Consider the following 71,681-nt stretch of genomic DNA (forward strand, 5'->3'; position numbering starts at 1 on the left):
TTATCGAAGCCTTTCTAGACTGTAACAGACAGCGGCTCATTTACTTCACAGGACTGTGTATCTATTACGCCTCGGCCTTGTTTAAACACGGTTTCTAGAATCTGACGTTACTTACGACTGGGATCATTCATTGACGGTCAACATAATGATTGTCCGAAACAGCCGATACATGCTGAGGCAGACTGCATATCAAAACTCACGCGAGTTCTGTTGTGAATTTACGAATTTTAGCAGAAGTCTTATTCGCCGGCTTGCACCACAGGTAAAACATGTTGCATACACCGCGGCGGATTTACTCAAAGGTTTTACGACGACGAAGTAAATCTGAGTCGGAGTGCGTGAGCAAAACCTGAAAATAGTTCACGTGTCGTTGGCGCTAAGTATGAGAAGTGCGTCACGGCTGTAGAGGATACCAAAATGCGATAAAAATCTACGGGGGTTCGAGCTGAGTAATTTTCGTTGATGATTGTGCTTGTTGGCCGGTCCACAGGAGGCACAGATATTTTGTGCTAGGAGTGGCCCATACCAGTAACATCCCGGTATGTGTGTGTACGTTGGAAAATAGTATTGAGCTGGAACATCGTAAATTTGAAAGGATAATATTCCAAACGGCTTGCTTATGTATATAACGGGAGCTTTCAGGATAATTTGCACTCCTTCTTCAGCCTTGGTCAGACATTGATATTCTCGAAAATAGATTCTGGCACGACCTAAAAAATAAAAGAAATATGCAATCAACATACCTAGACTCTTTAGATGACCAAAGTAGAATTACTGTTTTTCATTTTAGCCGCAGATAAATAATGCAAAACGTTGAAATAGAACACATGTAATGGACTCACAACTTTGCACGACTGTAAAGCACTTTTTGTGAATGCTGCTATGTCACATGATAACTAATCGACACCACGCATACGACACATGCGACATATAGCAATACTTAGAGCAAAATCATGCAAATATATGCAAATTTACTGACCCGAAGCCCGCTATCGCACCCCGTATTACATATTACCCAAGCCGACTACTCTTTTCAGCCCCTATATTTCAAATTTTGATGCTCACTCGTCGTAGGTGCCCCAGGTGTTGCAGTCAGAAGCTTGTCGCTGCGCGTTCTAGTGATGAAAATGCTATTTTTAATCTTTCTTTTTCTCCAGTTTGTGTCATAATTAAATTTTTTATCCTCACATTTGATGCAATGTGCTGCGTCCGGGATGTGTTTTGATGAGCCTGAATGGCTTATATTCACCTCTCTTATCGCTCTACAGTGCTCGCCCCTTCTGGATTTTAGGCTTTTACATGTTCCCCTCACAAAGACCTTTCCGCATTCACATGTGTGTCGGTAAATAATTCCCGTCTTTTGGTGAGCATTACTAATAATAGTTTATCGCCCGAATCACTACAACGCCAGTAAATTGACATGATGTGTAAATATTTTGAAGTGAAAACTTCATCGCGTGAGTTTTTGTGCAATCGGCCACTGGTTGCAAAGTCCGTGAGACTGTTTGATGGTTTCAAGTCTCGTGAGTGTGCGTTAGAATCCACGAATAAATCATTAAGAGGCTAGAGCCATAAGGCAAAGTGTCAGATGTCTGTAAAGCATTCACGTGTGATTTAAAAAGAAACAAGCTTATGTACTCAGGTAGGTGAAAGTATGACCCGTGGTCCCAGCCCAAAACTTGATGGATTTAATTTGTGTGTCCCAAATCCACAGCTCGAATCTTCGGGCGTGCATTTCAAGCATCCCCTCCTCCTCTTCCAGCTGTCGGTGAGCCGCTCCTTGCGACCACCCGGCTGGTCGGTAGCTTAACAGCTAGCCGGTTGGCTGCAGACCAGCATTGGTGTTAACAATAACAAAGTATTGTAAATAGTATTTATTGGCCATGTTTCGTGATATCCTTACATCAAATCTGCTCAACTGCAAGAATCAATACAATAACAGCGCCTTGGTCGGGTCAGTTATGCATTACATTGCATTAAACGTCGTGGTGAATGTAATTCACGACCTCACCACTTAACCTGGGCATTTCATGTCTCAGAATGACGTCAAATATCAATCTTTTCCTTGCTATCCCGCTGCTCATGTTCAATAGAGTATGGCCGTGTCCACACTTAAGCTCACCTCCGTGCACACTGAATAAAGGACATCACAAAAGGCCAAAATGATAACTAAGTTCTTAGTCATGTCATGTCGCTCACGCATACCATCAACAAGAACATCACACACGGACAACAGTGTCTCACAAATGCCTTGCATATGCCCTCAATAAATATCGCCTAGCTCAATGGAAGTGCGTCCGGGTCCCGGAACTGAAGCCAGCAGCCAACTGCAAGGCCTCGCTAGAAGAACCGGACTCGGTGAGAAAGAAACGTAACAACTGTCAGATGACTGTAACTGTAACAACTGTCGGATGCAAGGTACTGTCAAGGCGACGAATCGAGCGACCTCGGAGCGCGAACCTCAGCGCACACGGCGCGCCGAGGGCATTAACAGTAGCTTGCACCAATCACTGCTCGTCCTGGGATGCCCATTCGCCTCTCGCTGCGCCGAGATCCCACGTTGTAATGCCACTGATGTGCGGAGCGCCCTGGTTTCAGTGCCGACCTCTCCGGTTTCGCAGGGATCCGCCCCCGTCATGGGCGGCCAGGCTGGCCGGTCCGGCTACAGTACTTTGTTGTTGCGCGTCATCCACCGCTTCATGAAGAGGTAGAACATGCTGCACACGTAGATGAGGACCAGCAGGGCGCAGGTGACGGAGAGCGCCAGGACTGACGTCTTGGTGGGGCACTTCTCCAGGACTTCCACGCTGTCGTTCTCAAAACCGAAGTGATCTACGAGAGGGAATGTCATCAGCCAAGCACCACTGACATTTTGCTTGGGGCGGGGGGGGGGGAGTAAGTAGGGCAGTAGCGATCTAGAGAGCCCCTTCACACGGCGGCGGAATGAACGGTGTGTTATGAGCGGTCCGATGACCAGCGCTGAGAATGGCGGTCCGACCGAGTGCTAGTACCACGTGTCCCCAAGATGATCTTCCGGCAGGATAGAACGAACGACAGCAAGGGATCTGACTGGCATTGTGCTGATGCTTATTTCGGCACAAATTTGGGCATCAGGTCAAGTAAAACTTCTCCCCTTGACCCCCGCCGTCCGCCAGCGACCCACCGTCCGCTCGTGACCCCGCCGTCTACCAGTGACCCACCGTCCGCCAGTGACCCGCCGCCTGCCAGTCACCCGCCGTCCGCCAGTGACCCGCCGCCCGCCAGTGACCCACCGTCCGCCAGTGACCCGCCGTCCGCCCGTGACTCACCGGAGCCGGCACTGTCGAACGCCGTCTGGTGGGTGACGTATGGCGGTACCTCCACCTCGGGCAGGCTGCTGCGCTGCTGCTGCTGCGGCCGCGCGTCCGGCTCGTCGCCGAAGTCCAGCACCAGGATCTCCTGACTCAGAGTCATCGACTCGGGATCGCGCGGGTCCTCCACCAGCATGGTCGGGGTAAGCGCACGCTTCTTGCGGCCCCAGGACTCGAACTGCTTGCCGTTGTGCGAGCACTGGGCCTGTGAAAACAGCGAATGCGCCTTTTGGTTGGCGGCTTTGGGATATGGACACAAGTTTTTATGTGGACACAAGTAAAGATATAGACACAAGTAAGACGTGAACAGTTGGCAGACAACGCATGATTGTGTTTGTATATGGAGATGCGCGAAAACTGAATATGTGTACCTTACTTTCGCATACGGAGGCACACAAAGAATTGAATACCTGTATATTAATGCGAGCAACCGGCGAATATACCACAACTGGGCGCAAGGAAAATCCAGGTGCACCCCTTATAAGTTACATTTATGATTGAAAGCGAAAACCTGCGTTCGAGATCGCGTGGTGCGGGCAGTATGATTCCCCGACCGACTCACCGGCTGACACTGGCCCAGACAGTACTTGACGTTGCACTGGAAGATGACACCGTACGACTCGGTGAAGCGGAAGGCCTCGTAGGTGGACTCGAGGGAGTTGATGTTGGACGTGAAGCGCGGGAAGATGTTGGGGTCGATCGGGCACCTGCCGAAGAGTAGCGCGACATGTCGAGGGCAGAGTGTAGTGAAACTCATGGCCTTTCAGAGGGGGCCAGGAGCCAATGGAGGAATAGCAGCGATACTCGCCTATTGGTTTTGAAGCACGGATATTGATATTAGGTCATTTTATAATGTAGCGAAGTTAGCTCATATACAAATTGTGATTCCTTTGAATTATTTTTCCAAGAAGAAAAGCCTTGTCTGGCGATACAAAACGTACCCCTGATCGTCGATGATCTGGAAGGTGCTCTTCGCGTCCTTGGCCATGGCCACACAGTTGCGAGCGAAGATGCCGTACGGGGGCTGAAAAACGATCAGGTAGGGCACGTTAGCGATACACCCGCACTGATGACCCCATGCGGTACTCATGAACCCCACCTGTAAAAACATGATGGGCCACCCGCAGTCGCCGGACAGGACCCCACTGCCGACTTACTTAAAGCAGGCGGCATAGCGTTTGCAGATGGACACTTCACACGGGCGGCGCTTGTAGTTACGTCGTGGTGCAAAGTAGCGTTCTTCCACCTTGTGAATGTGCCAATTTGGGGTCATGGGCAGGCTGCTGACTGGGGACTTCTGCCGGGTCCGTTTCTGCATTCGCCACCACGTGACGGGCCGATGCACTCACTGCTGGGGGGGATCTCGATGCGGAATGTGAGCTTGTCTCCGATGCGGACGGTCTCCACCTCCCGTCCGGACGAGTCCAAGATGGAGATCTTAGGTGGCGGCGCAGCCGGGGCAGAGGTGATGGAAATCATGTCGGGATCCCTGCGGCAGAGACCAGTCCTCGTCGTAGGAAGTAGACGTGCTCATGCTCGCTGATGTCCATCAGAGATGTTTTCGCATAGGAAGAGCTCGCAGATGAAGAGCCGAATGTCATGGCAGCACGTGGCATGGAAAACAAAATGTGGTTAGCTCGACATACTCGGTCTTGTGGGCTGTGTGTGGAAAACACCATTTATGTGTTTGGCAAACATCCTCATATTTTCACAATGCTGAATACAATACGCTTTACTACATACGTTTCGATCTCGTACCTGGATAAGCTGCACAGGCTTTGAAAACAGGGCTGTTTCGTGCGCCAGTATGACAATAGCCGGGTGGTAGCCATTAGCAATGATTTTGCCGTGTTTCGCTGTACATGACGCAAGGGAGGCAGTAAAGCGGACGGAAGCAGGGCTTCACAAAACTGATTTGTGACATGTGACACATATAACAATACATTTGCGTGGACAGAAGACAACATGTATCTTTTTCATATGATGGCATGCCTCATATTTAGCATGCTTACAAAGCGTAGTAATAAGATAAGTTGGTTACGTCCCTTAAACATAACATTTCCTGGTCACCGTAGTTCCCTGTTGCCTTCCACGTTCAGGCTAACACATGGCGGGCGTATTAGTGCACTTTAGCAGTTGCATACCATCATGAGTTAGTTGGACTTGCAACATGTAGCGCACACCCGCAGGCAAACACGAGGAAGGACACACAGGCACCGCAGCCCCGGTTCCATCCCGAGGCCCTGTGTGCTCAACCCGGCACACGGCCGGCCCTTCGGAGCTCATTCTCTGCGACCGCACGGACCGCGCGCCAGACAGCCGACAGGTCTCGGGCCCGGCGCCGACTCGACTGGCGCACGGCTGCGAGACGCCAGACAGCCGACAAGTCTCGGACCCGGCGCCGACTCGACTGGCGCACGGCTGCGAGACGCCAGACAGCCGACAAGTCTCGGACCCGGCGCCGACTCGACTGGCGCACGGCTGCGAGACGCCAGACAGCCGACAAGTCTCGGACCCGGCGCCGACTCGACTGGCGCACGGCTGCGAGACGCCAGACAGCCGACAAGTCTCGGACCCGGCGCCGACTCGACTGGCGCACGGCTGCGAGACGCCAGACAGCCGACAAGTCTCGGACCCGGCGCCGACTCGACTGGCGCACGGCTGCGAGACGCCAGACAGCCGACAAGTCTCGGACCCGGCGCCGACTCGACTGGCGCACGGCTGCGAGACGCCAGACAGCCAACAAGTCTCGGACCCGGCGCCGACTCGACTGGCGCACGGCTGCGAGTCGACGCGCTCGGAGTACCCGCCGCCGCAGAGGCCGCACCGGCCGCCGGCCACCGGGGCTGTTAACGTTAGTGGGCGGGAGGGGTGCTCTCGTCGCCCCCGAGCCCGCGTGCTGCTGTCCCCCTCTCTCCACCAGCCAGCGCCGTGCGTGTGAGCCGGGTGGGGAGCTCGACAGGCGGGGTGAGGCGAGCGCCTTACCGTATCAACAGCTGTCCCATCGGGCCTGCCTCAAAGTTAGGGTCATAGAACTCTGAGTTGGGGTCTTGCGCCGCTTGACTGGAAGGGTCAGAATCGCGTGACTAACTGCGCTAAGCTCCCACGCGCCATAGCGTCTAGACTACGCCCTTCAGATCAGTCACTTGGTGCGCTGCTCTAGTTGTCAGTGCGCTTGTTAAACATCATAACATGAGCAACACGCTACATCGACCCTGGTTAGACACTTCGCCTGAGCGATATGTGCAGGTTTCGTCTCAGCCTGTCGCTATCCGTGTCCATGCCGAGCCGCTTCAAGGAGGAGGGTCGCACGCGGGTTAAGCCCAGCGAGACTTAAGCTTCCTCGCTCGGTATCGAATAGTGACCAGTGCAGCCGATGCCTTGACACCCCTTCCGCTACCCTCCCCCTAACCCAAATATCATCAGTGAGATGGCCAGCTGACTGCACCGCGGCTTATTACTCTGGTCCACACTGAGACGGGCCATCGTCACGACGAGCCTGGGCGCGCTATGGAGAAACGAAGTCGAGTGCTGTCGACACCAACGCTGGATCAGCTGGTTACGGCAGACTGAACCCAAGCGAACGCCAAGCGACTGCGGCAGTGTGGCGGCCCTCCCGCCTCCTCACCTGATGGGCATCATGCCGAAGGTGATGTTTCTGGAGGACATGTCGTACGTACAGCGCACCTTGTAGATCTTGTCCGTCTTGGTCATGACCACCGAGTGGTGCTGGACCACCACGGTGTTGGAGTACACGGTGCCCTGCGCGTGGCACGGGGGAAACGTCACGGTCACAGCTCAGCCACGGTCGGCGGACGCTGTCCCTAGAGTCGGATGATCAGCGCGATGGATCGCAGGGCACAAGCCCCACAGACAGCGGATCGCTTTTGTTTACTGCCAGACAGTGGGTCCAGTTCGCCTCTCGGTAGCCACAGTCAGCTTTCGCCGCGTCACTTTCAACACGCCGTGTACGGGTTCTCACGATCGACTTCGCGCTACGGTTCCGACACTCATGCTCGTCTCGCGGCCCGTGATCCGGCAGAGGACGTGATCACGCTCGAGGCATGCACTCACCATGGACTGGGTGTTGCAGTCCTGGCCGGAAAGGCTCAGGTCCAGTCGGAACTTATCCGAGTTCACCACGGCCACGTTGCACGTCTCCGAGCGGCCCAGTGCGTAGATACGACCGTTGAAGGGTCGGTTGGTGCCCACCAACACCACGATGCGTGTGTCCTTGCACTGCACCGACACTGGAAACGAGGGTCAGCCGGTCAGGGCTGGCACGTGTGTGCGCGCTCCTGTTACAGCTCGGTTATTTCATACGCGTGGGCAAGGCGTACGATGCGATACTGCGTGTTTGTGTTCTAGAGTCGGTTCCACTCAAACGCAGTCGAACAGGATTTTACCATTTTAAAAAACGCGTCCCCCAGCGCATGCTATCCGGACGGGCGTGACCTACCATCGTAACAGGTGCCGGTCGAGTCGCAGTTGACGTCGTTGCCCTCGCCAGCAGACTGGTCGATTCCGTTGCCGCCGGTGGAGTCGCCACCACCGCTGGCACTGCCCGGGGTACCGTTGTCGACAGCACCCGGAGTAGCGCCGCTGCCGCCATCTGGACTGCCGCCACTAGAGCCACCTGGCGAGCCGTCACCAGCGCCACCTGCGCCCGGTGTGCCCGGTGCGCCCCCGCTGCCACCGGTCGGTAGGTCGGGGATCGTCACCACCTGTGTTCCCCCTCCGTCGCTTTCTCCACCAGCTGAAACGATGTGCAGAAACGCTGACGTGAAAATCCTTCCCAAGCTGTGAGAAGCTTGGCTGTGCGCACCAGCTGTCAACACCAGAGGATTACAGTGAGACCTGGTAATCTTGAGTAAACGGTAGATCGGTTACTATTCGGTGCTGTGCTGTGGCCGTTGCCACAGTTGCGATACACTGAATGATGTCCGTGTGGAGAAGCAGACATGACTAAAATGTACAACGTGCTGCGTCTCTCGGACCAAACCATCTGTATTTTGCCAGTGCTCACACCATACCGCAGGCGGCTTTAAAACCCAATAGCAAACTAAGGTGTATGTCACCTACTATGGGTGCATATTTTTATACCATCTGCATGCCACGAGCACAGGGTTCCTGGGGCGCTGACGCAAGAGATGTGCTGAGCCAGCGGCTACCGGCGGCGTCGCTGTCCCGGAGTCAGGGCCAGAGACTCACCTGCGTCTCCGGCCGAGGTCGGGCCGACGCCAGAGGGGCCGGGCTCGCCGGCTCCCGGCTCAGGTCCGCCGGCCGGTGGGGCGCCGCCGTCCAGCGATCCTGGTACGTGGCACGCAGCACGGTCAGCGACTAAGTATAACTATCATACCACAGTACCACCAGGGCTCGGCTGGCGCGGATTTACGTAACATTTGGTAACGCCGTAGTGTTCGGTGTTGTAACCAAGAGCCGCAGTACAGTAAGGCAACTTTGGCGTAGGCTCATCATATTTGTTTGTTTGAAAAACAACACATGTAGATTACAACGTAAATCATGATTCCGTGGCCTCCACTGAGATGTATAAGCTTGTCACAGGAAAACACGTACTCCATCAGCGCATAGCTTTTACAATCACCAACACTTATCTGGAAAAACAGCAATGTTCAAAAGCATTAACGTGACAACGAAATTAGTAGCCGAAGCTTTCGAACACCTCCTGACACGATCCCGTCGTGTTACATAAGGTGTCAGTCACCGGCCGTCAGTCCACTCAGGCGGCGCGCGGCGTGTCAGCCAAGCGTCAGTCACAGCCGCGCGAGCTGGGGCAACCCGGCGCCACCCTCCCACGCCTCGCGCATGACCAGTCAGCGGGTCTGTCGGCCCTGACGGCGTGGAGCCGGCCCGAGCCGCAGCAGTGCCATGTGCTGGCCACCGGCTGACTACTCGTCCGCGGTCTGCAGCGGACGGCTCGGGGACAGACGCCGGCGGGTGATTGGTCGAGAGGGAGACGTGGGCGGGGGTTCCGCGGGGCTCACATGCGACCGTTTCCTCCACCCATGCGGCCGCCACCGGGCACCCTCGAAAGAGGGTAGCTTCAGCGTCCGCCGACCCTGCCGAGACACGTAGACCTTAACATGGAGGCCTACCTAGCCGGTCTGCGCCGGTGTCAGGCCCGACAGCCTCTGGCGGATTCTTTGCTACAGTACTTTCGCCGGTGGGAGGCACTTGAGACGGGGGGAGGTACACCACTGGGGGAGTGGTGCCCGAGAAGAGGACGGCACCCGAGGAAGGGCTGGCACCCGAGGAGGGGATGGCACCCGACGAGTGAATGGCACCCGAGGAGGGAATGGCAGCTGGGGAAGGAATGGCAGCCGGGGAAGGAATGGCAGCTGGGGAAGGAATGGCAGCCGGGGAAGGAATGGCACCAGGGGAAGGGCTGGCACCCGATGACGGGATAACGCCCGAAGAAGGGATCTTCCCTGACGAAAGGATCGCGAGCAAAGAAGGGATCACACCCGATGAAGGAGGCTTACCCGATGGAGGGATCGCAACTGGCGAGGGAGATTCACCCGATGATGGGGTCGCACCCGACGAAGGATGTTCATCCGATGGAGGGACCGCACCCGGCAAGGGAGATTCACTCGATGATGGGGTCGTACCAGGGGAAAGCGTTTCACCCGAGGGAGATATTGTACCCGGAGAGAGAGATTCACCCGATGATGGGGCTGTTCCAGAAGAATGAGTTTCATCCGATGAATGTACCGCACCCGACAAAGGCGATTCATCCGATGGAGGGATCGCATCTGGCAGAGGAGATTCACCCGATGATGGGGTCGCACCCGAAAAAGGAGATCCATCCTTTGGAGGTATCACACTGGACGAAGGAGATCCATCGGATGGAGGGATCGCACCCGACGAAGGTGATTCATCGAATGGAGGGATAGTACTCGGCAAGGGAGATTCTCCCGATGGAGGGGTCGCACCCGACGACGGAGATTCATCCGATGGAGGGATCGCATCCGGCGAGGGAGATTCACCCGATGATGGAGTCGCAACCGAAAAAGGAGATTCATCCGATGGAGGAATCACACTGGGCGAAGAAGACTCATCGGATGGAGGGATCGCACCCGACGAAGGTGATTCATCTGATGGAGGGATCGCACCCGGCGAAAGAGATTCGCCTGATGATGGGGTCGCAACCGACGAGGGAGATTCATCCGATGGAGGGATCGCACCCGGCAAGGGAGATTCACCCGATGATGGGGTTGCGCCGGGTGAAAGAGTTTCATCCGATGGAGGGATCGCACTCGGCGAAGGTGGATTCATCCGATGGAGGGATCGCACCCGGCAAGGGAGATTCACCCGATGATGGGGTTGCGCCGGGCAAAAGAGTTTCATCCGATGGGGGGATCGCACCTGACGAAGGTGATTCATCTGATGGAGAGATCGCACCCGACAAGGGAGATTCACCCGATGATGGGGTTGCGCCGGGCAAAAGAGTTTCATCCGATGGGGGGATCGCACCCGACGAAGGCGATTCATCTGATGGAGGGATCGCACCCGGCGAAAGAGATTCGCCTGATGATGGGGTCGCAACCGACGAGGGAGATTCATCCGATGGAGGGATCACACCCGGCAAGGGAGAATCACCCGATGATGGGGTTGCGCCGGGCGAAAGAGTTTATCATCCGATGGAGGGATCGCACTCGGCGAAGGTGATTCATCCGATGGAGGGATCACACCCGGCGAAAGAGATTCGCCCGATGACGGGGTCGCAACCGAAAAAGGAGATTCATCCGATGGGGTAAAAACACTGGATAAGGAGATTCTTCCGATGGAGGGATCGCACCCGACGAAGGTGATTCATCTGATGGAGGGATCGCACCCGGCAAGGGAGAATCACCCGATGATGGGGTTGCGCCGGGCAAAAGAGTTTCATCCGATGGGGGGATTGCACCCGACGAAGGTGATTCATCTGATGGAGAGATCGCACCCGGCAAGGGAGACTCACCCGATGATGGGGTTGCGCCGGGCAAAAGAGTTTCATCCGATGGGGGGATCGCACCCGACGAAGGTGATTCATCTGATGGAGGGATCGCACCCGGCAAGGGAGATTCACCCGATGATGGGGTTGCACTAGGCGAAAGAGTTTCATCCGATGGAGGGATCGCACTCGGCGAATGTGATTCACCCGATGGAGGGATCGCACCCGGCGAAAGAGATTCGCCCGATGATGGGGTCGCAACCGACGAGGGAGATTCATCCGATGGAGGGATCGCAATCGGCAATGGAGATCCATCTGATGGTGGAGTCACACCAGGAAAAGGGGTTTCATCCGAGGGAGGAACTGTACCTGGTAAATGAGATTCACCCGATGATTGGGGCGCACCAGACGAAGGAGTTTCATCCGATGGAGGGGTCGCGCCCAGCGAAGGAGATTCACCCGATGGTGGGGTCGTACCCGATAAGGGAGATTTATCCGACTGAGGGATCCCACCCAATGAAGGAGATTCATCCGATGGAGGGCTCGCACCCGACGAAGGCGATCCATTCGATGGAGGGATCGAGCCCGGCGAGGGAGATTCACCCGATGATGGAGTCGCACCAGACGAGAGAGCTTCATCCGAGGGAGGGACTGTACCCGGCAAGGGAGATTCACCCGATGATGGGCTTGCACCAGACGAAGGGGTTTCATCTGACGGAGGGATTGCATCTGGTGAGGGAACACCATCCGGCGAGGGTTCAAAGGTATCCTCGGATATGTCTGCGGGTGGGGGAGCCCCGGCTGTGGGGTCGGCGCCTTGCCCGGGGGTGCCGGCCACTGCCGTGCTGGGTGCCAGCTGTTCGGGACTGGGCCGCCTGACCACTAGGGTATCGTCGAGGGGAGCGGCGGTGGGCGGCGGCGGACCAGGCAGCACCGCAGGCCCCGACGGCTCTGTGTAGAGAAGGTGCTTGGTGTCACGTGCCAGCCATGCGTCGGTGCGTGCAGGTGCGCCCCAGGTCACGTGGCACAGTCTCGAGTCGCGGCTCGGGTCAGTCGTGCGATGAAAGGCGCCAGATGATCACCAGGCTGGGGGCAGCCCTCTTTTCAGGGTAGTCAGGGGGAGGCAGCCAGATGGCTTGCGTTTTGGGAAAAAGCGGCACAAGCCGAAGGGCGGCCATCAGACTGCTCCGCCGGCCAGCACTGGCATTAAAGGCCAAATCATCGAGCGCCTCGGGTCGGGCAGCGTCGTCGCGTCAGACTACGGGCGCTGTTTTGTGACCAGACTGCACCGGGACGGTAGGCTCGGGACTGTTGCAACATGACGGCCGTTGCTCTACCAACTAGGCTAATTTTCAGATGTAGAAAAGACCCAGCCGTGTCCAGGAGCTTGTCAGACAGCGCCGGTCTGTCCATGCGTTAGTTATGATTAAGAGAAAGAAAATGAGGAGGGAGTGATTTGTTAGCAAATCGGCCAGACGTCGAATGACTTGGCATTTACCTGCCCTGAAGCTAAACACTCCTGTTTGCCTACTTTTGGGTTTCTCATAGCACATTATTTGGGTGATGTAGCGTTTGTTCTTGGTGACTACTTGGCGGCATATCATGTTGTCAGTCGGCTCTAAAAAGTCAACAACGTCGTCAGTCATGGGTAAAAAGGATGACAATATTGGGACTTGGGATAAGGGCAGCACTTGGCGAAAAAGTACCACAACTGATGACTTATTTCTTAATGCACGAATAATGGGTACTTGACACGTGGTGCCAAACATTGCCAGGTGGTTGCTTCTTCCCCAATAGATGCCACCATTCCGGTTGGCGTACAGGACACTTGTAAAAGGCAGGCAATGTACAATATGTTTGGATGATTGGGGTGCGCGAAAAGAGCAATTAGATGGGGGGATGCTTAAGTTCGATTTGCTGATTACTGGAAGGACTTGGTGGCTTTTCAGGACAAGGACACGGTTGCGTCATCAAGTTAAGCAGTGAGCGATGTGATGTGAGTGTATGGCAGTTGCGCCGTTGGAGGAGAAGCAGCTATTGCCGAGCAATGTCGGACATTTAGGCAACTGAGCCCTCTTTACCGTTAAAGACAACACAGAGGAGACGACTGTTATCCTGCCACGGCGATTCAAAATCGAGCATGCTTCGTCCTCCAACGGAATACCGCAACCGTCTGCACACGGACCGATCAGAGGCCTTACGAAAAGCATCGTGGATGCCAGACTATACCCTTGATAGACAGCACTCGCGCTTGCGGCCTCAGACGCATGCATTGCCTCGGTCTGGCCAGTGAAGGCACCAGTACCGGCCTGCTGCGGTCTCTGAGCAGTGACGTCTCCAGGGTGATGTTGTGAGTGTGCACAGCAGTGTCAAGACAGTCGCTCTGTCAGCCGGAGCAGGCTCGGAGGGGTGGGGTGGGGGTGAGGGGTGGGACGGCCCGTCCCGGCTCGAGTTAGAGAACGCGGGACGACAGTTAGCGGTCGTAAGTGATCACGGGCGCACGTGTCCAGTCAGAAGTCAGCACACAAGAGCATACACAGCCTGGAAAAGGGAGCGCCGTTAAGCATATGGGTGGCGTTTGCGGGCGAGTGTGGTGATGTAGACTGGACGAGTACTGGATCAATGTTGGTCCACAGTGAAGGTTTGCATGCTTTCTATAGACAGCCCCGTACTACTATGTGCTCCGTTAGTCTGCCATCTTCTAGGATGAAGCTAATTTTCATTCGCCACATCCCCTGCAAGACCGTCGATCGAGCAGAGCCTGTTAAACTCTACAGTGACGCCCTGATGTGCCACAGTGGCAACCCTGTGAGTGGTCTCTGGCTACAGTGACTTGCCCACCCGCTCCCACTGTGGCGGCGCGTGTCGCCCGGCGACGGCGCACTCACTTTTGCAGACGTTCTCATGATAGACGCCCGGCTCGCGCCCCACATCAAGCAGGGGCTGCTCGCTGGAGAGGAAAGTCAGCGCGCCCTCCGGCAGTGTCACGTGGTCCAGGTGGAACAGCTGGCAGTTGTAGGTGGTGCCGGTCGGCGGGCCGCGGTACAGGAACGACCGGCACATGATCTCGTTCTCGATCTCGCAGGCGCGCCGGCACGCTTCCATGTTGTTGGCCTGCGGCGACGCGACCGGTCAGCCCCGTCTCCCCACGGTGAGTCGCGCGCGCTGTTGCGCTTCTGATGGGCGCTCAGCGCGCATCCTGCCCCTGACAGACTGGGCCATCGGTGAGAGAATCGTGCGCCGCCGCGGTCTGTGGACCGCGCCGAAGCGTCTGTCGACAGATGGTAACCGGTGGGTGCCCTCGTTCCGTTAAGACGCAGATCGCCCGATCGGTCAGCGCCGGCTTACCATCAGCTCCAGGTCGACGTAGTAGTGCGTGTCTACGTAGCGATTAATGACATCGTTCGGCACGCCAATGTCGGGTGTGGGGAACTCCCGGTCACCCTTACACGCCTGGTCACCTGGAACAAGTTCAGTTTGGTTTGAGGAAGAACGGGACACTTAGTTTGGCTACTGGCCTCCATTCCTACTAAAAATTGCTGGCCTCTCGACGACAGGGAAGCATGCATTCAAAACCGCAAGGTTTTCGTTCTCACAGCAAATCGACGCTATTAAAGCACGTTACATTCGTTCAGGTATGCTACATTTGCTTATCCTGAGACAGCATCCAAAAACGATCATAGGTTGGCTAAAGCTGCGATGGCAGTATCTCGACTCGAAAATCATGCGTGATCTCAGCTTCCTTGACTAGCAATGGCACATGGCTATCAACTGTTTTAGGATTGCGGACGATAAGCCGCATCATCCAATTGGCGTTGTCCTTCCAATAGAATCGTGACTTGCACGTTGCGTACTGTAGCTCCAGTGGAAGTGTCCAACATTATGAACAATATGCAGCGCCATTCGGGTGGTCCTCCCATGAAACGCTCCCACATGACCAGCCTCTCACAACGCTCCCACATGACCAGCCTCTCACAACGCTCCTACATGACCAGTCTCCGACAACGCTCCCACATGACCAGCCTCTCACAACGCTCCTACATGACCAGTCTCCGACAACGCTCTTACGTGACCAGTCTCTGACAACGGTCCTATGTGGCCAACCTCTGACAGTCAGTTGACAATGGGCCGAAATAACAAGGCTGATTCCGGGGCGGCCGTGTTAAGGCATTGTAAAACGCTACGTGGTGTCACTGCTACGATTCTCCGTCCGACAGAAATTGCTTTTTGATGACGGGGGGTTCAGTCTTCGTGATTGCCTATGTTCGGCAGGGGCTGTTCCCAGAGCCTGTGGCCAAAAAGACCGGACATCACTTCTGGCCAATTCTGTTTTCTGGCATGGGCGTCCCATTTGATGCCGTGCTCTCAGATGAGGACGCAATTTGTCACGGAACTGTTGGTCATGCCAGGCCACTCAGGAGGCAAAAGCGCACAAGTGGAACGACCGTTCACAAAATGGCATCTCCATTGTTCGGGGCCGTGAACCGGTTAGGTGACGCGACAAAAGCGGAATGGGTTTAATCTCACAACGCGCCCGGTTTTCAAAGCCTGCGTGCAGGGCGCAAAGATGACTACCGGCTGACTGTGTGGTGCCATCTGCCGGCATTTCTTAGAACTCGGCCTAAATCGCCCATCCTAGCGCACGCAGTAGTACTTCTTGTGGCTTGTCCAGTACCGTTTCGTACTGAGCTGACCAGGTTTTCTTATCGCTGAACTTTTGGGCACCAAATGAGCCCAACCAGTTCTATTCACCGTTAATCAAATAGGTCGGTAAATGCTCATAAAACTTCATTATAGTCGCAGTGCGACAGCTAGGAACTAGCTTCAGGTAGATAGCATCGCGAGTTACAGAGTGACCACCCAAGAGAAGGATCACGTTCAAACAGCTAAGAAGTAGGTGACCGGTGTAGACAGCTCCTGCGTCTCTCAGGTGGAGGAGATATCCAGTGACCTAAAGGTGTCTATCTTTGACTGCAGACTGACGAGTGCAACCACGCATTCGAATGTACTGAGGTATAACCACCTCTGGTGGTGCTTGATTGGTCAAATCACAAAAACAGACTAATCGTCCCACACGTCCCATATCGTCCCATACGTTATATACGACCTCAGCGACCCCAGTGGTGTCTATGGCCGTTTTTGGACTGTGCTCTGATCCTGCAGCAGACTGTGCTCTGGCCCCGCAGCAGACTGCTGTGACCTAGTAGCAGACAGGTGTGACCTCGAAGCAGACTGTTGTGACCCCGAAGCAGACTGCTCTGACCCCGAAGCAGACCGTTGTGACTCGGCATCAGACTGCTGTGACTCAGCAGCAGACTGCTGTGACCCCGCAGCAGACTGCTGTGACTCAGCAGCAGACTGCTGTGACTCAGCAGCAGACTGCGCCGTCACCGGATCGTGCCGCCGCCGCCGCTGTTCGGCGCCATCTGGCCTCAGTTGACGGCCCCTTCACCGTTTAACGGTAGGATCGCCGCACCTGGCGCGCCACTCAGTCGCCATCCTCCAACAAACGACGCCCCGGTGCGGCCCAACGGCGCCGACAGAACGGCCGGAACGCGCGGAACGGGCGGCTGCAACTCCCGGACCGGGCGAGCCGAAACAAAATGGCGAAAATCGCGTAATGCTCAGCGAGTCCGGAACCACATTCCATGAATAGACACTGGGATGCCTGCGAAAATTGATATGCTGCCAATGCTGTTATGTAAGCCGGTCTTAGATTCCTTATTTAGCAATGTATCTATTTGACACGACAATTTACGCCATCTACCACATTTGGTTCAGGTCCTGGTCAGTTTAACTGGAGGATATGCTGCATTGCCATTCCTGCCATTGAAATGCATTTCCCACCAATGATCCTCAAGTGGCCATCGTCCACAGTCGCAGTCAACACGTGAAGCTGCATTGGGGAGCCGTTCGGCCGTCCGACCACACCACCGTGGGCTACCGCCGCCCGCCTCGGACGCGCTGGACCTTATCTGTGGACTCTGCGTGGGAATGCATAGCGCGAGCGGCGCCCGTGCAGCACGTGTCCCCAGCCGTGGTAACGGGCCGGGCTGGGCGGTGGCGGACACGGGTAACGGCCCCGCGCGGATAGGCGGCTGTGCCGTCACGGCGACAGGGTACGGAAAGGCGGCCGCCGCGCCCCCGAGCGCGAGGGGAACGGCTGGTGACGCCGGTCGCACGTGGCCCGCCTGTGGACGCGGCCCTCCGCCGCAACGACGGTCGGCGTGCCCGTGGAGGGCTCTTCGGCCGGACGAGCCTTACTAGGACTGTGCAATTGCGGAGAGCTCTTCTAGATGGGCTGAGATGTTCCGGTGCGACGGCAGGGATGGGCCAGATCTGAGCGGCGCTGGCAATGGCTGGCTGATGCCGGGCGGTAACATAGCGCTGATTGTGTCGGCTGGGCTTATCTCGTCTCACATCAAGCCACTCGTAAACGGTACAAGGTGGAGTGAAACCTTATCTTCGTTGCATGGGCCTACAAACAGGCGCTTGAAATGTTAATTGGTGTTTACGATGGTCTGAGTGCCCGCAGACGGGCGCGGGTCAGCCCAAATGAATCGGGTTCAGCGCCGTGACTCGTTACGGAGACTATGGGCTGTTGTGGTGACTGAGAAAGGGCGGATCGATTGGTGCTGTTTGGTTTTGAGTGGGCCTTGGCATCCAGCTAGGCGTGAGCGCTTGCCCAGCGCATGGAACGGAACCTTAAAGGGACTCCACCCTTGCTCAGGATGAACTCTGTAGTGCTAGCTCAGAGCTCTGCAGTGCTTGCCGTACTCTCTACGATGATGCAAACCGTGATGGTAGCTGGGCCTTTGAGGTTGCCTTCGCTCTTAATTCCTTGTGCGAGCTCTGTGCAGCGCTCCGTGACACCAGTGGCTGACTTCCAAATGTCAGGTCTATCCCGAACGACGTCCACCTCCCACTCGGCGGCGTTGGCGGTGACGGCCACCCGCCAGCGAGCGGGCACTCACCGGTGAGGCAGAGGTTCTCGAAGTAGTCGACCTGGTCGGCGTCCACCATCTCGATGGTCTCGTCGACGGAGCGCCGGTCGTGCTCGGAGAGGTGGCACTGGAGGGTCATGTAGCTGTACTCGGCCGAGCGGCACGGGAACCGGCGCTGAAATCGACACCGCGGCGTCACCCGCGTTGTGTTGAGTCCGAGGAGTAGCGGGCTATGACAAGGTAAGACCATGGCCACATCTTGTTTGTTCCTCGTCCTCTGCCGTGCTTTACGACGAAGATTAACGAGGGCCATATGCTTCCTTCAGTTAGGATTTTCCGAAACACGGGATTGCGGCTGCTGTCCCGACGCGGTCGCAGCAAGCTAACAAATTGCAGCACGTCTAAATTTTAATAAACCGAGAGCATAAGAACCCATAATGACGCTCGTAAATTCGCCGGCGCGTTTCCTTTGTCGGGCTGACGTGTACAAACGGCCGTGGCCACATGCCGCCGCTGTAGAGCTGATCCCGCTACCAAGTCAATGGGATCCCCTGGCAGGTGCGAACACAGCACGTGATTAACGGGAGCCGAGTGACTCGTTACCATCCCGCTGCGCGCGCGGTCCGAGACATCACCGCGCCGCTAGGTGACGTTCGCACGCCCCGCCCGGTACGCGGTCCGTTTGGCCGGTCTGGGTCACGGCCCGGCTCCGGGGCAGCTAAGTGGCGGTAGCGCAGCCGCTGTGGCCCGAGCCTGAGATCGCCGCAGCGACCGGTTACGCGCCGTAATTGAATCCTATCGTAACCGGCTAATGAGGCTTTTTCAGCAGGCGACGGCTCGTTTCGGGCGGACAGCACTGCGACAACGGCGTGGCAGGGTGGGAACCATTAACATTCTGGCTGACAGAGTTGAGAAAGAAAGGGGCATGCCAATCAAGCCAATGCTGCTAATGTTCCACCAGCTTTAATTGTGAGTGTAATTGCGACGTCTTAGACTTTCCATCAACACAGGCAGTTGAATCTCTGTGCTTTATGGGTCACTCGAAAGCCTTTTAAGGTACCGGACGGGTCATGAGACGTTGGCACAAATCCGGGGTGCAAAACAATTTTTAACAGGAAGTAACTGTTTTTTATTCCAAGCAGCTGTAGGACGCGTCACCGTCAGAAAGGTCGATGAACCTGTGCGAGGACAAACACTGCGGCCGCCAGACTATGTACGCCAGGCGGCCAGTCATGGTGGATCACTCCGAACCGGAGACGGACAGTATTGTCCCACGGGACAGGCTCACTACAGGCCTAGTAGTAATTCCACGGTTGCTTGATCACGCCGTTAATTCGGGACGATGGTCAGCCTATTCCAACGGTTGGGTGGACGTCACCTGGTCTCGTCCAGATAGACGGTCTCCCGGCGACAATGGGTGTGGTTTGATTGGAGCATCTCAGAAAACCGGCTTAAGGTGAATGACGTTGAGTTTAAAGATTATACCCAAAATGGCATTTTCACCCCGAATATTTTAAAAGATTTTCGGTACTCCGCTCCACTCCACTCCAGCGACTTCACTTACCGACTCCAGCGACTCCACTTATTCGAACAGCGTGTCGGACAGGCTCCTTACCTTGTTCAGACACGCAGCCGGACAGGAGGCTCACCTCGTTCAGACAGGCGGCCAGGCAAGCCTCCTTGGTCGAGGTGAACATGAGAGCATTATCCAGGCCGCGCAGCATCTTCTTGGGCAGACGCTCGAACGTCCAAGGACGGTTGCAAACGTTGTCTGCAACGCACAGCAGGCTGCTATTGAAACCGTCGCTCACGCTCAGCGGTCAGATCACGGCGGGTCCGGAAATGTTGCGACGGGTAGGCGATCCTGGCCTCAACCGTTCGGCGTCGTGCGCTTTGTCGGTGTCGCGCTGCGTGTTCAGGGCAGCTCGCGCGGCCTCCGGATCCCGCCTCGCCTCTGAAGACACCACATCACCGCAGGCCACAGTCCCCTCCCAGGCGGTCACTCGGCCGCCTCGTCCTTGCATCGACCCCCTCCCCCTCACTCCTTTTTTCGCCGGTGGCCGTCACACCTCGGCGAACGCGCCGGTGACCCCAACGGTCGAGGCGGCGCACAACAGCGCAGCGGGAGAGGGCGACGCAGCACAAGACAGGTGCCCGGACGCGCGCGACGACGGCTAATCGGCGCGCACGCGCCACGTAAATGTTTCCGCTCAACGGTTCAGTGACGGACGAACCGCCAGGGAGCCAGCCGTGCGTGCGTGGAGAGAGGTGAGAGGGAGGAAAGCGGACGACGAGGGACTTACCACAGACAGGTGCGTACGTATGCATACCAGTGACCTTAGACAGCAATAGAGCAGGCGTCAGTTACGCACGCGCGTACTGTGTTCGCTAGCTCACCAACCTTTCAAACGTCATGCATAACATGAAAACAAGACCGCACACGACATTTATCTTAGGCTTTATCCCAAATCAGCGACAAAACACTGAGGGCATGGGCTTTTCGGAAATCTTCGGCTACTTGTGAGCCGCATGTCCATAGACAACAGAACCAGCGAAACGTTGTTTGGCTACTGGATGAATGTAGTCTGCTGTACCACCATGATGGCGTATACGGCCACGGGCAATTAATCATTGCTGTCTCCAGCTGGTGGTTGTGGAAATCCCCAGCCTATTATCTGTGCTGTCACCGGTGACAAATATCCGTTAAGTGACACTTAACATTAGCAAGCAATTTACAAGGCGGTAAGTGATAAGCCATGCTAATAACGTGCAGGTGCTACAAGTGGGATTTTGATGTGTGTGACTGACTGATGATGGCTGATATATCTGGTGTACATGTTTGGTTTGCCTCTGAAGAAGACCCAATGTACATGTTTGGACGCTCTCTGAAGGAGACGCAGCATGCGACCTTGTCAGTGGCCAACGTCCGCACAGCGTGTCTTCCGTGGCCGGGCATCACCTCAACCGCACGCCGACCGGCGGCGGAGGGGTCGGGCTGGGCTCCCAGCCTCTACCCGCGCTGACCGGTGGCGAAGGGGTCGGGCTGGGCTCCCAGCCTCCACCCGCGCCGACTGGCCAACAATGGTCCGCCCTGAGGCCGCTGGAAGTTATGGACCGGCCGCCGCGACTCCAGCATATGGCCGCCGTTCCCGGAGGCGGCCACGCCGGCCGGGCCGGGGCCAGGGCCGGAGCCGGAGCCGGGTCCGGAGCCGGGTCCGGCCGAGACCGGCAGACCGTGACGAAGTACGGCTAACGACAGCACGGCGCCCGCCGCCGCCCGGCACCGTTAAACGACCGCGCGCCGCGCCCGGCATAATATCGCCGCGATTGGCGGCTGGCGGGCAGGCGTCCAGCCGCTCGCGGGACGGAGCCCTCGAGCTGTCAGATACAACGTCCTGCTGGCCGGGCGCGAGCAGAATCGTGGCTGCGTGGTGAACCGCGGTTCGCCGAGCGCGAAGCTGCGCCGCGTGAATCAGATAAAAAGCGCGCCGTCGACTGTGACGCCTAACGAGGACGCGCACGACGGCCAGCTGGAGCTGGCCTCCGCGTGCCATTGGCCCGAGGTCAACAGCCCCAGGGGATGAGTGTCGTGCAGTCGCCGGCGCCGGGATGGAACCCGCGCGCCGGTCACGACGCGCTGGCTGTCCACGCCGCCGGCAGCGCGGAAAATGGAGCGTGCTGCGCCGACAGACGGGCGTGCGGCGCTGACAGCGGCGCCCGACGGCGGGCTAAGCGCAGACGTCGGTCAGTCACCGCGGCCGGGACAAGCCGGGCTCGGCCGGGGGTATGGGGTCGGCTGAGCGCTCAGCGAGCTCAGGTCTGCGTGCTGAACCGCTGAACGACCCGAGCAATGACCCCGGGGCGATCACGTGACAGCCGAGAGCGACCCTTTACGCGGCCGATCAGAGCATAATTGGTGCGCCTTAGGGCACAGTTAGCAAGGATGATGCGCTGATTCGCAGAAAGCAGGACCCCTCGGGAATCAGCGTGGCCGCCGTTGGGATACGGTACTGGAGCAATTGAATCAGCAGTGCAGGTTGCTGGTCAGTGACCTTCCCGAGTCCGAGTGTGTCTCAAAGCAGCACTAGTTATTTCACGAAGCAGGTGGAGTGACGTTCAACAGGCCTGGATCCTGGAGCGTCAAGTGATGATCTATGCGACATTACCTGAATGTTTTTCATTCATACCTATCAAAACGTTGCGCTGGTCGATATTTTCTCAAGGGAAGCGCATGTAACCTGTGCAGAAGAGGCTAACCCGTGCAAGAGGTGAATACAAATCGTTTGGCACGTGATGAGTCGAACAGCAGACACAAAAAAGTTGCAGACAGTAGAAAATGAGCCAAGTGTTAAATGTCGGTGCCTCACCGGAGCGTATTCTGAGCTTGATCATGTAGTAGGTGCTGACGGCCGGCTTAGGCAGGGCCGACGGGTTGTTGGCGGACGTCTCGTTCTGCAGCAAGCACACCGTCTCCTGCACCGGCGTCAGTGGGTTCGTGACGAAGCTGCAACGCCGGGTGCACCCATTACGACACGGCCACGCCGCTGCCGCGTTCAAGACAACCACCCGGGTCGATCGGGGCAGGAAGAGCCGGCCATTTCGCGTCGGTTCTGGTTTGACGGCTGGTGCCAGGAGCGCGGCCGCTCGTGCGGAGGGCGGTGGCTGACCTCTGCGGGTCACCCCCGCCCGACGGCCCCCTGTGCCGACCGCTGGCCAGCCAGCTCGAGACGGCATGAGGCGGGTTCTGCTGCCTGTGCCGGGCGCCGCGGCGGCGGTGGACATCGCTGGCGAAGCAACAGCTCTAGTTTCCACCGATGCGTGCGTGGCTTCGAAGCCGACATACTGATGTCTTTAGTAAGTGAGAGATCATTCTCAGACGTAATCTGCTTCATCAGAGTTAGAGTTTTTAAACTCGGGCTCTTCTCCCCACCGGCTGAGACGCTGCCGTAGCTCTCACCTGAATGAGGCTGCCTGGCACTCGGGCTCCTCCCTGCACCAGCCCTGGCACTCGTACAGGGTCAAGTTGCGGATGGTGTAGTAGGTGTTGCCCCTGTAGTCCATATCTGTCAGCTTCTCGAACGCCACGGCCGCTGTCAGAACCGATAATGTTAGTCAGCTGATGACCAGTCGCATGCCATATGCAACGCTAGCGGTCCGCTTCCTGTAACAGGTTCTGTTACAATCGCGTGAGAAAATCGCGCTGAACAGCTTTGTGAAAGGAATGCACAGGGAATTTGAACGGCTAGGTTGATCGCCCTAAACATTTGACATCAAATACCGTAGTATATTATGGTGTGGGGTTGGGTGTTGCAAGAATTTACAAACTGGTCAAGGAATGTGGTGTCATTGGTTACTTGCGTCATCCTTTTTCACATGATGCTGCTGGTTTTGCAAAACTACGTCGCGAAGTGGTCCCTGAGCCAAGTGCACCAGCAGCTGAGTGTGCAATACTTCTGGCATTTAAAGCTGTCATATTCGGAGTGCGGTACGCGAGTGATAGCCTTCTACCGCGCACAATGTGTGAACCCAGATCCGTAGCGTAGATAATAGTATTCAGCCGCAAGACACGTACTACTTCACGCGGAGTGTGTGAAACACAGTACATACCATCGCACGCTGAGAGTGTGGCTGCGACGAGTGCGATCGTGACCGCGATGTCCACGAATCTCCAGCCCTCGGACCCCGGGCGCGCCATCTTCGATCACCTGGAACCAACGGAAGCGGTTCGTTAGGCATGGCCACAAGGCAATCAGCTCATCTCGATTGCTGAGCAGGTGGGGACAAATGGCGGCCCTTCGCGTTTTTTTTGTCATCCTCCGACAAACGAATGTCGCTCTCGTTTCCGGTCGGGGCGGGATGGCAGCTCGATGAGAGGAGTACCGTGACCAGTATAGGCGTCACACGTCCCTGCCGTGATCAGTGCGGGCGTCACAGTCCCTGCCGTGAGTGCACCTCATCGCGCGCAGATTGGATGGCCCCCCGTCTTGACACAATGTGGGAATGTGGTCGTTGACTGGCGCCGATGGAGGACCGGTACAGATTAGTCGCACCCAGGTGAGAGTTTTCCCAATGGCTGACAGGGGGACGCCGGGCCGTGCGGTCAGTTCGGCGCCGGCCCGACACGTTGGGCCGGAGCAGCTTCAACTACGTCCGCCGTCCAGCGCGGTCAAACGTAGGTCCAAAGCGACGCCGCTGAGGCTGCCGAAGCTGAGTCTGCTTCACACAAACGGAAGCGATGGAAAAGAAAAGTGCCTATGCGCTTTGCTATCCTAAAGTGGAGACGCTCGCCCAGAATGTGTTACGGAACGCGTGATTCAAAAACGGTGTGAACTGTCCTGTTTGGCGAGCCTCTTTGGCCAACTCGGGAGGCGGCCCAGCGGAGTCGGACGTGTCGTGTTCGTGCCACACAGCGCGACCTCAGAGTGAAGGGGCGGCGACACAGCCCTTTAAATTGGGTCGGCAGTGAGAACCTCTCCAGCCGTCTTAGCCCAGCTGTCACGCCGGGAGCTGGAGTCTTGAGCGCGCAGCGCCATCACGGACGGCCAGCCCGGCGGCGGGTGTCTGGTGCGTCCGGCCGGTCTGTACCGCGGCGGTGGTGCGTCCGGCCGGTCTGTACCGCGGCGGCGGTGCGTCCGGCCGGTCTGTACCGCGGCGGTGGTGCGTCCGGCCGGTCTGTACCGCGGCGGTGGTGCGTCCGGCCGGTCTGTACCGCGACGGCGGTGCGTCCGGCCGGTCTGTACCGCGACGGCGGTGCGTCCGGCCGGTCTGTACCGCGACGGCGGTGCGTCCGGCCGATTTGTATCGGACCTCGGACAATACCGGCAAAGATCACGGCCCGTTAGGCGCGTCGAGCCCCCACGGCCGACTAGTTCTCCGGCGCGCCGCCTTTGTCTTCCGGCGGCGAGGCGGCGAGGGCTTTTTGCGCGTAACCACGCCGGGCGTGCGGTGACGGTAATGCGTGAGTACGCGCATTCCACCTGTCGACGGGATTGATGGGGGCAGGCGGCGGACCGTGATGTATATCTCATCGCACAACCCCTTTGTGCGAGGTGTTTGGGGTCGGCTGTTGTGTAAAGCTTCGCTGGGTTGTTTTTGCCGCGTCCCTTATGAAGTGTTAAGCCCGGGCGTTACGACCGCTGGGCCGGCAAATCATTGTCACAAATTCATCGTATGCGAGCCCTTGATGAGAATGCCGCTTGAAATCGGACACGGTGAGCCCTTCCTCTCCGGCAGACGCGGCGTCGCCGCCGAATGCATGAGAGCAGGCATTGTGGCGGGCCTTTGAGTGGCGCGTCCCGCCGCGTCTCGCCGCCCCCCTGCCGAGTGGTCGGCGCTGGAGGCCGCTCCACCAGGTAGGTAAATGGACCATCGCTCACACAGCTGCGGCCAGCGATCGGGCTGCGCGCCGCCCGGCCGCCGGCGTTTTTGTGCGGGAGCCCGCCAGCCGTGTGGATTTACTGCGGACGCCAAACGAACCGACGGCGTTGTGTCCGCGCACGCGTGACTATTTCAATTACACGGGGGATATATCATGCCACGAGCCATTAGCTGGCGCGGCGGTAGGCCGGCTCGGCTGGCGCAGAGACGTCCAGCTCAGAGCCGAGCTTGGAGCGCCGCTGAAGCCGTCGGCCTACCGACCCAAACCTGAGCGACACTAAGGCTCGCGCTCAGCCAGCGCAGAGCCGTCACAACCAACGGCGGCCACACCCACGCTCCAGATGAAACAGCTCTCCGCCGCGGCTCGGCGCGCTCCGCTTCCCGGCGGCCGGGCCGGACGCCGGCCGCCACCGCGCCGGGAAGTGGGCTGGCCGTGCCAGATGGCTGCGCTCAGCGGCGTTACCCAGTTCTGGAAATGTTCCACGCCCGGCGAGCGGCGAGCGCGCCGATGCGCGGCCGTCTCGGTGGCCACCGCGCGCTTCTGACGCTCCAGTAAGGTCAGCGCTCGGCGCTGGACTTTGAAAAAAGCACCGGCTGAGGCTGTCGAAGTGTCTTGTCGCCACAGAGGGGCGGCGCCCGTCTCCTAGACTGAGAGGGACGATTGACCTGGCGGTCCCTGCCGAATGCACTCGCTTGCCAACGTGCCGTTTTGTGAGGCGGAGCTGAAGCAGTCCCATGAGCACGACCTGGAGAGCGCCTCATCAATGAGTCGCTGTCATTCACAGTTCTCATCCCTGATGTTTTGGTGCTCACCTAGCCTGTGCTCTGTACACATACTGCGGCCCAGTGTGGGCCCTGGATGACTTCAGTACGCGCGCACCGCACCTAGGCGTGAACAGTCGAACAGATAGGGATTGACTGACCCAGCCGGCTATTCCACACGGGGCTTGACGTGGGCACAATTTGCCAGCAGCGGACGGATCAATGGCGAGCCCTCACCGAGCAGGGAGTGAGCGGCGTCGGCTGCCGGCTGCCGGCGGCGGTGGGCGGCGGCGGGTGGCGGCGGCGCACGCAGCGAGGCCACGCTACACGCACAGTGCGTGAGGGCGGTGCCCGGAGCCGGCGCACGTCCGGCGTAACGGTGCACCGCCGCCGGCGCCGTAATGACGCCGTCAGCGTCGCTCCGGCGGCGGCGGTCAGCGGCGCGAGGGTGGCGGCGGCTAGCGGCGCGAGGGCGGTGGCGGCGCGGTGCTGGTGCGGCCTCCCCGCCATGCGGGTGGTGACGTCACGCAAGGTCGCGTCGCTCGTCGCCGCATGCGGGCGGGGCGGGCAGAGGTCGCGGGTGGAGGCGCGGGGAGGCTGATGGGGTGGGTAAGGAGAAGGCATGATTTTAACGGTTTTAAGGCGCCATTTGCGGTAATCTGTTTGATTTGTCGTGGGATGAAGTAGACGATGGGCCCAGGCGTGAGCCATACTCTTTTGATGTGTGACGAGAGGCCGTCCGCCGACACCTTAGGTCTCCGTCCGGCCGGGCCGACATGTCGCAGGCCCGGCCCTGACCTGGTCCGGCCGGGGCGGCGGATCGCCACGCCGACCTCGCGGGTTAACGGTGTCGGGCGGGTCAAAAATCGGACCCGATGCCGGCCGTGGCTGTTGTTTTCCGGCGCGGCCGGGTCACGTGCGCTCGTGACTCATGACCGCAGCCGGAGAAGAGGCACGCAGACGGTCCCGGGCGCGGCGCAGGCCTGAGCGCGCCTGTGCAGACGCGGCGTTCTGGAGCAGCGAGTGGTCTCCGGGGTGAGGAGATGGCGGGGTCGCGGCCAGGCTGGCCGGGCAGCCGCGTGATCTATTTCTGGTGGTGAGGAATGAAACCAGTTCACACGAGAAATCTGGCCGCAGCATGTAGCACGGCGTCGACGATATGACGTTTGTGGGCCTCGAACTGCGCCTATGTCCTTCTTTCCGGAACATGAGCAGGTGAATCAGGTAATCGTGCCCGCACCTCATTCCATGCATGGATGGGACCAACGTGCTTTCATGCGTGACGTATAGTGGCACTACCAAACGTCGGTAGCTGGGTCAGCGGTGCTACTTTTGAATATTCCCCGGGACGAAACTGGAACACGGGTTTTCGTATTCACGCCAATTAACCGACCTCAATCCTCAGCTATCAAAGGCTTGTGTCGATCCCTATCGATGCTCAGCCAAGAATGCGAGTGGGTGTGCTAAAAGGTGAAATGACGATATTTGTGACAACAGCCTTCTGACGTCATTCAAGCTGTCTTCTGACGACGGGTGCAGCTCCCTATTCAATTTGGGGGGGGGGGGGTCGCCTGACTTGGGCTCCATCCCCCTTCTACGCCACACTTTATTGTGAATTAGGCCAAATTCTGGGAGGAACCATTTTGATGGTGTGTTTTCAGGTTGGTGGATTCATTTTTCACTGTTCAGCCTCCCCAGGTCAATTTGCGAAACTAGGCCCCTGTATCTGAACTGATCCAACTGCTCGCTAAAAGTCCGGCAAAGTGATGCGATTTATCCCAATAAAAAGGGGATGGAACCATCTGTGATCGGGCTTCTGTTGTGTACAAGCAGCCGCAAAAATTACATTTTTGAAGGGCGGCGCGTTGGCCCTGCTATCCCACACACCTCCCGAGCCCGACCACCCGAGCACAAAAATGGGGAGCACGAACGCAGCCGGACTTGATGGAGTGCTGCATGCAGGTCAGAGGGTTCGTAAGACAAGAAGAGCCAGGACGCTCAGTGCATGCGGCTGAAACAGTGTGTTCCACAAGCACCGAGTAACCCTGAACAAGACAGCCGAGGATATGACCGTCCAGATGGGCCGAGAAAGGGAGATGGCTATTGCGACCAACGCAGCCCAAAGGGACAAATAGCGAAACAGAGCAGAGAGACGCCTGAGCCCGAGTCCTGCATCAGGCCGACTGCCAGCTCTCGCGCACATTTGCCCGAGGCGATCGCAGGACGGCAACTGAAACTGGCCGCTTCCGGTGGGAACAAGCGTGCTGTAATCGCCTGGCGCAGCGCCGTCGTCCAGTCACTGACCGCAGTGTGCGCCGGTGCTGCGGCCGGGCTGGGCGGCGCGGCCGGCTGCCTGTCGGCTTACGTCGTGGACGACGGCCAATAACGCCGAGCGATCATTTCAACGAGTCTCGCTCTTCGTCCTCGCAGCTGTCATAGGCCTTTACCAATCACCTGGCGAAGCTGATCAAACGCGGAAGAATGCAACTAAGCCTTCTGTGTCTGGACCCTTGTTGTTCAGGTAGTGTTTTCGATGCATCAGAGATCAATTATAGCTGTGATGTGTAGCTAACTTAGTGGTGCTAACCATTGTAATTTGTAAGGAGCTCCTGCACCATTTTCCAGGCAGTCAACACTCGGGGCACACCGGTATTAAATATCCGGCAAGGAATGTGCGACCAGGGAGTAGAATTTTTTCCCAATTCTCTTCACGGATGGAAGGATTCATTGGCGTCCATATTGCTAATCTCCTCAGTACAGACCCGAGGGATTCCAGAAAGCTCGACACAGAAGTTGGTTTCGCTTTGGGTGTTCACTTTCTTCACGTGGCGATGCGGAATACGTTGTCAGGTTCTCAGCGCATGATTGACTCCGTGGGCGTACCGGAAGAAAACGGCTCCGTTTTCCCACCATTCTCTTTCAGCAGCCAGACATGGTTCCAATACCGACGGCATTTGCCCTCGGATGGTTAGCGTTGATGAGGCGCCGAGCATGTACTTGCTAGGGCTAACTGCTAACTGCAGCGTTTATAGAGCACAAACCGTTAGCTAATGCGGACGACCGGCAGCGGCTAATATGACCCTTTCCATGCCAGTGTCGATTTAACTTTGCTCATGGCGGTTACCAGGCGAAGAAGATGGACGGTGATGATATCTGGTTTCGTGGACGCACGCCTAAGTGGCGTCGGGTGCGTTGCCCTTTGTCTTGGTGGAACAGCAGAAGCTGTCTTGATTAATGAAGCTGGAGGCGCGTTACACGCCTCGGAGAGCACCGAAAACGGACCAGTTCTACGCTCTCTGAGCCGGTTTGGAGCCATGCGTGGCAAACATCAGCGCCGACATTTATCATTGGGAATTACATTAACATGACGCAGGTACTTCTGCTAAAACCCTGAAGTATATCCAGAGGTGTTCGACGTCATGAGCGGCAATTTGCTACAAGCATCTACAGGCATGCCGTCCTCAGCATTACACAGATGTGTGATATAATTTGTTGGCAGCTGAATCTCTTGTGTGCTACCAGGCAGTTGTTTTAGGAACAAAGCCCGCGTTCAGTGGACTGACTCATCATGTCACGGCAGAGCTTCCGCCAACTGATTCAGGCCTGCGACCTGTAACGGTGTCCTCGCTATCGGCTCATCTATCGAGATCGCGGCCCGAAAAACCGCCGTCATATGACGATGCCACTCCGTTCCGGCCACTCCGTTCCGGCCACTCCGACGGGCGCGACCGAAAAATACGGACCATGTGGACGTCCGGTCCGATAAGGCCGGTCGCGGCGCGCGGAACCGGCTCCGAGGAACGCCCTCGCCCGCTGACCCACACCCGACGCCGGCGCCGATAACACGGCCGGCTAACTGTTCTCTGGCGGCCATCTGGCACCCGTGTCCAGCCGCAGCCGAGTCTGTCCTTCCATCCAGGCGGCCGTACGGGCCAACCGGCGCCCGCCCTCCTGGTCTGAGTCGCCCGGCGGGTCCCAACTTCCTGCCATGAGCCTTGTTCGTGTGGCGACAAATGCCATCAGCAATCCGGATGGCTTAAGGCTGAGTGACAAATCGGTCATTGTCCCAGCAACTCAGTGCTGGTGTGCCACCGGTTCCGAGCCGTATTGTTCCCGGCGAACGGCAGCCGGCCGCGGTCGCTTCTGACGTCAGATGTCAGGGCCGGGCGGGCGTCCCGCCGCGCGGCACGGGCCGGCCTCGGCGCCTATCTCGCCATCTGATCGGGCCGTCTCCGCGCGGACGCCGCCGCGTCTGCCGACACGCAGACAGACCGTCGCCGGGGGCCGCCGCTCTGGGGGAGTGTCGCCGCATCGGTCCTGCCCCCTCGGGTCCGTTGACGCGCCCGCAGCGGAACGGCCCGGTCCTGCGGCGGTCCGTGCAGACACGGCCGTCGGCCCGGCCAGCGCCGCCCCGTTAACCGAGGTCGCTTTCCGGTCCACTGGTCAGGGCGCGGCGCGGCGGGCTGGCGGCCGGGGCGGCGGCCCGACCCGACCCGGGCGCCGACCGACATGACGCCCCTATCGGTCCATCTGGTGGGCGAGCTGACCGGCCGGCGAGGTCGGCCCGGACGGGTTTGAGGAGGCTCCAGGCCCGGTCGACGGCCAGTGAACTCTGCACCCAAAGCTCCCCTCGACATGACCCAAGGAATACAGAGCATGGGCATTATGCAGTGTGCCCGGCCGTGGGCGTCATCCTCTCCAGGAAACGCAGCCAATCTGAATGATGTTTTCGAAATGCAATTGATCGATCATGGATACATCTCGGATACCTGTGTACAAAGCAAGAGTCTGCTATCAAGAAGTCGCTGGTTGAGATATCAAAACATCTGGACGAGCCGGTCCTGCCACATGGACACAGCTGTGAACGGCCGTGAGGGATGTGATGCTGCTTTATGGTTTCTTTTCGGACTTTGCTAACTGATCGGCATCGTTACAAAAAAAACACGTTATATGGATTGGACTGGACCATTGTAATGCTTAATGCATCACTTCTGAACGCCCTATATAAACGAGTTCAATTTTAGAATCATTTTGTAGGTATTCTCAGTTCAAATGTCTGAAGAAGTCATGGCAGAACTCCGGCACTGGTGACAGCTTATTTCCGCATCGAAGAGGCATTTTCCTAGCGGACGTTTATGGCAAACCTTCACTTCAAGAGCCCATTCTAGCAGCCCCAGCAGCGGCATAACTACAGTTGCTTTGCAGTGACGACCACGGTTTGAATGAAAAGAAGAGCTGTGGCGCGTGACGGCACGGCGCGTTCCGTTCACAACGCGTCCAACCGTACCGGCCGAGGCGACCGCCCCCAAACGGCACACACACACACACACACACACACACAGACACACACACACACACACACACACACACACACACACACACACACACACACACACACACACACACACACACACACACACACACACACACACACACACACACACACACACACACACACACACACACACACACACACATGGGGCCAGATTGGCGCTCGTCGGACGCGGCGGAAGACGGAAGGCAGCCCTGGTGACGTCGTGAACCTATTGCAGACCACATTGTCCCCGGGCCGGTACCGAAATAATCGCCGCGACCATGTCGAGCCCGGTCACGGAAAAGGTCACCCCGGCCCCGGCTAACGGGTCGCTCCCCCAGACGGCGCAATTACCGGCGGAAAATTCACAGGCGCCCTCCGCTGATTGTGGCCCGGCCAGTGACGCCATTATGACGTAATTGGATCAGCGTGGCCTAATCTGCGCGGCGCATCATCGGCCGTTCGTCTGTGTCGGGCCGGCCGCCGCGAGTCGACAGGTCCACCCGAGGCTGCGACGGTGCCGGACTGGCCGGTGCCGCCGACGGCGACCCGGTCACGGCACGTCCGCGTGACGACGCGTGACGCCGCGGACAGATCGTCTGGGGGGACGGGGCGTGAGGCTGCGGACGGTGCTCTGGACAAAGGCGGTGGCCGCGGACAGATCGTCTGGGGGGACGGGGCGTGAGGCTGCGGACGGTGTTCTGGACAGAGGCGGTGGCCGCGGACAGATCGTCTGGGGGGGCGGGGAGTGAGGCTGCGGACGATGCTCTGGACAGAGGCGGTGGCCGCGGACAGATCGCCTGGGTTGATGGGGCGTGAAGCTGCGGACGGTGCTTTGGACAGAGGCGGTGCTCGAGCTGCTGCGATGGGAGCCATGGACGGGCCAGCGGCGACTATTTTCAATGTATTCTGACAGCCTTCTGACAGCGTGAGCTGGACGAACGACAGCAGTCGCAGATCTAAGACTCCGTAGGGCAGGCAGGCAATTTTTTAGGTCGTTCCGTTTTGCGGTACATGAATGACTTCGTGTGTGTGAAGACGTGGGAAACATATGGGGGAAAAAAAGGTTGAAGCGTTCTGTCAAACACTTCCGTGCTTGAGGTAGTCACATGGCACTTTGTCGTAGACACGTGGGCGCAAACACCAATTCTGTTTGATTTGATACATCAGTAAGCTATACGCTGCGGATGCGCAGTGTTTATCACGCCACTGATGGGAGATAGCCGGTTGTTTTAGTGTAGTGGACCCATACCTCAGTTGTGGAACACAGTGTGTACGAAACCGTTCACTTGAAGCTACGTTTTCAATGCAGAAGCCGTAATGAAGGCGATTGGCATAAGATAAATCGAACCTAATCGAACCCCGCTCACAAAAAATGTCGATGCTGCCGATACCACAGATGATGCATTGAAACCTCACCGATAAGCATAAAACATCGGTGTTTTGAGATCAACGTCCGCAGCGGCGGCGGCGTTATAACGCGCTGTCAGTTTGTCACGCATGAGGTATCTCCCTCCGCTGCCGCGCGCGATGCTCGCGCGAGATAAGAGTCTCGCTCTTGTGGCTGGACACTTCTTGCGAAGGCTTCGCAGCGGCTTCCGTCGCCGACTCTGACTAGTCACGTCATGCTGTTGCCCACCAGCGTCACCGCCGCCATTCGGGGCCGACAGATAAGGCGGTGACTGACGCGCCCGTCGGTGGCTTGTTGCTGACTCGCTGCCGACCTGCCGCTGGCCTGTGGCCAATTATTCAGGGCCTTGCACTGTACCGCGGAGGTCAGACCAGGTGCCAGGTCAATGCACGGCGTGCCGCTTCCGCTCCGGTTTTGGCTGGCCATAAGCCGCGAGGTCGCTGAAGCATTGTAAAGGCAGTCTGATGACAAGAGATCAGGAGCCGCACGGCAGCTGTCGGCCCTCCGGGCCTCCCCTCCCTGTGTAACTTAGTCCTCCCGCACGTCATGAAGCGATTCAAAGAAAGCATGGTCTGGTCCTGCCGCCTCCTCGAAGAAAACGTGTGACCAAGATCCTGTTGGCGTTGTTGGCACTCCGCAGACATATCGCTGCCTTCTTTCAGCGCCTGGTGGTAGCCCGGCTGGCCACCAGCCCAGCCGAGCACCTTCGCCTCTGGTCTGTCTGCTCGCCGAGCGGGCGGCACCGGCAGCCAACGCTCGTGTCCGGGGCCGGCGCCGCGGCCGCCGCGCCACGGCGGCGGCGGCGGCGGCGGCGGCGCGCGGACGGCTTCACGGCTGACAGGACGCCGCTGACCGCAGCCTGGTTCGACGCCCGCCGCCGTCGCCGCCGCCGCCTCCTGCAGCGGCTGCAGGCTGCAGCGCGACGCATCTCCGGAAGCCAGCGGTGTTTCCACTCTGATTGCGTCCACCAGCCAAGGCGGGCTCAGGCGAGCGCGCCTTGTTGCTCCACGATGGAGTAATGGCCGCTGAGTCAGGGAGCAGGCGGGCATGACAGGTGGCCACCAGGGAGCGGCGACGGCAGGACTGCTGTGTACCGCGGGGAACTGGGGACGCCACGGGACCGGCACCGCAGCTCCAACAGCGCGCGATGGCGTCTTGTTTCATAGCCAAATTAGCCAGCGTATGCCTATGACTAGTAAATAGGATATCGTGAATATGAATAACCAAAATAGTGAACAACATGTCGCCACTGCCGCTTTACGACGTTCCCAACAGCTGGGACTACATGGCGTCAGCAGCCTCTCACCTAGCAGCGAGGGCGGGTGCTTTGAGGGAAGATAGCTGATATCGAGAAATACATAACGCGTAACTGCGGCAGTACAGTGAGCGCATGGTTCTGATGTAATCAATGCTACATTTACGTAGGTGCCTCGAGAAACGCAGCGCTGTGTTTCCGTAAAGGGCACACAAAGTGAAGCAGACACGGATGGAATAGCTACGCCAGTTCGGTGTCCGCAGCTACCAGGAATTTATTGGACAGAACCAGCTTCTCTGCTATGGACTATTCAATTTTCTGGCATCTGCTCCCGTCAGCACAATCTGGATTTTCTATATTATCTCCTGCATCCGCCTTCCCTGACGGGAATGATTAATTTTGTTCAATCCATTAAGAAAATTTTGATGTCATGGTGTTTCCCTGGGCCACTGCGAGCTCTTTCGAGTTCCGTCATGATTGGGCTCACGTTTTACGTGTCAGTAATAGCGAGACGTGCTGGGAAGACACAGAAGGCGTCTTTTCTTGCTGATCGGTATGCACACGGGCAGCAATTAGTGGGCGCGATTTTTCGGCTAGGAGCCGATAAAGAGCAGGGAACAGCCGGGATTTTGTTGGAAAAGAGGCGCAGACACATGCCTCCAGCGCCTCACAACCGCTCAGGCACGAGCATGAAGCTAGCTACAAGCCCATTGGCGTCCACGTCAAGCATGGCGACTCTAAGTGACGGAGATGTTGAGTGCGTCGTCTAACACACACAACCATAACACCTACTAACCCCAGTGCAAAAATTCGTGGACTGACGTTCTACAACTTTTCTTAAACGAGTGTTCTCGAATTCGCTCCTGTTCATTTTTCCTCGTTCCGTTGTTTACGATGTAGCCATCTGATCTGTTTAATGGGTTGCATCTTGTTTCGTTCGCTCCATAGCTTAGCAGCTCCCATTTCTCAAAACCGAGGCTTGTGCTTATGATATAATTTTCCATGCAACAAAATGCAATGCAAAAATTTGTCATGGAACCGCTCGCTCAGCCAGCTGGGAATCCGGCGAGTTGCTCCTCTAAGCCTTCCCGTTTGGGGCGGCAATGAACAACACAACTGCGCGGACGGGGCACACGTCACGCAATGATAACGTGACGCAAGGGCCAGTCACACTGTTTGGGCTTGGCTGGGATCGTTGATTTGGATGTTACGTCGCAGTTGTTATCCCAGAAAAACGATTAGACGTGGAATCATATGCAGCGATGCCAAACAAACCCAGGTGAAGCTGCATGCCCGGAATTCACGTTATTACATGCATACCGTGCGGTATGGCTGGAGAGCTCCTTTTCTCAGAAGTTTTCTATTGCCTTCCCCGGCAACCGGCTGGTCTAGAGCACCCAACTGGGCCGGCCTCCAACTGGCTGGGCTATCTTACTCAGGTGGGTCTGGAGCGCCGGGAGGGATTCGCGGCGCGCCTTTGCTGGGATCGGCTGCCGGGATCGACTCCAGCGCTATATGAGGCATTCCATGACGCAGCAGCTCCCGCTCGGCGAATGAATGAATGAACGACCTTCCCGAAGGTGACGTTGAAACAGCGCCAGATGTCCTCGGAATGGGGATTAAAGTCAGGATCAGTGCTAATTGACATGTGGCTCCTAATCCGGGCAGCCAACTAGCATCTCCGCTTAATGTCAGCGCCGTCTTTGCTGACAGCTGTCATGAAGAATTCGTGCCAAAGCCCCACGTTTAAATGCCAGCGCACTTTGACGTGGCTTTCAATAGGTCCAGATGCGTGGAATAACGCTGTCGAGCAGTGCTTGTTCAAGTTATCGCAGGTAATAGCTCAAAGTGATCCGGATTAAATTTGGTCGGTCATGGGTACCGGAGAGGTCATGTGAGAACTTTTCTCTGTTTTGTCATGCGTTAGAGGCGAGATAGCCGAACCTATTTTTTGAAAAACCGCTATTTAAATAACGCCACTTATTCATGCCTAACTTGAGTATAAGTACAGGCTAAATGACATAGGCTCTGCTTTGCCATTTTGAAACTCCCCTCAAACGTCTACGCTGGACACAATTTATCAGCAGCATTGCAGAAAACGTCCGCAGCTTGCCGGAACACCACGACACACACTAGACACTTCATAGCACCCGGGACCAGTACACGGATGGTCGCGGTGCCGGGGCCCACCTGTGGCTGCCGCAGAGTGTGCGCGGGCGGGCGGTGGCGGCGGCGCTGCTGGCGTCGAGGCGGGAGCTCGGCTGCCGACCTGCTCACCGAGCCGACGACCGCTCGCAACTGACCGACTGCGCCCGACGACGCTCCAGCTCACTATATCGCCGGCATATGGGGACCGGACCGATGTAAATGAACTCGGCTCACCTGCCCGGCACGGCGGCGGTGGCCATGCGTGGTGAGTAGGCCAAGGGCGGATCCAGGACGGTGACTTGGGAGGTTTTGCAGAAAACTCAACGGTGTAGCTCAGCGGAATGGAAATATACGCCATTCTGTAACTGAAGCTAACGTTAACAGATGCAGCACCATGGATGCATGTACACGCTCCTGCATCCGCCTATTGAGGAACCTCCTCACTTCGAGCTCCTAACGGCCACATTAGCGGCGATTGGTTGATTCCACATGACGTCACAGGTGTGACGACACTTCGTCGGGCAATCACGTGATGTAACGCGCCGTGTTCTCTAAACGTTCCCAAAATGTCACTCAACAAATCAAGCCAAAAGAACGAAAAGCTCAGTTTTCATCGTCATCGAGTGAACTGTGGCTCACTGGCGCCCTAGATCCGTCATTGGTGGCACGATTGCACGGTCTTTCCGGTAAATACAAATTCTACACATTTTTTACTACCAATTTACTGCTGGCGCTGTTCCGTAATTGGTCCGAGCACGCACAGGCGAAGGAGCATAGTGTTCGGTGGAAATATGAAATACCCCCATGTCGTGAACGGTTAACACTTAACGTCAATCTTAAAGTGATATCGGTGCTCACGAACAATCCACTTGACGGGGAGATTCGCCCGCACCACTTCTGAGGCATTTCCGCCTGCCGGGGAAGGTGTAAATGATAGGCGGGCCCGAGTCGCCTCCAGCAACATTATATCGATGACTTTTGAAAAAAAAACATGCGGTGCCTCGAACACTGCAGCCTACAATCGCTTGTTAAGGTTCGGAGAAGTACTTATAGGATTAACTTCGAACAAACTGTGTATGGTTTCTGCGCGATGCGTTGCCTTTAGAGCCCAGTGAGCGTTGCCCAGCGGGCCATGATAGTATTACCCTATACATAGTGTCTACGTACCGAGGTCTGCTGCAATGCCTGGACGAGAGCTTTTGTAGATGCGCCATCTTCGACATTGTAAGGATAACAAATACTGATTGCCGATTTGGCACTCGTGAGTCCGTGCAGAGCTTTTCGCAGGCTACGTATCAAAGTCGGTTGAAATCAGGGCATGTCGCCATGTACTTCTCCAGAGTAGAATAACTCCACATGTCATCTTTAGGCCCATCATAACTGTGACCATATGTCATCTTCAGGCCCATCATGGCTGTGCACCTGGGGAGCAGGGGATACTGGCCGGAGCCGATAAGTCGCCCGCCACAGCCCGCCCATCTCCCGCACAAGTTCAACGTTAACTCTTATTGGAAGCCTGGAAAAACGATTGGCTACCAACAGCAAACAACTGAAACGGACGGATTCATGTTTTGCACGTGAGAACGCGGGATAGTCCGAACGCATCGACCCACGCTTGTCTGGATAAGATTGTCCGTTTTCGTCTCGTCAAAGTCTGTTTCTATGGTGTCGTGACGTCAAGTCGTCGAACACTGTGACGGATATCATTCCGCTTCGGCATGCTTTATCTGTTCTGCAGTTAATGTTTCCTCAGGCACGCTTCAACTTGCATCTGCGTTTCTTTAACTTCTAACATGGGCTCGAGATGAGTCGTAGAGAGTTCTTTTTCGAGAATGATAGCGATATATACAACGCATATATATACGCCACTTTATATATATATATATATACATATAGATATATATATATATACATATATATATATATATATATATATAAAGTGGCTTTCAGTTATTTTCTGTTAGCTCAGCTTGCAACGTCATTAGCAATCGTGGTGAATTTTTCGTGACAGCCACCAATTATCTTGGATGCTCTTCGAACAACACACGTAAACATGCTGAATATGTGGTTTGAACATCCCAATGTGCATTTCCGAATATTGCATTCGAGGGTCAAAGACCTTTGCCCTGTACCGAACGGGTGACCAGGTGAATGTGCAGCTAATGTATTCTGGGACTGTTTGGCTTGCTGCTAGAATAAATGATCCACAAAGCTCAGGCATTCTTATCGCGCGCGCTCAACAACAGGTTTCGCGGTTATTCCAATTCGCCAAGGCTCAAACACAATGGCGAAGCTGTGGTCGAAACAAAGGGTGTGAGCCGCGACCGTTTGGAAGTCTTTGCGATTCTTTTCCAAGCTGCTCCACGCCACTAGTCTGCGGTCGCACCGAAGTTGCTTGCCAGCGCTGGAGCATCCCGTGCAGCAAAGTTATTCCGCGCCAAGCACATAATTTAAGTAACCCGTGCATAAGCGCGCACTTAACTCTTTTGCTGGCTGTAATAATACTACTGAGAGGCATTGCATCACACTTGGGGCCCACAGCAAGGCCTCCAGAAGATAGCCGGTTTCGTCGAGGGGCTGTGCTGGCCTGCCTGCTCGCGCAGTCGCCGTGTCGTGTAGCGGGCAGAACCCTTTTGACTTGCTGATGCTCGCCCGGCCGGCGAGACCGCTGGTCTCGTGCCGCGGGGGAGCGACGGTCCCGGGCCGTCATGTGGTCGGGTGGGACCGGCGCCGCAGGGACCTCACCGCCGCCGGAACCGCTGGTCTCGTGCCACGGGGAGTGACGGTCCCGGATCGTCACGTGGTCGGCTGGGACCACACGGGACCACACGGGGCGCCGGTAGTGTAGTGGTTAACACGTCTGCGTTAACCATTGCGCATCTGGGAAACCAGAAGTACGGGTTTCGGTTACCCGCGGTGCCCGCCCTTCCTGCCAGGGTGAGAGGCAGGCGACGCCCTATAGCCTCAGCAGCCGAGTGCGTCGTAAAGCCCCAATGACACACGCAGGGACCACAACGCCGCCGGCAGACTTGGCCGGTCCGTTCCTACGAGTCACAAGTGGTCACAGCATTCGTCTCTCGAAAAGCCTGACACGAAGAGCGCAGTCGCGTGTGTAGATTGGCGTACCCGAGGCTGACTCTAAGAACGCCAGGTGAAGAACTCCAGGTGGGGCTAGGAGGTAGCATATCCAACTCACCGGGTGGAAAACGGATGAGCCCCTCCCCCCCCCCCCCCCCCTCCTCCTCCTCCGTACGTCATCTGATAATAAAACCATGCTGTCATAGCATCGCTGTTTCTCCAAATTGTTTACTCACAGCCGCACAGCATGAGTTGATCAATGGAGACACTGCAACGGAGCGCGTTTTCACCATCGGCAGCGAATGAAGACGGACTTGTGAAGGGATGTTTGACATAGCATATTTCCGTCCGTATCGTCCCTCAGATCCATGAGTATGATAGCTATGCAGCTCCGCATGCATGCCGTCATGCATCTCGCGCCATATCACCCCCCCCCCCTTCCCCCTCCGTGGACATGATCTTTTGGTTTGGCTGTAGTCACGCCATCCTACAGTACATAGTGTGACGCACGAGAGAACACAGACTGTTGAAGTAATCATCTTGGGTGGCCTACACAAGGAATGCTGCCAGAGCATGTCTGCACGTTTAATGTAATCCGTCTGCCTGTCAGTGGGCGTGTGTTACCCTACCGACAAATCGGACTCACACCACTTAAAAGTAGCCCCGATTTGTCCGCAGGCGATTGCTGGCTAATCCTCCGCCGTGAAGTTACATTATCAAGCGGGCGGCGGGCGGCGCTTAAGCCAGCTTTAGCGGTCCCCGCCAGGTAGCGGGCCGCTACTGGTTTCTGCCGCTGCTCTTCACGATCTCGCAGCCGTGGCGTCAGATAACGGGGCGCCCACAGGAAACGCAGGCGGACATCTCACTGGGGCATCGGTCCATCAACCCTGGTCATGAGGGCCTCAGCTGACCGCAGGCCGACCCGGGGGCAATGACTCAGTCGTCTGTCGGCCGGCGGCTTTGGTGCCGGGCGCTCCGTATCGGGCTCGGAGGCCCGCGCCTTCTGAGCCGCCTGGCGGGCGGGTGTGACATCAGAGGTGGTCGGTCAGATAGCGAACGGAACTGAGCTATCGCCAGGCGGAAGCCATGTTGCGTAACCAAATGCCTTGCAAAGGTTACGAAGATTCGTTGACACCTGACGTCACTGCACGGACTTCCTATGTGGCGTGCGCAAATGGGGTTGAATAATGGCTCGCGTCTTATATAAAAAAATGGCTCGCGTCTTATATCAAAAAACGGCCTGCAAGATTGTCTTTTAAGTATCCGCTGCATTCACGTAGTGCACTCCTTTGTCTGGCTGGTGTCTTGGATATTCGGTAAGCATTGTGGCAACGGTATGTCGATACTGATACTGATGCCAATATCGATACCGCTATGCGGCGTGCAAAGGACGTTAAAAAATGAGTTTCATCTCTAATAAAAAAAAATGGCTAGCACGTTTATCTTTGGTATGTCCGCTTCATTAAGGATATACACTCCATTGTCATGCTAGTTTAGTGGACATCCGGTGAGAATTCTCATAGAAAGGCAGAAATGCTGTGATTTAAGCTTCCGTTCCCAAAAGGGAGTTGATGCAGTATCTCTTTTTGTGCGATGCCTTTCGAAGTGCATCCGGAATAGTCGATAATATGGCTATTCATAAGAGTAATATATATATATATATATATATATATATATATATATATATATTTGTGTATATATATATATATAGTCGATATGCGTGGATGTATCGACTATATCTATACATATATATAGTCGATAATAGTCGATAATAGTCGATCATATGGCTGGCTTAAATAAGTTTCTTGTGATTCTACCAGATGATGTTTGAGGCGTTCTGAGAGGCATTTTTCACGGCTCATAGCCGAATGACTGCCGAATTACGTGATGGGCAGTTCTAGTAACACCAGGGGAACAGCAGACGTTTCGGCAACAAGCCCTCGCCAGTGCTGTCAAGTCATCGGTAAGCAAGCTTAGTTCCGAAATTACTTTCATCCGATCAAAAAGTATCAAATTACCACCTAGTCGGGTCACTGATCTGCGTGATCTGACCATTGATCTGAGGTCACTAACCTCACCTCACTCAGAGCCCACCATTGTCACCGTCGTATATGACGATAAGCAAAGGGTTATCTGATATCAAACTCATGGGATGTCTTGAAATGTCCTCAGATGGCCTTGCATTGCCCCTTGCATGGCACTGTGGTGCACCTTGATATGTGCTAGGCTCATCGCGGTCATTTACGAAACTGAGTCTTGTCAAAAGAGGTCGTGCGACCTCGCCATAACCAGTCAACCGTGATACGTGCTGCAAATTAACCTGGACAAAACTGCAGGGCGCACAGTGCCACGCCTTTTCAATTTTTCCCCTCACTCTTCCCCTAGTAAATCGGCAAAGGGGTCGTGTATACTCTCTTCCCTGCCCCTCTTTTCCCTTTGCGCTGTAGATAGTAGATAAATACCGAGTACCGGTGACGACTGACGCTGAAGCGCTCAAAACAGCGAGCCATTCATACGACCGTAACGATGCAGTTGAGAGGATAATCTCAATTATGCGGAGTTGTTAGCAGGTCTGCTTCTCAAGCAGGAACCATTATGATTCACTGGACATTGAAGACGCTCATTTGAAGTTGGAAGGCAAGCACGCGATATTTGTACAAATCGCTTCAGACTTTATGTAAGTAAAGAGGAGCTTCTCGATTTCGAGGATTGCGGTCTGGCGGCTTTCACGCAGAAAATTACTGGCCTTCAATATGCTAGAAACCAGGTTATCGAGCAAGCATAGATGACATCTACAGCTCCGAATAAAACCAGTTGTTTCTTGATAACGTCGTTACCGATAATATTTTGTCGGCTTTTTCAGCATAATAATTCCTAGTTCATTTTCACAGCATTACCCGCTCAAAGTATGATCTGCCAAGCCCCTGGACATGCCTGCCAATGTTGGAGCGTTGCGGCCATTGGTCACCGCGACCGTGTGCATCATCGGCCATTGATATTGACATGAATCCGCCTACGGCCATCACCGACGACGGTGACTGGTCAGAAATCGAAACGATGCTATCATACATGGTTAGACTTTATAAAATACGTGCATGATTAATAGGAAAATTGGTTGGTGTCGGTGACAACGTGTGCGACGACGGCGGGTGACAATTAATCCCTAACTCTGTGTCGTTTATGATCATATTTTATGTACGCCGTTGATATTCGTCGACGACGGCCATGGACGAACGTCCCCGGGCGTGTGCGGCGCGGCGGGGGCCCGACTTAAGGCAGGTGCACACTGCCGGGCGAACCGCGCTCTATGGGCGTACACTGTCGGCCTCACTTTCACGGCGTTCACACGTTTGTACGAAGTGCTGGGCGCGGCAATCATTAGGATGATAAATGCGGTGCACTTGAAATCGGATGACCCTCAAGAATGCATTTACCACGTATTTAGTTGTCTTCCCATCATCATGCAGAATAGAGTCCAATGGTCCAAGCACGACGGTAAAATGGGCCGCACATGTTACCTGATAGCGTCATTAAGCCTGTGGCGGCTTGTTTCTGTTAAACTTCCCCGAATATTATGACTGGGCACTTTGCAACGTTGGCTCACCACAATCTTTATAGAGTCGGGTTTTACGAAACACTCCCCATCTTTTTGAGACAATGTACAATAGCCGATACGCTAAAAAAAATCTTCCGGCGATAACGCAGCCAGACTCTGCTAATCTAAAGTATCCGATCAGGTTTGTTCTTGATTCCGTCGATTGCTTCGAGTACGACTCATTCAAAAGAGATGAACTCGATCCTGAAATCTGTCGGACTCCATGATTCCGGGGTCGTTCTGTATTCGTCCCGCCGCCAACCACAGCTTTGTGACAGTTTCCCGCGTCCACGGTTCACCTGCGCCAGATCTGTCTCGGCCGGGTCGCCTCGGCGTCGCCAGCTGACGGTGCCCGTGACGGCCGCCGTTGCTGACCAGCAGAGGTCACCGTAACGTTACCGGGCGTCTGGAGTGACGCTGCTCTTAACGGCTCGCCGGCTGGCCGCCGACAGCGCCAGCGCCGCGCTGAGTGGCTCCTCCAGCGCCAGGTGCAGCTCCAACCACTGGACCGCAGTACTCAACACCAGCCTCTGGGCTCAGCACCAGCCCCGGCCGCGAGGCCCAGCACCAGTCCCTGTTTGCGAGGCTCAGCACCAGCTCCTGGCCGCGAGGCTCAGCACCAACTCCTGGCCGCGTGGCTCAGCACCAACTCCTGGCCGCGAGGCTCAGCACCAGCCTGTTGGCCGCGAAGCTTAGTACCAGCTCCCGGTCGCGAGATCCAGCACCAGCCCTTGACCGCGATGTTCAGCATCAGCCTGTCGTCCGCGCGATCCAGCGCCAGCCTCTGGTGGCGAGGTCCAGCACCAAATCTTGGACGGCATTGTTCAACCCCAGCCCCAGAACGACTGACTAAGACTAGCCACTCTCAGTGCAGCCAGACAGGGGACGACGAACCCGATTTGACGGCCGCAGTGGGCTCAGCGACGGCGCCGTAGATGTCCTTGACGGAGACAGCGGCGTTGTTCCTTCTTTTAGTTAGCACGTCGCAGTCCAACGCTGGACATCTACGAACGCCGAGTATGCCTCCGCTCAGAAGAGAACATATAATTAGGTTAACCACTACCTAGGTAACCGAAATCGGTAGACGCACCTTACCTAAGTCGGCAAAGAATGCTTCTGTTATTTGGAAAGACCGTGTATAACATTACAACCCTTCTAGAGCCTGAACGTAGGGGTGCAACCAACACGGGCCTGAGCGCTCGAGCTCTCCTTTGTCCACATTGTTTCTTTTTTATCATAGATGGTTCCCGAAAGAAAGTTAGAAATTAGCGTGATAGGTAATTACCGACCCCCCCCCCCCCCCCCCCCATTCAGAAAATGCTGTTTGCGCCTTGCCTGGATGTCATGGAAGATGAAACAACATGCCTGATAATTGTGCACTTCGACCTTTATTCATGTTGTAGGTAAAAGGAACCAGCGTAAAATTGTCCACATTCCCTCTTTGGAGAGAGCCACTTGTGATGTTCAGCTACTTTACGCCCAGACTCCGTTTTGTTTTGTTCATTATACTCCGGCCATCTGCAGGCGCACCAAATCATCTCGTACGTCAAGCTATGTCCAGCCTTCAAATCATCCCAAACCGTGCACACATCCAAAAACGTCACCTTTTCGCCTGTTGACACCCAATGGACACCCGGTGGACACCCTGTGCCCCATACTTCTACACATGCGTGCCGGAGTAGGGGAGGGTCCACCGACCGTTGGTGACCTGTCGGGGTCACCGCTAGCATGTCAGGTACGAGCCCCCGGTTAGTGGCGGTGCCTCGACGACATTCCGGCGCCGACCCTCGGCTGCCGGTATGTGTCTGTCCTGCATGTACTCAGCCGTATTTGGCCGGCTGAGGAGTCATGCGTTATTGTCTGCCCGTCAGTTTGAACCGGCTCGGTTCAGGCGGAATTACCGCGACCCGTATCATCCATCGCTGCCTTCCGGATGAGCCCTGACCTCATGGCGCACCGTCCGGGCTTGCTGTGACGCAAAAGGCCCGGCAGTTGGCCCCCGAGACCAGTTGTATGACCCCATGGACAGCCCACGCCGTCTTCAGCGGAATGGAGGAGAATGGGTAACGGTGAGGCAGGACTACATGCGCATGGGGGTCAGCCGCCGAACATTAGCCCGCGCAGGAACCCCTCGGAGTCTGTACCGGGCACCCGGTCGGGGTTCCACTCTCAAGGGAGCATCTGTCCACTCGTGACTGACACGTGCAACCTGCCCCGGACAAGCGGGGCGTCGCGAGGATCCAGGTTAAAGCAAGAAAAGAGGATAAGAAGGTCGGACACTTGGTGTACAATTTTCTGTTAGAGTCTTTTCGACCAGAAATGATCATTTCAGGGCTATGAGATGAAGGAAAATGGTTAACGGTGGGACAGACTAGCACGCGCCTGGGGGGGCCACCCGCCGAGCTTTAACCCGCGTATGCACGCTGGGTGCCCGGTCGGGGTCCCCTTCCCACGGGGCTCTCGGCCCACTCATGGCTGATGCATGCAGCCTGCCCCGGACAAGCGGGATGTCGCAAGGATGCAGGATAAAGCAGGATAGAGGATAAGAGGGACGGATTGTGGTGTACAAATGACCTAGACCGTCAAATGCATTCCAGCGCAGGACTCCACTGCGCCCCGTTAGTTCCGGCGGCCGCGGCGGCGGTAGCCAGAGGTCCGCAGCCTGCAGGCATACAGAATACTTGCTCGCTTGCTTTTTTGACCCAATCAGTAGCATACTTTCAGAACGCGTCATTCTTTGTGAGGTCGTCCCACCTTGTAAAACCACTTTTTGCCAGCAGGCCTCCATACCAGGCCGCCTGCCGGAGTAATTGGTTCGGCGAGCTTCAATCTAATGCCACCAGAGTCGGTCCAACCAAAGCAATCAATATCATGACGCGAAATCGAACAGCAGTCTCGAATGGCACATGAAAGCAAAGTTCTGCGTCACTTCGCAGGATCGGTATGAATGCTAGGACGCATGCTTGTTGTCAACCATGGGCATGACCGAGGCATAACAGCAGCCATAACAGGGGCTAACAGGTGGCGGTTACTCACGAGCGGTGCCGCAAGTTCGGGCCCCGGGCCGGCCTGGGTCATCACAGGCGTGCCAAGCCCTGGCATGATCAGAGCAGGGCTCTGTCGCCAGGAACGTGCAGTCATCTTTCGGCACTGCTCTATCGATAGGTCAATTCTGGCTTGTTTGACCCACGATGAAGCCGGTGAGATAATGCTTGCGCTGCAGCAAGTATGCGGGCGCACAGTGCACATTGATGGACTCTCGACCTCACGCGAGCTACATCAATGCACGCTCGACCTCACGCGAGCTACATCAATGGACGCTCGACCTCACGCGAGCAACATCAATGGACGCTCGACCTCACGCGAGCAACATCAATGGACGCTCGACCTCACGCGAGCTACATCAATGGACGCTCGGCCTTACGCGAGCTACATCAATGCACGCTCGACCTCACGCGAGCTACATCAATGCACGCTCGACCTGACGCGAGCTACATTAATGGACGCTCGACCTCACGGCGGGCTGCAAAATGGCCGTGCTGGTCCTGGTCCGGTCCAGGTCCTGAGACGATCTCTGCTCTTTGAAGAGTTGTGTGCTGATGAATTGTGGCGCCATATGCTGCGCGAACTGCACAAATGCAAATAGTGCAAGTGCAAGTGCAAAATTGCAATCTTATCAATACATGGCCATCGCAATGAAATATCAGACATGTCACAGTTGTCTAATGGACTGCACTAATTGGATCGCTGAATGCAGTCGCACTGACAAAAAACTCACAAATAGTAATCATGAAATGTGGCATCCCTGCCGGGAGATGAAAGCCTGTTAAAGTAGTTATTTGGTTTCGTATACACCTTTCTCTGTGGAAAACTACTAACCAAATGTGAGCTTACTCCTTCATAGCCTTGAAAGCAGTGGCAATGTAATGTCGTAGCGCGTTGTGCGCTGCAAAATTATATTGCTATATTGCCAGCATCGTAGCGCGTTGTACGAGCCTGAGTTCTAGGTTATCCTAAGGTTATGACCGTTTTACTTTTCGATCACTATTTCTTGCTTCACCGCACACCAGTTACAGAGTAAAACATCATTATTTCCTGGCAGTGGCTAAGAGTGCACCAATCTTTGTAGCAAACTGCTCGACATTATTTGTGATTCGCTCCCTTCTCAATGTGAAGCATTGAAATATCTATAGGACAACTTGGGCGGCTTTTATGACAAACTGAGCGTAAATTGCTTGGACAAAGGCCGCAGTCAACATCCATCGTTGGCGGTAGATTGGCTGGAACTGGTTAAACGGTGGGTGCCCATCCAAAACCTGCAGTTATTATGAATAAAGTTGTCTGCCTAGCCAGATGACCACCATAAAGGGAATGTTCCACATTTGAAGACATTGAAACAAGCATGGGGTGTTATAAAATAAACTCACTTATAACTGTTGGCTCACTTTGAGTGGAAAACCTTGTTGTAGATAACACAATTCTCTGTTATGTAAATATGCTGCTCAATACATCATGGTTTGACTACGTCATCATACCTTGTACAACATTTCTTGAGAGCCCATTGATGGCCGTTATATTTACCAATTGTTCTCACGAGCGCCAGATAAGAACGGTTCAAGAATTGCATTTTTATTGGCGTTGATCGTCGCATGACCAATGGAATGACAGGATTTGAGTAATGCTGTTATGGCGTCATGGATACCTGAGAGGCATTGAAATAGTCTCCCCGAAATATGTTGCATATCTTTGCGGGTGTTTAGCTCAGAAACTAGAAATGTCTAGGGCTTAAGAAGGGCAGGGCTGTAAACTGCACCGGATGATTTCCGAAATGACCATTTCAGCTCAAAACCGCACATAGATGTGAAACACTCTTTAAGAGCACCTAATTGGGACTCATGTGCCCTGACGTTCAAAGCACGTCGTCATGCAGTGAGATATATCACGCGAGATATACCCCCGCATCGCGAGCTTTTCGGTGGGTTTCTGTGGTTTGTACCGCTTGTGTCAGCAGAGCTCCCAAGATCTAGTGTCTCGCGGTAGCAGCCGAGGCCGCCTCTAACGGGTCCGGCCCGCCACCCGTCACGGGCAAGACGTAACGCCGCGGCGGACGGCCGTCGCCGGTAGGACGGAGCGTCACACGGCGGTGACGCGTGACGCTTCGCTCGGCGCTCCCGCCAGCAGCCGCGCCGCCAGACACACGAGACGTTCCCCAGAGAACCTGAGGGCCGCCGTCGGACGGGACGGCGACGTGTCTGTCGGTGGAGGCTCTCGGCGCCTTCCCGCCTCAGCGCGTGCGACGCCGTGGAGGGTCACATGCCACACAGCGAGCGACGTGAAAGATCACACTCCATACAGCGACCGACGTGGAGGGTCAAATGCCACACAGCGAGCGATGTTGATAGTCAAATGCCACACAGCGAGCGACGTGAAAGATCACATTCCATACAACGACCGACGTGGAGGGTCAAATGCCACACAGCGAGCGATGTTGATAGTCAAATGCCACACAGCGAGCGACGTAGATGGTCAAATGTCACACAGCGAGCGATGTTGAGGGTCAAAATTCACACAGCGAGCGACGTGGAGGGTCCAATGCCACACAGTGAGCGACGTGGAGGGTCAAATGTCACACAGCGGGCGACGCAGATGGCCACATGCTACACAGCGAGTGATGTGCGAGGGGTTTCGACTCGAACTTCCACGTCTTTCGGCTTTCGTCCAACGTCTTCCATGAAAGCGCATGAATCGGTGTGATAATCAGCGTGGATGGCCGCTTTCGCATCCGCGGCAAGGCGTGCCCAGTCATCCCTCTGTCGCAAGCGGGAGCACCGCCGCTCCTTCCGATCACATGCCACGAGACTCCTCATCAATAACACCCAGCTCAGCAAGTGTCAGCAGATGCCAGGCCGACCGCCGGGCACCGCCGGCCGGCGGGCGCGAGGCACGTGCGGACGCGTGCGAACCGCCGCGCACGCGCGCCAAACGCGGGCGGCGGCGACGCGTATCGCGGCCGATATAGGACACTGTGTCGCGAGCAGACCGACATCCCTGCCGACCGTGCATCATTAGCTGTGAACGGCACACTGGTGGCGGCCATCTGGAGCCGCGGAGACGCCACCGGCCGGGCCTTCGTAGCTGGGCCACGGCCGCATGAGAGGCGGCGCTGAGACTCTGGGGTCTGCAGCAGCCGGAGAGGTGGCGCTGGGACTCTGGAGTCTGCAGCGGCCGGAGAGGTGGGACTGGAACCCTGGAGTCTGCAGCGACCGGAGAGGTGGGGCTGGGACTCTGGGGTCTGCAGCGGCCGGAGAGGTTGGGCTGGGACTCTGGGGTGTGCAGCGGCCGGAGAGGTGGCGCTGGGATTCTGGGATGTGCAGCGGCCGGAGGGGTGGGGCTGTGACTCTGGGGTGTGCAGCGGCCGGAGGGGTGGCGCTGGGACTCTGGGGTTTGCAGCGGCCGGAGGGGTGGGGCTGTGACTCTGGGGTTTGCAGCGGCCGGAGGGGTGGGGCTGTGACTCTGGGGGTGTGCAGCGGCCAGAGGGGTGGGACTGGGGCTCTGGGGTATGCAGCGGCCGGAGGGGTGGGGCTGTGACTCTGGGGATGTGCAGCGGCCGGAGGGGTGGGACTGGGGTTCTGGGTGTGCAGCGGCCGGAGAGGTTGGGCTGGTACTCTGGGGTGTGCAGCGGCCGGAGGGGTGGGATTGGGGCTCTGGGGTGTGCAGCGGCCGGAGAGGTTGGGCTGGGACTCTGGGGTGTGCAGCGGCCGGAGAGGTGGCGCTGTGACTCTGGGGTGTGCAGCGGCCGGAGGGGTGGGGCTGGGACTCTGGAGTCTGCAGTGGCCGGAGAGATGGGCCTGGGATTCTGGAGTCTGCAGCGACCGGAGAGGTGGGGCTGGGACTCTGTAGTCTGCGGCGGCAGGAGAGGTGGGGCTGGGACTCTGGAGTCTGCAGCGGCAGGAGAGGTGGGGCTGGGACTCTGTAGTCTGCAGCGGCAGGAGAGGTGGGGCTGGGACTCTGGAGTCTGCAGCGACCGGAGAGGTGGGGCTGGGATTCTGGAGTCTGCAGCGGCAGGAGAGGTGGGGCTGGGACTCTGGAGTCTGCAGCGGCCGGAGAGGTGGGGCTGGGACTCTGGGGTCTGAGCCGGACCAGCGACGAGAGCCACAGGTCCAGCAAAAACTCACCCGAAACGATTACCGGATACTAGAATCATCGCGATTTTCTCACCGTGGTAACATGTCGGGATTATCATACCAAGTCACACCAACAGACTGGACATTCAGCCCGGGGTGGCGTGTGAGGGACCCGACGCATCTGGCGCAGGTCACTTTGCGGTGTTGTTAGGGATCCATGGCCAGGGGGACTGAAGGGCGAGTGCTGTTTGCCTATAGACAATGCCGTGGTTTATCATCGATTACCTGTCATCCTCTGAAGGATTCAACGCCCTCAAAAATGAGGCCGAACGTTTCAGGCTTAGACAATGGTTTTGCTGGACGAGCTTTTCAACCTGGACATCAGGTGACATGTGCTAGGATAAGAGCGTGTGAGAGGATGCTGTTCACTTTAGGTGTCTTGGTGACAGCTGTTAGGCAAGCAAAAAGCCTGCTACCAGCGCGTGGAGAACTTAGCCCCGTTTGCATGGCCTCTGCATATCTTACGCGATGGAGTTGCAGACTGAACACATGCTCCATTCTTCTTCATGCAGGTGTGGGACATGCATTCATGCTTGAATGAGCTGGACATGGCAGACTACCCGACGTACATGCATTGCCGTAGTAGGTCACTGAGCCGACCGCAAGACGTAACGCAAGCCACAACTAGTAATCAGGATAAGCTTATCAAGGCCAGAGCTGCACGGCACGGCTAACCGGTAGGCGTGTTAACGGAAACTTGATATCCATTTTTGAGGCCCTTTTTAAAGTACAAGAAATTCGGGTTCACATTGTCTTATTCGTCTGAGTAACTATACAGTATACCGGTGCCTCGGCCAATAATTTTTTGCTCCGGTAACTATCCTAGTTTTCGTGTGAGAAAATATTTGGCAAACGCAGCCTAAGCTCGCGTGTGAAAACTAATGAGGAAAGAATGCATAAAGAAGAGCGTCTAAGTGCTGACCCGACCGCGACAGAGTCGCCTGGAGCTTGCGGACACCTTTGCGATCAGTGTTGCCCACCGGTCTGGCAGCTCGTACGCAGCGTTCGCCGCTCGCCAGTGCAGTGGATCGATTCAAGCCACCGAGGACAAGGCGTAGCCATGGGCGGAGCGCAAATGGTTGACGCACTGCTTACATTCCATTCCGGCAGCAGCTGGCCGGTGAGCAGCCATCCGTGGTGGAGACATGCCGCCCAGCTGGGTCGCAGCTAACTCAGACTCTGACGGCCGCCACGGTCCCGCATCTTAACGACCATCGCTAATGCGGCAGTGATGCAATGCGGCCCTTGGCAAGAATCTGTAAGAATGAGGGCATGCTAACGCTGCGAGACAAAGCGGCCGGCGCCGATAATCTCCGCCACAGATCAGCTTCAGGCCTTGTGCACGCTCCCCCGAAGGAGGACGGCTGCACAGTTTGGGCCGTGGGTCCGTGTGAGCGCACGTACGGACGGTCAGCTGCGCAGTTTGCACGCGTGCGAGTCGTGGGCGCGGCAGAGGTTCCCACGCAACAAGTGCCGTTGGATTCCAGGACGGCTCCTGCCTGCGCCGGATGTCTTCCGTAGTCGCGCGCGGCCAATCGGTCCACTGCCGGCCCCGGGCGTCGGCAGGAGCGGATCTAGCTACCCATTTGGGGATGGCGGTGTAGCGCCGTGGAGCTTATGTGCCTTCAGTCCACTACATATCTTATGCACGGCATAGGCATTGGAATGTGGAGAGCAATGCCAAAAATATATCCTGGAACCGCCTCTGCTAAATGACGATCATCGCTCCATTAGAGCTCAAATGGTATGGAACGCTTCCGCCGCTCGCCCCGTGTGCCGAAGGAAGGCACTTGCTGTCGCTGCCGTAGCTAACCAGAGCCGCCGTCTCGACTGCCGGAGTCGCCGCCGATACCTGAGCAGCTGCCGCTGCCCGAGCAGATCGGAGCCGCTGTTTCCACTCAGGAGGCGCCGGCGCTGGCGAGGCAGGCCGCGGTTACTGCTGTCGGCAGGAGCATGCAGGGGACACTGGAACACAGCACACGCTGAGTGCCGATTGTTCATGTAGTCACTCAGACGTCCTGGGCTGCGGAAATCAAGGCAAGCACTGGTGACGCTGAGATGGTCGAAACATTAAGACATTAACGAATACTGGTTGGCTGGAAGGCTGATGAACTCAAACAGTCACGTCGCGTTATATTGGATGCAGGGACTGCCGCGATCGCTGGACCCTATGTGTTTGAAGAGACGGTAGGTCTGCGCGGAACACCATGCGCTGGAGCTCCTGGTTCTTCACGTGATGCTGGTGGACCAATGACGCCGGTGGACCGATGGTGCCTGTGGACCGATGGCGCCGTTGGAGCGATGACGCCGGTGGACCGATGGTGCCGGTGCACCCATGGTGCCGGTGCATCGATGGTGCCGGTGGATGGACGGCGGCGGTGGATCGATGACCCCTCTGTACCGACGGTGCCAGTGGACCGATGGCGCCATTGGACCGATGGTGCCAGTGGACCGATGGGGCCGGTGGACCGATGGCGCTGCTGGACCGCTGGCCCCTCTGTGCCGATGGCACTGGCAGACCGATGGTCCCTCTGTACCGATGATGCCGGTGGACCGATGGTGCCGGAGTCGAGCCGTGCTGCCGGTCTCCCCATCTGGTACGGTCGGCGGACGGCTGACGGCCGCTCGGGCCGCCAGATGGCCGGTCGGCTCGTCCGATCGGGTGACGTCCAGATGGGCTAATTAGTATGGAGCGGCGGCCAGGCTCCGTGGCGGCGAGCGACACCCCGCGCGGTGCCGTCCCAGAAGTGGGCGGAAGTGTGCGAATCGACGCCGGCCGGTTAACCACCAGGCCCCCTGGAGGGCGCGGTGCTTCAGAGGCTGCGTGGTGCCCCTCTCTGCGGCTGCGGAGTCAGTCCGTCATTCCCCGCATGAGGGGCGCGTCGCCCCGACTGCCGCGGGTCGTGCTCCGCACCGCGTCCGGTGGCGTCTGGGCGACATCCTCCTGCAGCGCCGGCTCCCACGGTTCGCGCGGGAAGCCTGCGGTCTGCACAGCTGCGGCCGCCCGGTCACGCGGCGCTCTCCGCCGCGCCGAGCAGGCATCTCCGCCGAAGCACGACCGGCGCCGCCAGGCGGGCGCGGTCGGGGCGTCGCGGGCGCCGCTGTCCCGCCCGGCCGCCGGTCACCTGCCGGGGAGTCCGCCGGCAGCGGCGAGCGACGTGCAGCGGTGCCGGTGCGGGGGCCGTGCTCTGTGCCCGGGTGGCTCGCCGGGCGAGCTCCCACGCCGGACCTGTCCGGGGTCGCGGCCGGGCGCGCTGACGGCACCAGCAGGGCAGGCGGATGCTGTCCGGCCGTGCCGCGGTCACCGCCGAGCCGGGTTGGCCTCCGGTCGGGAAGTTGACCGGCGATGACCGTGAAGCCCCTGCTGGCGGCCGTCCAACCACGCGAGCGGCGGACGGGAGGGGAGGGCGCCAGCGAGAGTCCGGACGAACTTTGCATGTCCGTCCCGGTCGCTCAGTTGGTTGCAGGGCATGCAGTCGGATGCACCCACCCGTGACGGGATGGGTTCTACTCGCTAGCGGTGACCTGCAGCCAGTGGCAGCTGCCGCGATCGAATGGTGGGGTTCATGGAACAGGTACTGCTTAGTGCGGGCTCTGATCCCAGAAATACATCCATTCAAGAGGTTTGGACACATCTTTGAAGCAAACTTGAGAGACAAGAGGTCGTAACCACCATTGGGTATGCCAATGACCGTCAACCCGTCAGCTACTAGTAAACCGGAGACCAGGACACACACGTGTCCTGAGCAAAAGCCAGTTAACTGAGACTCGTCGCACCTCCCAATCCTCCCGCCCATCCCAGCTCCACCCGGGCATAACGCATGCGTGTCGCGGTCCGGCGGCGACCGGCCGAGGCCAGCTGGCGCCGGCCGGGCGTCGCCACTGCTGGGAGCAGTGCCACCGAGCCAGCGGGCGTCAGCTGGCGCGCCGGGGTGACGGCTGTCGGCGGCTGGCTTTAGTGCCGCCAACGGGACCTGACGTAATCTGGCCAGGCCTCCACCAGAGCGTTCGCGATCCGGCAGCGGCCCGCAAAGATCGGGCGGACACGGAGCAGTCGCGAGCAGCGCGCGACGACGCCGTCTGCCTGAGGGCAGCGCGCGACGACGCCGTCTGTCTGGGGGCAGCGCGGTGCGACGCCGTCCGTTTGAGAGCAGCGCGTGCTGGCACCGTCTGTGGCGACGCCAGCCGTTTGAGAGCAGCGCACGCTACCTGTCTGAGAGCGGGCTGCGGCGACGCCGCCCGTTTGAGAGCAGGGTGCGACGACGCCGTCTGTCTCAGAACACCGCGCGGCGACGGCGTCCGTTTGAGAGCACCGCGCGGCGACGCTACCTGTCTGAGAGCAGGCTGCGACGACGCCGTCTGTCTCAGAACACCGCGCGGCGACGGCGTCCGTTTGAGAGCACCGCGCGGCGACGCTACCTGTCTGAGAGCAGGCTGCGACGACGCCGTCCGTTTGAGAGCAGCGCGCGGTGACGCCGTCTGTCTGAGAGTACCAAGCAGACCGCCGGCGCAGCTATGGCACGTGTCACTAGCGATGCATTGTTTCTGTTATCCCATCAGTTAGACGAAAAGAACGTCCGAAGACAAGTAGATCGGGTGAGAGGAATGGTCACAGCCAGCTTGTTAGGTTTCAAACCACATGCAAATCAATAAATGGGTCTCATTCTTTGATAGACAAACGTAACAAGCAAAGGAATGTCAGCAATCCAACATGCATTTCCATGAAATCTCAAGGGAGGATGCGCACACATAGACATAGCCGCAGCCGCCCAGACGTTCAATTGGCAGAAGAATCGTCTGTCGGAGCCCGAGCGCAGAGAAGCGTGACTGGATGGCGTGCTAGGGAGCAATCAGAGGCAGCCCGCCGGCGTCGCAGGAAGCCGCTTCTGCTCGCGTGTCCGCGTAGTCATCCAACCCAGGCGACGCCGCGATAACGCCTGAGGGGAAACAGCGCAGCTTGACCTCCTGCGCGACCCCGGCCAGTAATTGGTCTCCAGGAATCCGACGCCCCCTAAAAAAAGAACACGAGGGGCCTCTGCTGTTGCAGATCCGTCCTCAAAAGGCATGTGACACAGGCGATGGTAGTGTTACCCCGAAATTGATCGCATCGTACATCCCGTACCATGTCATGCTTGGAAGAATAGAGCCTGCTGAAAAATACGTTTTTGGACAAAATGCGTTGCAAGTTGCGGCGAATCATTCTGATTCATCGGGCATCGGTCTTTTTGGCCGGCATTTGTCTTCCATTTTAATAATTATGTGAGGCTTTCGTCTTGGAATGGGTTTTGAGGAGACCAATATGAGGCAGTGGTTCTACCACTGTTGCAACAACTGTTTTTTTATATCGCTACTGCCAGAGATAGAACGCAAAAGTGGCAAATTACTACTCAGGATTTGTTTTTGGGTTGAGAAGTTGCCTTTGAAATCGCAATTCGTATGCTTATTTTGTAAAATGTAATGTGTAAACCTTTGTTGTACCTTGACCGCGTAACACATCTCTATCATGAGACTTTGAATGTGCCCTTTTGGAATCCATCAGTGTGCATAAACAACCCGATTTATTCAGGCTGTGGCACGCGCTTTTCAGCTGTGGACCGTCCGAGTTGTTACTGCCTCCGATTTCACGAACGTATCAGGTCACTTAATGGACATACTCGCATGTTCGGCAGGTCTCTTGCCACCGTAACCACTTCGCAACTTTATTCTAAAAGGCCTGCTTACCGCAGACGTCCGCTCATGGACGCAAACTTGACAAAACAACACATGTCACGCCATGTTGTTTTAAGTCGGAAGCTCGTCTGTGTCCGGTACCTGCGACTTGCAGTTTTCCGCATGGCAGCATGCGAACCTGAGCCGGATCAGCAGGAGGCTGATAAATGGTGTCAGCGGGGCCTGAGTCGGCTTAGGTGTAGATCACATCCGGACTCCGGTGGTATACGAGACCGGTCAGACGTAGGTCTGATGTGCCAAATGTTCAGGTGCTAGGTGTAGGATGGGGCTTTCAGCACACACTGGCGCATGGCTGACAAACTGCGAGTCTCCATTTGCTCAAAACACTCCCGTTTGTGCGAGACTCAAAGCACAATCTGACACGTATATGCTGCTTAAGTTAAAATGCTGCAGCATGTTTGTCAGCGACGAATGACCCATGCCTTTACAGCCGACTTGTTCAGTGCGTTCCTGTCCTGCAGTCTTGCTTCCCGCACTGAATTTCATGACCCGGTGGAATACAATCCATCTAATTTCAAAGCATATGCATCAGTCAATCGGTACTGTCAGCAAATTCCAGATGCAATATGGTTCAACTGCGTGCAACAAAAATATGCACCATGGTAATTAGCATCAATTAATCACATTTCCGCCCAATACGACATATAGCATGTAGCACTTACGCATGTACAAGCAAAGATTTTGTCTCTTAAAACGGCGTTCGAGGCAACAACATCTTTCAATGTATTTTCCCCAGTCAATGTTTCGATTCGGCCAAGTCCAGAGGTACGTGGTTCGAAACCCGCGTTTCCCACCCTTCCTGGCAGGGTGAGAGACAGGCCGCACCTTATAACGTCAGCAGCCAAACGCGTCGTGGAGCCCCAGTTACAACGATCTGCCGGAATCCAAATCAAAACGTTTGGATATTTTCCGATATAGTCCAATTAGATTTGTGGATGGGTTCAAAAGGCTTTATTCTACACGATTTAATAACCAATTTGTGTTTTGCATAACCAACTAGTAGTCTAAATAGCGAGATTAATGCAGTTATATTCTGTCATTGGGTCATGTTCCCAATTGGTAAGAGCTATGCTATTCAGTAATCGGCATGCCGATATATTTATAAGCACTTGCAAACCAAAAGCTTCGACTGAATGCACCTTGGAATTCATGGTTGATGCTGGCAAACAGACTGCAGAAAGAATCACGGACAACGCAGCCAAACTCCCGACATTCCAAGGCTGCAGTCAATAATCTTATGTCGGCGAAGTTGAGACGCCCTCTGCTTCTGAAAGTCTTAGCTTTCGTAGCATGGTACTGCTGGTAGTGCCGAGGCTCCAACAGGACTCGGGCGGCCCAGCCCGCCTGGGAAGGCGCCAGTCAGCCTGAGGAGGCCCGGGCCGAGCCGGGAGGCGCCGCCGCCGACCGCGGCTGGCCCGCCGCCTGCACGGCCGCGGCCGGCTGGCTCGGCGGACCGTGACCACGCCAGGTCAGCTCTCGATCTGGGTCGCCGGCGGTGACCGGCGCCGCGGCGGGCGGAGGTCAGCGGCGACACCGCACGGCCACGGCCACCACAGGCCAGCGGGCAAGTGGCACGGCACGCGGCTTATACCGTGGCGTGAAATGGCGCGACATTTCATATGGTCCATGGTATGGCTTCGGAGCGTACACGGTGCGGTCATGGGCTTCTTTTGCACTGAGGCAGGCTTGAAGAGCATGCCAAACACACGCTCTGGTCTTGAAGGTGTGGAATGTGACAGAGCCCGGAAGGCAAAAGCGAGTGATTGCCATGACCTAAGAGACAAATCAGAAACGGGCTATATGTGATCTACGCCGGTAGTCAGTTCCGCACGGTATTCAGGCGCAATGCATAAATCGCCTTCCGTACTGCGGCTGGCGGCTGGCGGGCCGGCAGCGGCGGCTCTTAGTTCTGCTGCGGAGGAGACGCGTGGCTCTGTGGCGAGCTGAGACGCCGTGCACGTCGGCTGCGGCGGCACGGTGTTGACTGTGGCACCGTTATGTCAAGCGACCGACACAGAGAGTGCGGCCGGCGGATATCCTGGGTGCAAGACCTCGGCGCCGGTGTCGGGTGACGGTGGAGCCACGGCGCCCTGCCGGGCGTGGGATTGGGACGGCACCGAGGCGGACACGTCATCAGGCGTCGCCTCCAGTTAGATGGCAAGGCCTTCACCCCGGAGAAGCCGTTGGAACGGAATGCAGCTGTGCAGAAGCGGTTAGAGAATGAGATGCTTAATAAGTTCTGGATGGCATTAAATAGAAACAGTGCTAGTCATAACTTGGACGTCTAAGTGGTCCGAGTAGCGCATGTCATCAAAACTGGTGTTGAAGATATATGCGGTTAGTTGAAGGGCAGTCATTACAGCCACTACGTCAGACAAATAAAGCACTCTAACAACAGCACACTCCGAGGAAGAACGCCACGTTTTGGTTTGTTCCTTTTTTGCCATGAACAGTTCAATTTTTACGTGTTCTGCGGAGTTGACCGAAACATACTGTGTTGGTTCAGTTTGCACTGGGTGGCACTGGAAGGCTTCATGATGATTTTGAAGCGCTTGTGACCATATCCAACAACTTTTTGACGCGATGGCGTTTTAAGGAAAGGCCGTAATGGAGTGTGATTGTATGCTGCCCCATCCTGTTCCACTCAACATTAAACCACGGAGAAGTAATATCGGGAAAGACAGCGTGCGATATTTTATGGGGATGCCCCCAGCCGCCCCATTCATTCACCCATTGAAAAGGAAATCCAGGGTTAGCAAAAGAAGCTCAGCAAGACGGAAACAACACACAGACGGAAAACCAAAACGTAGCTTTTAACAAGATGACGTCCAATGCTAGCTCATGTGTTAGGCATTTGTGAGGCATGTGGTTAGTGCACCCAGGCAAAGCTGACTTAGAAATTGCGATTTTTTATTTACAAGCAACATACGAAAAGGTTCACTTTACTGGGCCTGTGTTCACGACAGATCTGTAGAACAGCAAACACATGAACCAACATCGCCAGTCGTCCTAGCGAAAATTATTCTTGCAGTCAATGCACCGCCGCTAATGTTTAGCCTTGTTGCACCTAATCAGCCCCGGCCACATTCATCTCATACACTGTTCCAACTCATCCCATCATTACGGACAGTTAGCAATTGCTCAAGTGCTTTTGATAATGCTTCTCTAAGATAAGATCATGACTAAGCAGAACATACTTTCTTATTACGTTTTTTATCACGGACGAGACCGCAGGTCGAGTGAGCCTTAGCGTCAGCTAGCCGGAACTGTAGAGCTTGAGCGGGTCGGCCCGGTCCGCCCGGTCACGCTCGGAGGGTTTAGCTCTTTCCGACTGATGATCGTGCCATCACTAAGCTTCAAACAAGTGTGATAATTATTGTTGTGCCATAGCACTGCATGGTAGTTGCATGCAGCATATTTCATCCGGTAGCATTAGCTTTCAACGTTGCAGCACCGTAATTCCAACTTCCTATTTGATTAATACCGAATGCGCAAAATTTTCAACTCGTGGAAAATTGGATAACGTGAGTCAGAAGCGGCTCCAGATATCGGCAAGCAGGGGTTGCAGTGCGCGACAGTAACTACTGACGGCTGAAGAGAAAAAAGGCAACCGCGCTGACAAAAGTATGAGTGGATGTGTGCAGACTGGCTCGTAGTGTGAGTGGATGTGTGCAGGCTGGCTCGTAGCCAGCATGAATCCTCCCGCCTTGGGTCTTTTTGGGGACTGATGTCAGACCTCTGCGGCCATACCAGGTAAAGGCGTGAGCGGACCAGCCGTACAGTGTGGGTGAGCGTACTGTGCTCCGATCATGAGCGATCTCAACATCATCCGACCTACGGATCCGAGAGGACCAGCCGTACAGTGTGGCTGAGCGTAATGTGCTCCGATCATGAGCGATCTCGACATCATCCGACCTACGGATCCATAAATGATAGACCTGAAAGCGGCCAGTGTCACCTCTTCTGAAACAGGTCTAGAATATCTTAAACATATGGCCTGAGAGACAAAAACGGTCATGAACACTGTATAGGTGGATTCCCCAGGTTATTGTAACTAACATTCATCCATGATATTAACGCGTTCCCAATGCCTTCGTCCCAATCACCAAACTTTTTTTAAAAATCTGTTAACTACGTTGGTCGAAACTGCCAGACACTGGCAAGCCCAAGACCAGAGCTTAATTCGTCAATGCCAATGGAAGATTTGTGCGCGATTCCCAAAGCATCAGGCCAGCTCTTCCTACTAAGATCATGAAAGGACAGTGATGAGGCCCATTCGTGAGGGTTCTCAACGGTGACAGGCCGCATCCGTGTGGGTTTTGGTATTGTCTACACGGTGATAACCAGTATTTTTATCCGTTACCATCTTGTTCGTCCAACGAGGCCAAATGCGTCCGAGTGGCGGATGCGGTAGCGGATTAGGCCATTATTTGTAGCAAAACTATCGATCCCCAGGCAATGACTGATTTTGACAGACACGATGCTGAAAATGCGTCCGAGACATCCCCACTCTACCCAACGGAATTACCTCGGGTCACCGCCGCCCTGCTGATATCGATGGGATACAAAATTAGAGTCAAGCAACACTTGTTAAATGGACTAAACAGGAACCGAATGGCATTAACAAAGGCACATATTTTGCGCGCCTTTCGTAACACCTCCCGCCACGAGCTCGCGACGCTGCAAGAGCAACGACATGAGCACCGGATGTTCCCAACGGTTCGCGTGAGTCTTCCGCATGTCGAGTGTAATGGGCAAAATGTGCTGCGAGGCGATGTGCATAAAGCAGTTAACTTCGGCAGTTAGTCAGCAACTGTTGTGATTTATCGTTTGACCACCACTACGACAACTTCATCACCAGTTCAAAGTGATATTGATACTATAATAGCCTTCGGTTGGACGGGAGCGCCACTGACTCGGGCATCCGCTGGCGGGGGAGACTGCAACGCTTCAGTTTGACACGTACAGCGCTAGCTTGCGACCGGCGACATAACGGCAAGGGCAGCACACAGCCTGCAGTCCCGAGTGGCCTCGCCAGATGGTCGGCGGGGTCGTCGGCTGATCCGACGTGATCGTACTCTGAATCAGCCGGAGCAGCGGGACCGCAGGAGGCGCAGCAACGGCACCGGGCCACTCGGGCCAGGCCAGTGGAAGCGCACTAACCAAACCGACGGGATCAGACCACACATACCAGACCAGTCAGAAGGAGTAGACCAACCGGACCAAGGGAGCAGACCACTCGGACCACGTCAGCGGAAAAGGCAGAACAAACTACCGGGACCGGACCGGCCGGACCACAAAGACCAGGCGGACCACACCGGCCGGACCAGCGCACCAAATGGCTGGTCATTGGACCAGCCAAACCAAAGGCTGACAGATCAGGCCCGGGAGACCGCACCAGCCGGACCAGCCAGACCAGCGGTACCAGCGGGGGTCAGCGGGACCAGCGGGACCAGCGGGACCAGCGGTACCAGCGGGACCAGCGGGATCCCGGGCGAAGCCGCGGGCTGCCGCCAGGTCGAGTTTCCGGGTGAGCGAACAGGCGTGCTCCAGTCCAGACAAGGTCGCTGCACGCTACGCCGCCCGACCGGCACCGGGCGCCGACCGAGCGAGAGGTGGCCGACGCGGGGAGCGGGCCGAGTGAGCTCGCTCCCGGACCCTGCACCGGGCGCCGACCGAGCGAGAGGTGGCCGGCGCGGGGGACGGACCGAGTGGGCTCGCTCCCGGACCCTGCGCCGAGCGCCGACCGAGCGAGAGGTGACCGGCGTGGGGAACGGACCGAGTGGGCTCGCTCCCGGACCCTGCACCGGGCGCCGACCGAGCGAGAGGTGACCGGCGTGGGGAACGGACCGAGTGGGCTCGCTCCCGGACCCGGCACCGAGCGTCGACCGAGCGAGAGGTGACCGGCGCGGTGAACGGGCCGAGTGAGCTCGCTCCCGGACCCTGCACCGAGCGCCGACCGAGCGAGAGGTGACCGGCGCGGGGGACGGACCGAGTGAGCTCGCTCCCGGACCGTGCACCGAGCGCCGACCGAGCGAGAGGTGACCGGCGCGGGGAGCAGGCCGAGTGGGCTCGCTCCCGGACCCTGCGCCGAGCACCGACCGAGCGAGGGGGCCGCCACTGGGGGGGGGGGGGGGGGGGCGGAGCCGGCGGGCTCCAGGGCTTCTCCCAGTTTCGGGACAAGGGTCCGTCACAAGGAAGCGGGCGGGCGAAGGGAGATTGCCAGTGAACACTTCCCAGTACCTCCTGTCAATCCCGGCGGGGGCTGATCCCCTTCCAGTGAGCACTCAGGATCTCCATGATAGATGTCTTTTGCTCAGTGCTCCAAGAGCTTGCAGCCTGGGCTGCTTTGCATTTGGACAGCACTTTGAAGAAAAAAACGACTGTTAAGTCATCAAGTGGGCAAACGTGAGATAAAGTTTAGTTTCTCGCCTTAGCTAAATGAAACGTAAAAATTTCGTTGCTTGGCTTTAGACCTCATTTTGTGATCATAGGGAGCCGAGTGGCACATTTGCAAGTTTTTTAGGAATCGGCAGCAAATGAGCTTGAAAACGAGGACGAATAAAAGCATTAAGTTTATATATATATATATATATATATATATATATATATATATACATTTGTGTACGTAGATGTACATATATATATATATATATATATATATATATATATATGTATATATATTTATAATTGTTCTGTTCTTGTTCGAGTTTCTACTTATGGATCTCTGCTCACCATTGAGACAGTGTCATTAACATTGAGATCAGCAGCTTTACGTCATGATATCAGACAAAACCTCACGCCATCAAACATCAACCAAGCCCAGTCAAGCTGCTCTATTATAACCAAACATCTGATAGTTATAAGACAGACGAGTGTATCCTCAAGAAACAATATCTGAAAACGCCAAGCCAGTCAACCAGGATGACAAGATAACGCTCACCATCTACCACACAAACAGAAAGGTCACCTAACTCGTCATGACAAATAACCTAACAGCCAACCCATTGAAACGAACCAACGTCATTTACCAATTTGGTTGCGACGTAGAAGATTGCAGGCTTCTGAAGAAATCAAACTACGTCGGTGTCACTACCATCAAACTTTCAAGGCAATTGATGGTGCACTTGGCTGATGGTGCTCCAAAAGAGCACGCGCGAAAAGAACACGGCCAGAACAGCAGCCGAGACGACCTCACTAGAAGAACCACCATCATAACATCATCATGAAACAGGAGGAAGCTTTATGTTCTGGAGACTGTCACGATCACAATATCGTTACCGCAACTAAACAAGCAAACTAAACCCCCAGTCACCCTTCACCTCATTTAGAGACGATCGAAACCATCCGTAGATGGTATATCTCGCTATCCAGCACGTGTTTTGCCGCTTGAATTCTTATGCTCCTAAAAAATGTCAATCACCTAATTTAGACTTCATACCACTTGGCAATTTAACTAAACTTGATGAAACCTAACTGAAACTGCAATCATATATTCGTCACTTTTATGCCGTGTGTGCCACTTTGAAAATAGAATATGGCATTTCAAAACGTTAGTGCAATCAAAAGATGTCAAACATCGGCGCGCTATTTTGTAGTATCAATGGTGAGCAGAGCCATAATTAGGCAACTCGAGTAAGGACAGAGAAGAACTTATAAAATGTACCTACGCCAAGGTCTTTAATACAACTTGCATGGAGGACAATTCGTTGCCTACATAGACCAGTATATATATATATATATATATATATATATATATATATGCACATGCATCCAAAATGCAAGAAAGAGCGATTGCTATTCCACACTCCATTATGTGATATTGACGTCCTCCTGTGCGCGGATATTTTTCTCCACTTTTCTGTACCTTTAAGAGCTACTATGACCTGAAGCGTCCGGCCCGCTCCCCCCACGGACAAATCAATTACACTGGAATGTCAAGCCATTGTGTGAGCTAAAACAAAAGCTGATTCAATCTTACCCCGCTTAAGTCTCGCTTTTGTAAGACCCTATCCCTCGCTGAATCAGCCTTGTTATCTCTTTTTCTGGCTCTGCAGTGATTGTGCGTTTAGCAATGGAAGTAGCGGCGACAATAGGCTGGGAGGTATTATTTGAACAAACATTTACTACTTTCAGCACCGAAACCAGCGCCGGACCATCATGGCTTTAATCTGCTCCCTAGCATATCATCAACATTCGCCCATGACGAATAGGCATTCCATACATTGCACCTGGTTGTCTGATGCTTATACCATGCGTTATTTCCGTCAAACTTCGCCTTCACACGTAGGAGGCAACCTGCGAACGGACCGCTAAGAAGTCTGCGACCTGTAATTATGTCTCCCACAAATCAAGTTTGAAAACTACCCGGGGCAGTGGTGGTGCAGAGGTTTTGTCACGTGTCGAATCCATGGTCAGCGAAGGAAAAAAACAGCGTCATAGATGTGGCGCTGGGGGGGGGGGGGGAGGACGGGAGAAACTAGAATAAATGTCTGTCCAGACTCCCAATTTCTCACATATAATCCGTGGGTTTCCCGTTTGTTCATTCAACATGCTATTATCAGATAGCATTGTCCCCTAGATTGCAGTTCGACCGCGTCAATCCTGATTCCTCCCCCCCCCCCCCCCCACACCCAATATCAGAGACGAAAGATAAGTGACTCAAAAAAATCGAAATCAGGCGAGACAACACGATCGGAATGGATAGCCATCGCTAGCTTGCGTGCGACGAAATCAACAGAGAATTGCGCTCTATAGGTCGCTGACCTTACGGTAAATGGTTAAAAGCAAAAGAAGCAGCTTGCACACAAATTGTGAATCCTAATGGTTTAAGTGATACCGCGTGACGGGAATGCTGAAATGTTTGTACTTGTTGCAGGAAACGGCCATGCCAGCAAAATCCGGAAAATGTTGACACGATATAGGTACTTTCTGGTAAAACAGAGTACAAAAAGGTAACAGGGTAAAATGGCATAGGGGGAAAAAGTGAAACATGCTCTACGGAATATGTGAAATCTTCTGTGTCGTGAACATAAACTAGTGCTGGGTGTTTTGAGCAGCATGATGGAGTACGAAAATTTCTAGAATTGGAGCTGAGGGATGTGTCGTGAATATGAAACTAAGCATAGCTCATGCTGCGTGTTTTGAGCAGCATGATGGAGTACGAAAATTTATAGAATTGGAACTGAGGGATATTGCTCCAGCGATGCTTAAGGCATGTGGGTGGCTTAGCCTCAACAACCGATCTGCATTGGACATATACTGCGCCGATGGCATGTAACACTATTTTGTATTCGGATATACAAATTCATCACGACACGCTGCTTTGGTTATCTGCAACAAAACCAACAAGAAAATTACCATCTTCATATGTTGACCTTTTTCATCCGTGTATCTTTGATCACACCAGTATGCAACCAAATATGTTGGGGACACGCACGGTTGTGTTGTGAAGAAGCATTTTTACTGCACTGTTCTCAAATGTATCTATCATGGTACAATGCTTTCCGTATCTCGGAAAGGTGACTTCAATGACGTCACTTAATGGGTATATGTGTGAGCTACTTGTTCAGATTTTCATCCGTTGGCCATTTAAGTGTCAACATCTTTATCAGATTGATGAGCAGCTTTATTCGCAATGCCGTAGCGAAACATTCGCAATGCCGTTGTTGTTGCCCTACACATGTGTGTTCAATGGCGATGAATCTCATGGTAGGTATCGTCCAACGTACAGTGCACATTGATTTGTAACTTGCTGTCTAGACTCATTCACAGCACCAAAATAAAAGCCCTGCAGCCCTCGCTGACGCGAGAGGATCCCAATAATCAGCACCCCCATACAATAACAATGAGTTTGTCGGCCTCTGGTTGAAGCGGTACGAAGGACATCTCGATCGGTACTGGAACCTCTGACTGACACGGGGCTTTTCACCGTCCCATTATTAATTTGAGTCATTGCATTGTCATTTGTCATATCTCCTTTCATTGGCAAGAGGGCTCCACCAATGCAAAAGGCCTTTGACTTTCGGTGCCCCGCCTCCGTCCCTGTTCAGCATACGTGTCTCTCCCTGGCGGGCGCAAAGAGAGTGCTCCACATTTATACGGGATTTTAAACTGAAATGGCTATCTTGAAGATCATTCGATGGAGCTTTTTGACCTCTAAAAAGTTAAGATAGCCAAATACCAATGACATTTATCCTATTTGGTCATTCGAATAAGCGTCAGAGATTGCGCTACGCGGCATGTTAGTAAAAACAAACCGTTGACATGGGTCATTTTGGATCAGCGATCTACTTTGACCTTTAAAAAGCTCTTGTATTATGTCCGTTGCGGCGCCTGTCATTAATAAATTCGAAATGAGCACAAGAAACTATCCCGTAAAACCAGCCTCCCGGGTAAAAAAGCACGTCATTCTTGAGCTGGTTCTGACCCTCATGCTTGAACCTAGGTCAAAGGAATTGGTCGCAATTCTCGTCATTTTTTTGTGTCTGACAAACTATTTCAAATACGCATGGCTTCGTCAAACACATTGTTGTAGCATATTGAGCGAATCCCTGGAAATGCCCTTCGCTGACAGCCATTGACCTGTCATTGGCAAGCGATCTGACAAGTTACATCCAATTTCTACACCAAAAGTCTGCCATCCAATTCTCTGCAGCTATGATAAGTTTTGCACCGCTACGGCACGTAGTTCGGAAGTCATTCTGGAACAACATTTGAGGGATCAATTTGACCCCCACCTGAGCGCGTGTTTCGGTCAGTTGACGTCAGAGGGCAGGACGAGCCACGCCGAGCATTGCGGTACGCTAAGCTTTCCCTACCCATTTTAGCCATGGATGTGGTATTGCGTGATCGGATGGTAGGGGTCAGGGCACACACAGCAAGCAATGCTTAGCGTGAGCTCTGGTCGCAGAAATAAATCCATTCAAAAGATTCCGATGAAATCTTAAAAAAGTCGATCCCAGAATTCGCCACGCTGGAAGACGTGGGAGCTGTGGTGCACTTGGGTTTTGGTGCCCCTTTAAATGTAAAGGTTTTCGGACCCTTTGAATGACCTGCTTGGATTTGACGCCTCTTGATAATGTTGCCCCGAGATGAAAGTTTTGGTGACCCTCACCGAATGGGCAAATCCAGGATTTTGTCACTAATGAGGCACCGGCATTGCAATGCCCTCTGGAATTGTTTGGCTCTGGAAAAAAACGTTTTTGGCCCCATGTGATGCGCCCTGAAATAGCGTGCCAAATCGTCGCCATTGTTGTTAGAAACACTTCATTGCTGCACATATAATGGGAGTACATCAGCGCCCTCTATCACGCCCGCGTACTGGTCACGTTGCTGGCTTTACAAGACGCAACGTCGCAATTTTCCGATCGATTTTCTTCTTCTGTGCATCGAACGACGCACTAGGGTTTCATTTTCGGATAGAAACAAGAAACACAGATTTGCAGATTCACACCGGACATGTTCACAAAAAAAGACAGGAGGGAGCGGATTTCACCCCTTCCCTTCACTGAGCGTGTTAAATAGGCTGATTGTATTAAGTGCCTGTTCAGTATAAAGGCTGTGGAACTCGAAAGTAAAGGCTTTAGTGTTCCCGCCTTCCAAGGGTCCAATTCAGGATTTCCCTGGCGTTGGAAACGCAGTAATGACGTGCACCTGTAATTTTGTGCTCCTTGAAAATTGAGGCTTGGGCTGTGATGTACTGAAATTTGGTGCCTCTCAAGACTGAATATTCACGGTTATTTGTGGTGACCCCGGAATTTTGTGTCTCGTAAGAATAAAGGCTATGTGGGTCCAAAATAAATGAGGATTTCGGTTCTCTTCACCGCATGATTTTGGTGCCGCTTTGGTCCGCGCGCTATAGCCCCCTCCGGATTCCCCCTGGTACTGGCCACGCCTGTAGTCTTGCCCTACACGAGAGGCCCAACTTCGGCCGGTGTGTGGGCGTGCTAGCGTAGGTCCCCGGCGGAGCAGCCGTAGGGCCGACTCACGAACAACAGCCAGAGCATGCTCTCCGTGAGTTAGTACGCTTCGAGGTCGCGGAAGCTGAGGCTGTGCATGGCAAAGGCGGGACGCATGCCGTGGGATTTCACTGCCGTTCTTCACTCCGTGCGTTAATCTCACCAACTCGATTCGTTAGCTTCTGCCAGGCCACGCTGGTAACTGAAAAATAGGCCAGGACCATGCACAAGTTGCCTGAGGCTACCAGATTGGATTTCGATTTGAAGTAACCGCTCCTGCGAAGAAATCTTAATGGGCCCACTGCTCACCACCATGAAAGTAACACATTTAATTTGACTTGATCTTTCCAACATGTGTGTTCTACAATGTTTGCAACACATCAATTTGTCAAAATGTTGTACTAAATGCTACGAATCCATAGATCATTCTCTTGAGCGAAAAATATATCCAAACATGAGGTTTTTATTCCACGAAATCAACGGTACGTTATACGATGGATTTGATTTCTCTTCTAAGGCGTTGAGCACAGTGGCTCTTTCGAAGCGCAGTCTGGCTTTGGGAACGGAGTATTGCATGGTCCATAGCGACGCACTGGTACAAACTTTAACCAGTGCGCTTCTTGGTAAGTGGACCTTGCTGTCCGCCGTGCCAATCACAAACGTTCGCCTGTACTGACGTCATTCATCCCAGCAGAAGTGCCATTTTCAAGCCCGCAAGCTCGCAATGTAAAGGTTGTTGTAGCAGCTCAAAAGTGGTACCTCCTATCCTTAACAGCTGACAACGGCCGTCAGCAGATTCTGCCGTGGTCATGACGACGGCGGTCACAACTGCGATTGTCACGGACTGGGGATACAATACAGCGCCATAGGGGGGGGGGGGGGGGGCGGGAGAGACAGAGGCGCGTCTCTCTCTATTGTGGGATAGTGGGGACAGTCTCACCCTATCCTATCGGCCCTCTTGCTAAGCAAAATAGCTTTAGGTCACAAAACGGCCCACATTCTTTATTTTTGCCACTATGAAGTTACCTCACATTGGAAGGATTGCATTGCTGTCAATCTAGTAGAACTCCAAAAGACCTCTCAACAATATTCTTTTATACCACCCGAGCACATCCACGTGATTGCTGTCAGGACATGTGCTGCCTTTCTTCCGTGCCTGGGGCTCGAAGTCAGATTTGGAGTTGATTGGATCATCATTTGTACACCTCATATATATATCACGTGTTTTTTTAGGGAGAGTGAGAATTAGTGTTGAATTGTAGTGCAAGTGTTAAAATGCAGCATTTCTAAGCAGCTAGTGTGGTGATACCAGGGCTTCAGAAGCCCTCTCGGCGTCGTTCCCCTATACTGCCCGATCACATGCAATGTCTTTCGCGCTTAGGGTTCAAAGCCGGATTAGGGGGCTGCCTACAGTCAGTGGATATCAAACATTTCTTAAGGCAAAAGGGAAAACCGATATTGAGTGGCAGTGCGCGTACTACAATGCACTACTCAAAATTTGTAATGCATGATCGCAACTTTTGTACGCTCCATCAATGGCCATCAAGTGTTATCACCACTCCCACCGTCGTGTTTTTATAGAAGCCTTAGAACGCAATTGGATACAGCCCCGCTTTATTGTGCTTGTTTCTTTTTCGTTGCCCTCCGCCCCAATGGCTCAGCTGGTTAGAGTGCCAGCGTTCCGATCTACCCACCCGGGACAGGACGGGTTCGATTCGCTTTACCGGTGCTTGCTATCTGCCCTTGATAGGTTTGGCCTTCGACCGATGGCAGCGGCCGCGCACAACGCCAGAAGTCGTCAGAGGGCAGGATGGACCGTGCCGAGCATTGCAGCACGTTAAACCAGCGACTTCGAAATTCGCTACCGAAGTCTGCCGTTGGCTTGGCATTGCGCGATCGGGTGGTGAGGGCTAGGGCTCACACAAGTAATGCTCAGCGTGCGCTCGAATCCAAGGAATTCATCCCCTCCGAAAGTTCGGATTACATCTTTTTGGAAATTTTGTGCCTGAAAAGTTTGTGTACGCAAGTGCCTCGCTAGATGGCACCAGTATGTAAGATCGTCTTTACTCATTTACTGCATTCCACGAATGGCAGTTTATGTGACCATTTTGATGACTTGTTTGAGCTTCAGTGATGTTTTACTGACATCTGTGTGCCAAGCGAGAAACTAAGACTTCGACAGTCCACGTAAGGTGTTCATGGCCCGTCTCAGTTCGTGGCGAAATCTAACGCGCAAAAACGGAGTGGACTGCGTTTGCGAACTTGAAATATGTGTTGTTTTAAGTTCATCACATTGTTACTTACCATTCACGTAACCTGCAGAGCCTCAGTTTCGTTCATTTCTTCCTTCTTTTTAAGCTCGTAACATTATTATTCCAGGTCGAGCGGAATCTGCGTATTCCAAGCCTACGAGACGCCCAGGGGCAGAGCCGTCGTCGATCTACTCGCTGGCCGCGCCCAGTTGGAAGGACCATTCCTGATACAAGAGGTTGCTTCTGTTACGGCTTACTCCCAAGGAGTCCGTTTTCCTGATCGTAGTTTCGTCGCTTTTCCGTTCATGCTCGTCCAAAAAAACACACCTTTCACTTATCGTTGTTATCCTCTTCCCGTTCCCCACTATGGGGAAGCGCGGTTAAACAGAAAAGACGACACTGAATCGGAATTGAACTCGGCCCCTGACATTGAACCACCCCCTGGATGTAGCTGACGGAAGTGCCGCTAGCCCCGTTTCGGCTGCCACTTCGCCTGATGACCCCCGTGCGCCCCAGACCCGTTTCATTGGCTCACACACTTTCACCGCGGTGTCTGCGTGGCACTCGTCTCCGTCCAACGTCTCTAAATTTCGACTCCCGCTCGTCTTTGGCCACCCAGGTGCCTGCTCACCCTGATGCTGACTCTCGCCCGACCATAACCCCTGGTCGCCTGATCTCTGAGCCTATTCTCGACACACTCGGCTGTTTCTTTGTCGCCCAACCCTGTGATGAGAGTGTCTCCCTCAGAAAAATCAATGTCTTCTGGCCATCAAAACAAATTGAAGCTATCTGTGCCCCATGCAATGTCCAAATTGAAACGCCAGCCTATGAGACACGCGTGATTGAAACAACATCTCATCCTCAGACTAAGGCTCTCCTCAGGCCACCGAATTTTGCAGCAAGAAAGTAAAAATTTCTCTTCACTTTGAAAGGAACACCACCAAAGGCACCGTTTCCGTGCCTGAGCTCCGTTTCATGAAGGAGGAAGAAATTCTGACGGAGCTCAGAGCTGAAAATGTGTGTAATGTTTGACGACTGACCACGTTCGGCGATGGGAAGCGTCGGGACACCAGCCCACTTGTTTTTAGTCTTGCACCCACTCGCCTCGCAGCTGGCTACCTCCGTTATAAAGTCACTGTCACAGCTATCACAGATTATCACAGCTGGCTACCTCCGTTAACAAGTCAGGGTATGTATACTCAACTCTCTCAGGTGCTTCAAATGTGAACGGTTTGGATACGGTAGCAATTTCTGCAAACAGAGTGCAAGATGCCTCAAATGTGCTGAGACTCCTCACGAGGGGTCTGCGTGCACATCGCCCTCAAAATGTCCCAGCTGTTGAAGTGCTGATCATAGCACCAACTCTT

General features: G+C 55.3%; 1 protein-coding gene across 1 annotated transcript; it reads right to left on the reverse strand.

Annotated features, from left to right (window-relative positions):
- Positions 1-2,654: 2,654 nt before the first annotated feature.
- LOC119109045 (uncharacterized) lies at positions 2,655-36,687 on the reverse strand. Its single transcript, XM_037232583.1, has 20 exons — positions 36,558-36,687; positions 23,856-23,953; positions 23,206-23,338; positions 22,616-22,752; positions 19,898-20,019; positions 18,279-18,423; positions 14,653-14,765; positions 14,193-14,418; positions 12,803-12,922; positions 8,562-8,660; positions 7,810-8,106; positions 7,425-7,600; positions 6,979-7,112; positions 6,336-6,413; positions 4,700-4,839; positions 4,418-4,449; positions 4,292-4,374; positions 3,913-4,057; positions 3,309-3,555; positions 2,655-2,832 (listed from the first exon to the last, which is right to left on the reverse strand). The coding sequence occupies exons 2-20, from the start codon at positions 23,941-23,943 to the stop codon at positions 2,663-2,665; spliced, it is 2,685 nt and encodes an 894-aa protein (XP_037088478.1). The 5' UTR covers positions 23,944-23,953; positions 36,558-36,687; the 3' UTR covers positions 2,655-2,662.
- Positions 36,688-71,681: the final 34,994 nt, after the last annotated feature.

The sequence above is a fragment of the Pollicipes pollicipes genome, unplaced genomic scaffold, assembly GCF_011947565.3.
Source record: "Pollicipes pollicipes isolate AB1234 unplaced genomic scaffold, Ppol_2.1 Scaffold_7228;HRSCAF=8575_pilon_pilon_pilon, whole genome shotgun sequence".
NCBI lineage: Eukaryota > Metazoa > Arthropoda > Thecostraca > Pollicipedomorpha > Pollicipedidae > Pollicipes > Pollicipes pollicipes.

What these genes read in the sequence shown, in the direction of transcription:
- LOC119109045 (XM_037232583.1), bottom strand. Translation starts at nt 23,943, where the DNA reads ATGGCGCGCCCGGGGTCCGAGGGCTGGAGATTCGTGGACATCGCGGTC. An exon ending in CAAGCTCAGAATACGCTCCG is followed by an intron (nt 20,020 to 22,615) that starts GTGAGGCACCGA and finishes TGTGCGTTGCAG; the next exon opens with ACAACGTTTGCAACCGTCCT. An exon ending in GACCGGCACCTGTTACGATG is followed by an intron (nt 7,601 to 7,809) that starts GTAGGTCACGCC and finishes CCTCGTTTCCAG; the next exon opens with TGTCGGTGCAGTGCAAGGAC.